Source organism: Lissotriton vulgaris, unplaced genomic scaffold (assembly GCF_964263255.1).
Source record: "Lissotriton vulgaris unplaced genomic scaffold, aLisVul1.2 SCAFFOLD_336, whole genome shotgun sequence".
Lineage (NCBI taxonomy): Eukaryota > Metazoa > Chordata > Amphibia > Caudata > Salamandridae > Lissotriton > Lissotriton vulgaris.
Genome location: NW_028249992.1, coordinates 857,268 through 929,356, shown reverse-complemented (window position 1 = coordinate 929,356; position 72,089 = coordinate 857,268). Strand labels below are relative to the sequence as shown.

The 72,089-nt window shown below is 45.6% G+C and overlaps 1 protein-coding gene across 1 annotated transcript; it reads left to right on the top strand.

Annotated features, from left to right (window-relative positions):
• The first annotated feature begins 14,690 nt into the window (after nt 1–14,690).
• On the top strand, nt 14,691–60,652 carry LOC147663432 (acyl-coenzyme A amino acid N-acyltransferase 2-like). The gene is made up of 4 exons (XM_086950461.1): nt 14,691–14,903; nt 25,059–25,577; nt 50,649–50,851; nt 58,848–60,652. Exons 2-4 carry the CDS (start codon nt 25,115–25,117, stop codon nt 59,442–59,444), a joined length of 1,263 nt encoding a protein of 420 aa, XP_086806587.1. The 5' UTR covers nt 14,691–14,903; nt 25,059–25,114; the 3' UTR covers nt 59,445–60,652.
• The last annotated feature ends 11,437 nt before the right edge of the window (nt 60,653–72,089 follow it).

Genomic DNA, 72,089 nt, shown 5'->3' with positions numbered 1-72,089 from the left:
GACATGGTGACACCACTTGAATATCGAATGATTTGAGTGAAAGTGCGAATGAATGGCCATTATTAAGAGATGACAACTGACTAATTAATAAGGCCCGAATAGGGTTTATAGAATATGAACAATTTTAACCAAACATAATGAGTAGGGAAAATTTGCCAACTACGACGAAACAATACGACTATCATGGGTGAAAGCCGGTAATGAGTGTGTGTCATTTGCCAGATTGGTATGTGCTCTATAAAGTATTGCGATTTTCCAGTTGCGAAATGAAATTTTGTGGTAACTTAAGTGTTATTAATGTCCTATAGCTCACTTTCCCTCCCCCTTGGTTTTCTATACCATTTATTTTAACAGGTACTACGAGACCTGAAGGACTATTACGTCACTTTGCTACACCTTCCATCATAATAAGAAGTTCTTATATATGAGACACCACTACACTTCACATGGTCCTGAAGAAAGCCCACATGACCTGACAAGGCAACCAAGGGCTGAAACATGTCGACCTTTTTATAATCACGAAAATTGAGTGCGTAAGAATCCTAATCATTCCCTATACGCACATCTATACATTTTCTGACAACCAACTCGAATCCAGACTAACAAATAAGAAGTCTGGCTGTCCGAGTATTTTAGATTAATTCACCTATCACTCATCACTGATCACTACTGCTTTTAACCAAGGGTAAATACCTCCGGGTGGAGATTGCATAACAACTAACCCAATGATTATGCAGTCACGTGAATGAACAGCGGAGAACTAAGATATACCGCTAACTGTGGAAAAAGGTAGGGCTAGGACCTTTCTCAAGATTTGCCCGGCGCTAACCGCCCTTGTACCATTCAAGTTTACCAAGCAATGAGGCAGGCGCCGGAGACCAGAAGGCAGGAAACAGAAGTTTATTCCGACGGAGCAGAACACATCAGAACAGACAACAAGGTATCATGTCGAGGTGCTCTAACAGCCACTCGGAGGCCTGGCCTCTTATACACTGGTTTATGGCATGTGACCTTCCTTTAATACAATCACAACTTTGTAGAGCATGGGAAAGACATCCCCGTAATCCTCGTGTTAATCCCACCCCCATATACATTCACAATAGAGGTCCTCAACCTGCTGATAAGAGAGAGAGTCATCTCGCAGCTGAGTGTGTTGTCGAGTCTTAGGATGTGTGCGCCTGATCATGTCACAGGGGGTGGGGAGGCCTGGATCAAATAGAGGGACCTTTGAAGGAGAGCGACCTTATACAATAAAGAGCAGTAAATGATATCTTCCGGCTTAGGCAATGGCCTCGGACCTGTGTGGACAGTCGGACACGGGGTGAGGGGCCATCAATGGAGAGGTATTCATGCTGTGTGGACAATCCAGTGCAGGAGGGAGGTTTAGCAACAGAGGGGCATTCATGGGAGGGGAGGAGGTGCTGGTCAGGCGCTGGCGTGACTCTCAAGGACAGGGTCATGCAGAAGGGTCGTGCTCAGAAGGAGGAGGGAGGGGGAGCCAGGGTGCGCGGAGGATGCTTGCTGGGTCAGAGGGACGTGCTGGCGATCGATCGTGGACAGGGAGACCATGATACCTAAAATGGCTGCCATGCACGTAATACATAGGTGACTTAGAATAGCTGCCGTGCATGTAGTACATAGGTGACAAGCTGGCGCAGATGATGTTTAGATCGCAAGTCAAAATTCCACAGTCCTCCCTTTTAACATATCTCGCCAACTTGTCAGTTTGAATTTATCCCCATAAGGCCACGTATTTCTACTTCATAGAGGGGGCTCATGTGCTCATTTCGGAAGTCCAAAGTCTTTGGGCACATACAGTTAGAAACAAGGCCGCACAAGGGTGGCAGACATTGGATACCTAAACAACACCCACATAAGATCACAACAGGTATCAACACAAAGGAAAACAACCTCCAACCCCAGTTCTTCAAAGTGTCCCAAAACCAGCTCCCAAGCGACCATCCTTCCTGTTCTTGGTGAACCTCCGAGGAAAGTCTGTGGAGGTGTTCAATAGCCTTGTAGACTGAAGGCGAGTTGTCAGGCACGTAGGTGCAGCAGCTGGATCCGATGATGCGGCATGCTCCTCCTCGGTCGGCCAGGACCACGTCTAAGACAAGACGATTTTGGAGGGTCACGAGGCGGACCGCCTGAAGCTCCGCAGTGTTGTTGGCGAGGATACCAGCCGTGATGTTGATCGTTGTTTCTACTGCCTGGGTCAGGTGTCGGATAGCACGGCTGTTTGCCATTGGGCCCCACAGAGGAACAAGTCCCTTTGCTGCATCCAGGAACTGTGCTCCAGTGGAGTCGGCTTGTCCAAGGTCGTCTGCACGTCTCTGCCGGTGATGGTTGGCTGGGGCTACATATGTGGGTGGAAGAACGAAGGCAATGTAACAGATACCCTTCCAACCCTTCGGGAGCCAGGTGTAAGCCTTGGTGCCACACACAAAGTACATGTTCGGAGAAGCAACGAAGGAAGGGGGGTCAGCTGAGTCCAATGTTCTGGTGATTCGGCAGGCGCTGTAACCCACCAGTTGCGTTCCCTGGCCTTCTAGGTACACAAGGCCGGTGATGTTGATAACAGACAGGGCCACAGTCAGAGTGGCGGTAGTTTGTTTTTGCAGATGAGTGAAGGTGGTTCTGGCTGGATTGTGGAGCACCTGTACTTCGACTCGTTCTTTGGCAGGAATGTCTTTGATGAAGGTGGCGCCCGCGAGCGCAGGACACAGGGCAGCTGGGGTCTTTCCTGTTTTGCTCAGCCAGAACCCAGAGTAGAAGTGTGACACTGTCTGGCTGGAGGTGGCGTTGTCCCTGTGGCTCTCTTGCATGAGGATCAACCAGGCGAGGCAAGAGCCGTGAACTGAGAAGGGTGAAGGGATGAAGGGAATGGAGTGTCCAGTGGCATGCGGGAGCAACCCGCAGATCCAACAGTTTGTAGCATTTGCAGCAAGGTTGTGTTGGTGCAACAGTTGCACGAAGGAATTGTTCCAGAATTCCCTGCGCCTTTCTCGGAGCTGAGGCGACAGAGATATTAGGTGATGCTCTTTCAGGGGTGTTGGCTGTGCAGTAGGTAGCAATGTCTCATGAGCCGGTGTGCTTTCCTCCAGAATCCAGAAGGAGGTCATGAGGAGGAGGCAGAAGAGGAAGACAATGAAGAGTGCGATTGTCTTCGATTTGTGCAAGTTGTCAGTCTTTGGATTTCTATACTGGGTATTTCCTGTTGCTTCCATCATCTTCTTATCTGGCGCTTCCATCATCTTCTTATCTGGCGCTTCCATCACCTTCAAGGGAGCTCGGTAGCGGGCAGAACCACAGACTTCGTTTAGCTTCTCTCCCGGCAACCTTTGATTGTGTTTAGGTCACCGTTCTGAGATTTAACTTAGTCCGTGGCCTACTTAGCCGAAACTCCCCCCTTTCGACGCAGGAAATACCCTTCTCTGGACGGCACAGTGGGATCGGAGAATTTTGCAAGTTCGAGTGCCCCAGTATCGGGATAACAGTCCAATATCGGTCGGTCTTTGCTCAGGAGCTCTTCTTGGGTGCTGACGTTTTCTGTCGTGGCCAGGTTTGCAGAGACTTTTCGGCAATGATGCGCGTGCAGCCAGTGCTTCTTCCCCTCCACTCGGAGTGCTGTTCGGGTGGTGATCAGCACTTGCCAGGGGCCCGTCCACCGAGGTTTCAGACTCTTGGTTCGCTGGAAATTTCGTATTAATACGAAATCTCCCGGTTGGATGTCGTGGCCGGGGCCCCTGGAAGCATCGGGGATGGCCTGCTGCACCTGTTGATGAATGACAGACAACGTTTTAGTTAACTTGCACAAATAATCAGATAGTAGGACGTCCGGGACGTCATGAATGGAGGTCGGTTTGGGAGCAGTCCAGAGATTCATCGGACGCCCAAACACGACCTCGTAGGGGGTCAAATGGTGCTTGGTGGGGGTGGAACGCATCGATAACAAGGCCAGTGGGAGGGCATCCGGCCAGTTGAGTCCAGTGGTGGCCACTATTTTTGCCAGTTTCAGCTTCAGCGTGGCATTATGGCGTTCCACTAGACCAGCGGATTGGGGGTGGAAGACCGCATGAAATCGTTGCTTCACCCCTAACCCCTTTAGGATTAATTGGATAACCTCAGCTATGAAGTGGGGGCCATTGTCGCTCCATAAAATTCGACAAAGGCCATAGCGAGGGAAGAATTCCTTCAGTAGTACTTTGGCAGTAGTCATGGCAGTGTTGTCACGGGTTGGATAGGCTTCTACCCATTTGCTGAAGGCACACACGATGACTAGTACGTACTTCAGGCTTTGGCATCTCTCTAATTGGATGTAGTCCATCTGAAGGACCTCAAAGGGATGATTGGGGGTCCCGAACCCACCCCGGGGTACTACAGTTCCTTTCCCGGGGTTGTGTTGCAGACAAATAAGGCACTGCTGAACCAGGCGTCTGGCTGAGTCGGGGATTTTATCGTTATGCCAGACTTTGGAAATGAGTTCGATCATGGGTGCAGATCCTATGTGTGCGGGGGAGTGAGCCATTGTCAGAATGGGAATCAGATATGAGTCGGGCAGCAACCATTTGCTTGCATCCTTCGTTCGCCAACAGCCCTCCTCATCCTTCAAACCCACCCTTGCCCATTTAGTCAATTCGTGAGGGGTGCTGGCCGACTGTATGTCTCTGATCATTTCCCTTGTGTCACTCCATTTTTCTGCTTGTGACCTAGTCACATATATGCGTGTCACTGTCCTATTCTCAGCTGTGGTTCGTGCAGTGATGTCGGCTAATGCATTCCCTTGTCCGACTAAGTCTGTCACTCTTTTGTGTGCCTGACATTTGATCACCGCTAATCGTTTGGGGAGGAGAACTGCCTCAATCAGAGCGGACACTAAATCTCCGTGGAGGATTGGGGTGCCGTGGGACGTCAGGAATCCCCTCTCCCTCCACAGGAGCCCAAAATGGTGGACCACCCCGAAGGCATACTGGCTGTCCGTATATACGTTCGCGGTGGTCCCTGCGGCTATGATGCATGCTCGGGTGAGGGCTATCAGCTCCGCTGCCTGGGCAGATCGTTGTGTGATGCAGGCTGTCTCAACTACTGTTTGGGCTGTCGTCACTGCATAGGCAGCTGAAGTGGTGCCATCTGGGAGTTTGATGCATGAGCCGTCTACCCATAGCTCTCCATCGGGGTCAGGAAAAGCAGTGTCTCGGAGGTCAACCCTACTCCTAGTCTGTTCGTCTGTGAGGGTCACACAGTCGTGTATGGGAGGAACGTCGGGGTCGTTTTCAGGCAGGGGTAACAATGTGGCAGGATTCAAAGTCGTGCATCTCTTAAGTGTGATGTGGGGTGCAAGCAGAGTCAACTCGTACCCTGTCAGTCGTGCGCTAGTCAGGTGTTGGGTCTTTGTCTGGTTCAAAAGGGTGTCAACTGCATGGGGCACTAATACAGTGAGGGAGTTGGAAAGTACGATTCCCTCGCTCTGACGGATGGAGACAGCAGCGGCAGCTACTGCTCGAAGGCAGGCAGGTAAGGCTCTGGCTACAGGATCAAGAGTGGCGGAGAAGTAGGCACAAGGGCGCTGCTTAGGGCCAATCGATTGAGTCAGGACAGACAATGCGCATCCCTCCCTTTCGTGGGTGAAGAGGGAGAAGGGTTTGGAGTAATCCGGCGTTCCGAGGACGGGTGCTGAGCAGAGTGCATCCCGTAATTCCTTAAAGGAGGCTTGACACTCAGCGGTCCAAGGGAACGGGGAGGGGGCATCCTTGGTCAGTAGGGCAAGTAATGGTTTCACAATGAGGCTGTAATTAGGCAACCACTGTCTACAAAAAGAGGTTAGGCCAACCAAAGAGCGGACCTGCTTTTGCGTTTTTGGGATGGGGGTGTCTAGGATAGTTTGGATTCGGTCAGGGGTAAGTTTCCTCCCTTCCTTGGACAGAAGATGGCCTAGGTAAGTTACTTGTGGCTGGCAGAACTGTAGTTTCTTTTTGGAGACTTTATGGCCATTTTCTGCAAGGAAGTGTAGGAGTTGGACGGTGGCTGTCGTTGCCAGCGGGGTGGTGTCGGCCGCCAAAAGGATATCATCGACATATTGGATCAACACCACTCCCTCTGGTAGCTGGAAAGCATCCAGCTGTCTTTTGAGGGCCTGGCTGTAAATGCTGGGACTTTCAGTGTACCCCTGGGGAGCTCTACAGAATCGGTATGAGCGAGATTTTAAAGTGAAGCCGAAAAGATAACGGCTGTCTGGATGGATGGGGATAGAGAAAAATGCGTTTTTAAGGTCGATAACAGAGAAGGTGGTGGCAGTGGACGGGATGAGGGTCAGAATGGTGGTGATATCAGAGACCACAGGATATTGGGGTACAACTACTTTGTTAATCTCTCGTAAGTCGATGATGAAGCGGTACGCTTTCTCATCTCCTTCACCTTGCTTCTTAACAATGGGTAGGATTGGGCTGTTGCAGACGTTGCTAACCACCTCTTCAACCACTCCTGCATCTACCAGAGACTGAATAATCGCTACCAGTGCTTTCTCACCCTCGGGGGATATCCGATACTGTGGAAGCTTCGGGAGTATGGCGTCCTGTCGTACAGTTATGTGAATAGGATCAATCATCATTCGCCCCACATCAGAGTCATTTTTGGCCCACAGGTACGAAGGCAGGGTGTCAAGCAAGGACATGTCAGCGTCAGTTATGCAGCACATGTGTCGTGGGGGACGGGATCTGGGCATGTCTGGGTTGTCGTACAGGATGACTCGTATTCCATCTGGGGAACACCTAATGGTAGCTCGAAAATACCTCAGTAAGTCAATGCCCATAATGGCGTCAGGGGAGTTGGAGGAGAGTAGAAATGTCGCGTCAGCAGTGTTGCTTTCTAGGTCAAAGGTAATAGGTACGGACAGGGGGTTAGTGGAGGGCGTCCCATCGAAACCTATCGACGTTATGTGTGAGCCAGACAAGGGTGCCCTTGGAATCAGTCGTTTTGATAACACACTACGTGTCGCCCCAGTGTCTACCAAGAATGGAGACTCTGTACCCAAGACCTTAGCGGTGACATAAGGACCTTGCTGGTCAACACAGAGCTCGACTGGATCCCTCCCTTGCCCCTGGCAGTCCTATGCAAAATCGGGGGCATTTTCACCTTCGGATAGCTGATATTGATTCTGTCGGGGACGGTCAAATGTATTCAGTCTTCCTGATCTGTCATTGTTAGTGTCGTTGGAGTTCCCTCGGCCCTGTACTCTATTCCTCGGACCACCTGCCACATCCCTGGAATCCCTATTTCTATTCATCTCTAGCAAAACCGGACACTGGAATTTCCAATGGCCGAGCCCTTTGCAGAAAGCGCATTGGTCATTGCTAACGTCTCTCCGTCCAGGGTGAGATGTCGGGGTGTGATCCTTAGGAGGTAGATCTCTGGGGGTGTTTGATTGGTAGTTCCCCCTTTGATGTTCCCGTCCTAGCGCTATACCCTGTATCTGGGCTATCATTACCCTTTCCTTTAAATCTTTCTTCTTTTTCTCGGATGCCCTATCATTCTCATTCTTTTGGTGCTCGTAATACTGAGCCATCTGAAGGATAGCTGCGGGTTTGGAGGCCCCCCAACTACTCTCACTCGTCTGCAGTTTTTGGGAGACCTCTTGTGTTAGACCCTTTACGTAATTTTGTACGAACAGGTGCTGTCCGGTTGCAGTGGTCATGTCCTGGCCACTGTAGTCGGAGAACACTGTCTCGAATCGGGAGAAGTATTCTGACACATCTTCCTGGGGTTTCTGTCGACAGGCCGTGACTATCGACCAGTCTACTTTTCTTTCCGGGACCAGTGTTTTTAATTTCTGGACTATTTTATCTGGGAGTTCCAGTATGTCTTTCACTGGTTTGCTCCCCGGTTCTCGCTGTCTATCTAGTTTACCGAGTTGGTCCCAGGTATGTCCAAACAGATCCGTGTGGTCAGCCTTCCGGATTTGCTTCCACACGTCAGCCGGCAGACATAGCCCAAAGAACAAGTCAATATCTGCTAAGGTCATTATTGTCGAACCCAAGGCTGTGCCTAATTCGGTGTAAAATGCTGTCGGGTTCTTTCTTAAGTCGGGCAGGGTTTGCTTGAAGGTTAGGATATCTTGTCGGTCCCATGGTTGGTAAACCCAATTGTACACAACCCTCCCTTTTGCATTTTCATTATTAATATCATCGCTCGTTCCCTGGCCCCGTGGCGGGATCCAGTAAGGAGCCGCTTCTCTGATAGGCATCATAGTATTGACTACTTCTACTGAGGTCGTTTCAGGGACTGTAACCTTGGTTTCTGGTTTTTGTTCTGTAAGGTGGCGGAAGACCTCGAGCATCTGCATGAAGAGTTCCGTCGCTTCACATTCAGTCCCATCTCCAACGTCAATCTTCCTATACAGCGTTGTCAGCCTGGCGGGACCCTTACTTTGATACCTATCTTCATATGCGTTCAGGGTGTAGTAGCTGAATCGCAAGATGAAATGCCGTCTGTGGCTGTCGGCATGTGAATTATATATGTTCATTGTGTACTCTTCGCTCTCCCTTCGTTCTACCAAGGTCTTTGCTATTTTGTCGATCCCGTCCCGCTCATCTTTGCTTAATCTATTTAATCTGGCCGATGATTGTTTGCTAGACTCGGGGTCGTCTGATGAGGTTGTTAATGTGGCTGGTGCAAAGGCCGTGAGGGCTGGTGCACTAGCGCTGAGATCGCTTTCGCTCACACTCGGAGCGTGGAAGCTTTGTCGGCAGGGGGCATATGGAGGGGGCATGTAGATGGTTGGGGGACCTAGTAGTAGCTCGTCGTTCGCTCGTTGTTTGGAGGGCAATTCAGGGTAGAGCGCAGAGGGGGTCCTAACAGGACATTGGCCTGTCGACCCTGATTCTTGATTTTGCATAGTTTCCTTTCTTTCTTTTATTTCTTCTTCTAGTTGCTTTGCGGCTAGGTGGGCTGCCTTTCGTAATTCTTTCCCTATTTTTGCTTCTTCTCTTTTCTTTCGCTGTTCCGTTTCTTTGCGCCACATGCCGATACTGTCGAGCATAGTGGGCGTGGTCTTATTCTTCTGGAGCGCTATTTCTAATGTTTTTATTTTATTTTCGTCAAAGGAACCTATCAGTGGCCACTGACTTTCAAGGTTCTTTTTCGTATATTTATGCCATAGTTTAGTGTAAGCTATAGCGACTAGTCCATACTTAGTGAACATGTCCTTATTAGGGGTGCCCTCCAGTGGAGCTGGATGGTTCATCTCTAATAAGCGGTCCGGGCTAAACAGGCTACCAACCAGTGGGGAGAAGACAGGCATGACGGATTACAACGGGGACAAAAGTCTGCACTACCTATCTTATCACGGCGGACAAAGACTAGACAGAATATTTCTATTCTACGTTGTTTGGAGGCCGTGAATACCTCAAAAGAACCAATACCGAATAATCGGCCAATCAAACAATCCAGTGGGGAGAATAAGTGGGCACGAAAAATTATCGCTACCCACTCTTTCTCTACCTGCAAAGAGAGGCCTTGTTCTTCCCTGTTTGCAGACAAAGAATCTCCAGACAATAATCCACGAACGATAGTTCGGGAAACAGTGGGGGAGGAAGATAGGTACGACGGATTACAATGGGGACAAAAGTCTGCGTTACCTATCCTTCACTGCTTGCAAAGAGAGAGCCTGTTTGCTTTTCCCCGTTTGCAGACAGTGAATCTCCAGAGGGTTTCAACAAAGCGTAATACTAGTATTATCCAAGAACAATTTCCTCAATTCGTCGTGTTTACACGACCTTACCCGGACCGCATGGACGGTTTCCTGTCCTCTGGATCCAGCGCCCGATCGTCCTCTCTCCTTCGTGTTGTTCGCGGCACTCCTGATGGTTCCCAGTCAGGACCGTAGATCACTCGAGAGAGGTCTGTTCAGAACTAGTGAAGGTCGGATGATCGGCTGTCAGACGAGGGTCTATCGGACATGAGCTCTTCCCGATCGTTGCAGTCGTTCACTCTGTCATCGGGACCTCTCCCACTGGATCCACGTGTCGCTGATGGGCCCCACGCTTTGGGACGCCAATTGTGGAAAAAGGTAGGGCTAGGACCTTTCTCAAGATTTGCCCGGCGCTAACCGCCCTTGTACCATTCAAGTTTACCAAGCAATGAGGCAGGCGCCGGAGACCAGAAGGCAGGAAACAGAAGTTTATTCCGACGGAGCAGAACACATCAGAACAGACAACAAGGTATCATGTCGAGGTGCTCTAACAGCCACTCGGAGGCCTGGCCTCTTATACACTGGTTTATGGCATGTGACCTTCCTTTAATACAATCACAACTTTGTAGAGCATGGGAAAGACATCCCCGTAATCCTCGTGTTAATCCCACCCCCATATACATTCACAATAGAGGTCCTCAACCTGCTGATAAGAGAGAGAGTCATCTCGCAGCTGAGTGTGTTGTCGAGTCTTAGGATGTGTGCGCCTGATCATGTCACAGGGGGTGGGGAGGCCTGGATCAAATAGAGGGACCTTTGAAGGAGAGCGACCTTATACAATAAAGAGCAGTAAATGATATCTTCCGGCTTAGGCAATGGCCTCGGACCTGTGTGGACAGTCGGACACGGGGTGAGGGGCCATCAATGGAGAGGTATTCATGCTGTGTGGACAATCCAGTGCAGGAGGGAGGTTTAGCAACAGAGGGGCATTCATGGGAGGGGAGGAGGTGCTGGTCAGGCGCTGGCGTGACTCTCAAGGACAGGGTCATGCAGAAGGGTCGTGCTCAGAAGGAGGAGGGAGGGGGAGCCAGGGTGCGCGGAGGATGCTTGCTGGGTCAGAGGGACGTGCTGGCGATCGATCGTGGACAGGGAGACCATGATACCTAAAATGGCTGCCATGCACGTAATACATAGGTGACTTAGAATAGCTGCCGTGCATGTAGTACATAGGTGACAAGCTGGCGCAGATGATGTTTAGATCGCAAGTCAAAATTCCACATAACTCGATCTAATTCACACGTGCATGAGGGTTTTTTTTATCTTGGGACTTACACATACATCACCTGTATACCCAGGTTATGCAGGACAAGTGATCCTTCCCTAAGTGATTTATGAGATTAGATATGCAGGAAACTCGACAGATCACAATTTCCTTCTCCCTCCTGATTTGATTTAGTAATCACAACATTAGCCCCTTGTCTCGTCCTGCACCTCTCAACAATTTTCATTGGTGGCAGAGGGGCCAGAGAGTGGACTTGTTTTAGAGCTATGTTTGCATTTTCTTCATGTAGAGGTCTTTATACCCCCTGAAGCCAGAAACAGCAGAGACATTGCCCCGGTTAGTTGCCAGTAACTTTCATTACCCTCAGTCCATCTCTTCCCCATCACAGTCATTACAACCTGAAAGGATGTCGCTTTGCGACAGGAACAAAGAACAGGTGGATCCTTGAATGCTAGCACCACCCACCCAACCCCGGTGCCATAAAATGTCCTGGCACTCCTGGCTTCTTCTGTATATCTCCAATGCCTCATCAAAGGACTGACAGGAGGCAGGATGGGTGGCATCTAATGACTGTGATGAGGTGCAGGATGGACTGAGGGAAACGACGATTACTGGTAAGTAAGCGGGCATTACCCCTAAATCCCTCATCCTTGTCCCATTCATTACAACATGAGGTATACCAAAGCTGAAAGCCCTGTGGCGAACTGAAAAAACATTATTCATGGTACTAATGCAACACCATAGATTTAATAAGAGATAATACCTGAAAACTAACACAAAACAAGAAATAAGTGATTAAAGTGCAGCGTTCAAAACATCTGTACCCAAATTCAAATGCAAGTCAGAAAACATTATTAAGGCGATAATGCTTGACAAAAGTATGCTCTGAGGATCAAGAGGCTGCCCTGCAGATTTCCTGGACCTCTGCCCAGGAGTGGCCATTCCACTCGTGGACCTTCCCTGGCCTGGAATTTATAACGCCATATCCTGCAAGTCTAGCGAGATTGTAGATGTAATCCATCTACTCAGAGTCATAGGGGTCGCCTTCATACCTCTTCCATACTGCCCAAAAGTCACAAACAAGGAATCCGTTTTCATGAACTGCTAAGACCTGGCAACATAAATCAAAAGAGCTCTTTTAAAACTGAGGGGCATATTCTCAAGCCCCCATCACCACCCTAACGTCACATTCAGTGATGTTGTTGTGGCAATAGGGGCTTAGCCCTCGTCACAAAGCAGTGCTAAACCACGTTAAGTGGCTTAACGCGGCTTAATGCTGCCTTGTGTATAGGGCCCCCTTCATGCTGTTTTTAGCATGAAAGGGGCGTGGAGTGGGTGTTGCAGTGGGCGTTCCACTGCAACACCCATTGAGTTTGACGCTACTTCCTATTCACAAGGGTAGCGTAAATAGGAGGTACTTAAAACCATGAAAAATCTGGTTTTAAGATGGTGAAATGTGGAGAAATGCTTTATTTCTCCTCGTTTTTGCTTTTTCCATGTGTGCTGCCTTGTACAGCACACATGGAATAAGCAAAATGCCATGGTTTGTTTATGTACAGGAAGGTGTCCCTTCCTGTACATAAACAAACCTCCCTGCTTGCAGACACCCTGGCCCTCTGGTGCAAGGGTGCCTGAGTTGACACTAAGTTGTGAAACTTAGCGCCATCGCAGGGGGGAACACATGGCTGCACCATGTCCTTGAAAATAGGGTGCAGCCTCGCATTTCTGAAGTGGCGGATGGAGACATTAAACCAAGAAGGCTAACGCCTCTCCCTGCCACTTCCTTGAGAATATGGCCCGAGTGTATTCAACAAATGTTTCTCTGGAGAGGAGGAAGAGGGAAAGAAAGAAGGGAGAATATTCTCCTAAAATCTATTAAAAATAGAGTTAACTTTTGGAAGAGAGGCATGGTCAGGTTTTGAAACAGCACCATAATCCAGAAACTAAATGAACAGAGGGCAGCATTTTAAGGCTCCCAGCTCCACAATTCTCCTAGCCAAAGTTATGGCCACCAGAAAAAAGCACCTTAAACGAAAGAAAGTTTAAGTCTACTGTATCTAGAGGCTCAAATGGATGAGATTGTAAAGCCTGCAAAACAATAGCAAGATGCCAAGCTGAAGAAGGGGGAGTTTTTATTGTCCTCACCACAGAAAAACTGCTGCAAAGTCTAGATACCAGATAGTGTACCACCGCAGAAGCTTCTGAAAAGTCCCTAAAATCCTTTGCCGCGAACCACTGAGCTCTTAAAGTGGAAAGAGACAGAATCAAGTGAAAACAATCCAGAAGAAAGTGTAAAACATCAGACGAACTACAAGAGGGTGCGGAAAACTCTTGAGCAGAACTGGAATCTGCAGAACATAAAAAATGTTTCTAGCTCAAATGGTTCAAAAGTTACTAAAAACGCAGTGGCATGTGTTGGGGCCATTGCAAACGTTGCCTCGTCGCCTTTTTGTAGCTTATTGCCGTGCTTGGGTGTTAAACAAGTTGCATCCAATGCCCAGACAGTCTTAATAAGTTTAAAAAAAAAAAAATAATAAACTACTACTATTCCAACATTTTGCTGCATAATGCCGCATAATTTACCTTTTCTTGCAGTATAAGTTACTCAACCCTGCCGTATAATTTGGCCTTACCCTTCCGCATAATTAGAGTGGGCCTGCTTATGGTCAACAGGTGTAGTTCTACGTTTGCCTGCTGCCTTGCACCAGTGTTTCACGAAGAGTAGAAAAACAATGGCTTTATCTAGCTCATTGGTAGAGCAGTGTAGTGACTGGGGATTTTGTTGGACAAGTCTAGCCTCGTCCTTGGCTGCGGTTTCCATTAAGTACACACAGGGCTGATACCGTGTGGGTAATCAGATACTGTGACCTTGATAACAGGGCCGATTATAAGCATTGTGTGTAAACAATATTGTGACCAGCTCTCATGGGGCGACCTTCAGGCCACGGTGAAGGCCGCGCACTGTGCGTAAAGAGACGGCACCGTGACCAGCTCTGATAGGGGGACCTTGAGGCCACGGTGAAGGCCGCGCACTGTGCGTAAAGAGACGCCATGACCTGTTCTGATAGGGGGACCTTGAGGCCATGGAGAAGGCCACGCACTCTTCGTAAAGAGACGCCATGACCAGCAGTGATGGGGGCCTTGAGGCCAGGGTGAAGGCCGCGCACTGTGCGTAAAGAGACGCCATGACCAGCAATGATGGGGGGCTTGAGGCCAGGGTGAAGGCCGCGCACTGTGCGTAAAGAGACGCCATGACCAGCTACAATGGGGGGGCCTTGAAGCCAGGATGAAGGCCACGCACTGTGCGTATAGAGACGCCGCCGTGACCAGCTCTGAAAGGGGGACCTTGGGGTCACGGCGAAGTCCGCGCACTGTGCGCAAATAGACGCCATGACCAGGTATGATGGGGTGGGGGGCTTGAGGCGAGGATGAAGGCGGCGCACACTGCTTAAAGAGACGCCCTGACCTGCTCTGGTAGGAGGACCTTGAGGCGAGGGTGAAGGCTGAAAACCTGCATGTAAAGAGATGCTCCGATAAGGTGCCCTTGATGATAGGGCAGAGAGCAGTCAGTGTGTGTAAAAAGTGGCGTGATCAGCTATAACAGGGAGACAGACCTTGAGCACAGGGCGAAGGGCGCGCGCTGTGCGTAAAGAGACGCCCCGACCTGCTCCGAAGGGGACGTTTGGAGAACAGGTGTGCTGCCTGCTGCACTGACAGGGAGCTATTGTGTGAGTGAACGACGGACCTTGTCTGATACCTTGAAAGTGTTGGCATGTGGAGGATAGACCTTTATAGAGGCCTCCGGTAACTTATTGACAGGGCCTGGCCAAAGGCCGACATGCTCAGCATAGAAAGCAGAACTCACCTCGGATAAGAGAGAGGGAGTTGTGAAGAGCGCACAGACTTTCCAAGGCCATCTGGAACAGAGGGAAAAAGGTAAAATGATTTTGGACAGGGTGGAGGGCGGTTACAGATGTGAAAACTATGGTGTTGTACCATACTGAAGAAAGACCCCTTACCCGGTTATAGAATCTCAACTCGGTGTCACTTGTGTTTAAGTGATGTAGGAGGTTTTAAGTTTATTGTGTGATTTCTTGTAGCATTTACTACAAATATTGCCTAAAAACTCTCCAGCCAAACTCAAGTGCAGGCGACTTACATATTACTTCTTCAGAACTTTGAAATAACAACTCGGTAAATCTGTGTTTCAAAGTTCGGATGAACACATAGTGAGCATGCTCTAAAGATACTGGGTGATGGGGAATATCTGAGGAGGCATTGAGGGTTCATAAATGGTGGTGATAATCTGAAGACACATTAAGCTTTACCGAGCTAGGCGGGGTACTGAGGTTACAGGGTGGAGAGACAAAGCGGGACATGCGTTGGGTGTTGATGAGTGATGCTGACATATGAGCAGGCAGGAAGTATTACTGGGTGACGTGGCAAATCTGAGCACGCACGAGGGATTACTGAGTGATGGTGCAAATATGTATATGCACTGAAGAGCACTGGTTAAATGTGCAAAACCGAACATTCTTTTAGGATCAATCAATCAGAATTCTTTATTTAGCTCTAAAGAGCATTAAAAGTCACATCATAAAATACACGGTGCAAAGGGGTTCATAAATGATTATAAGTGAGGGAGCAGACTATAATGAAAATACACCATAAAAACTTCAGCAAGGTCCATTAAATAGTGTAATGGCAGCAAAATACCAAACAATTTCAATATGTAGATCGCAGCCTCAGGGAACTTAGGATGTAATTTAAAACAGAAATAATAACAGTTTCATTTCCCAGGCACTGTAAGAAAAGGCTGCTATCTGGGATCTAAAATCCAATGCATGCAATATGTGGAGCAGGAACTGCCTTTGTTGATGGAGGTACAATGTGCAAAATAAAGCAAAGTGCAAATTGCTTTGTTCTGCTGGGATCTCACAGTGACAAGGGTGATGATGGGATGGGCCACCAAAAAGTGTGTGGTTTGTAGTCAAAACCTTGTAAGTAAGAACTTCTATCTTTCATCTACAATAAACTGTAAATACAGTGCTGGGCATAGCAGTAGAGCCCAAAAGTTTACTCCGCACTCTTCCCAGCTATCGCCCTGTCGTGACTTTTGTGCATGTTGATAAAAGAGATTTGTTAGGTGTGCTGTGGCGATGTTAGAAAAGTTGGGATGCCCTGACTTTCACAGCCGTTTTTGACAGATTTGCGGAATGCATGAGGGTGCAAATATATACATGCACTGAGGATCACTGGAGGAAAGTGAAAACCTGAACATCCATGTTGGATTATTGAGTGATGGTGCAAATATATACATGCACTGAGGAAGTGTGACTAAAGGTGCAACCTGAACATTCATTTATGATTAATGAGTGTTGGTGCATATCTGGGCAGTCACTAATGATTAGTGAATGCTGGTGCAAATCTGAACATGCACCAGGGCTTATTGAGTGATGGTGCAAATATATACATGCACTGAGGAAGTGTGACTAAAGGTGCAAACTGAACATTATTATTATTATTATGTTTCTTATATAGCGCCTGAATCGACCCCCGAAGGGGTATCTCCGCGCTTGCCTTGGGAACCCGTCCTGGCTTTTCTCTGTGAGATAGCCCCTACAGGGCATCCCCAAGGTGAATGCCAGGCATCCCGCCGCGGGGGGGCCGTTGTGGAGATTAAGCAAGCTTTTTTTTTTATTTTTTTTTTATTTTTTTATTATACCATTGCACAATTCACACAATTCATTATATATTGTACAATCATACATTGTATTCATTTATCATATTACATCATACAAAAAAAGGAAAACAATTAGAAATTCATTAAAACACCATATCAGCATCTACACTGTTATTTCGATTGCCATTACTTGCCCTGGTCCAATCTCACAAATCCAGACCTTCTTTCCATCTTATAATAGGGTCCCATATCCTTAATCCCAGTCTCCTCCCTTTCTTACCTTTCCGGGCATATATATTTTTTTCCAAATTATAGGTTGATAAAAGGTTAGATAGCCAGACTTGCATTCCAGGGGGATTTTTATCTAACCAAGCCCTGGCTATGCAGAGCCTAAAGACTGCCATTGCGACAAAGATGAACTCCCTCTGTATAACACTAGTGTCTGTGACTATCCCAAGCAGTATTTCTGGGGGTTTTAAAGTAATCTGAATATTTAGAGTACCATCCAGAAACTTCTCTATATCCTTTATCGTTGTCTGTATTTGTGGGCATACAGCAAATAAATGTATTAAGTCTGCGTCAAGGGAGCTACATCTTGGGCATGTGATACCTGAGGTACCTCCCCATTTTGCTATTTTTGCAGGGGTAAAGTAAAGCGAATAAAGAGTTTTATACTGCTGTGATTGAAGCGGTGCTGAACACAGGAGAGTTCGCCCTAAGTCTAGTGACTCCTTAAACCAACAGAGCTCCCCTTCCAGCTTGTCTGCCCACTTTTTACTATACTTATCCATATCATCTGGTTTCCCTGCTAACAAATTTGCATAAAAGCACCGTATTGAGCAATCCCCCCCCAGTCTTATTTTCTGGAGAATTTCTATTTTAGCAAAACCTATACTTCCACCCCGCTTATTCCCCAGAAAACTTCTTAGCTGAAAAAATTTGAAAAGGTCCCTTCTGTCTAACCCAAATTTTGTCATTAACTCTGTAAATTGAAACATCCCCTCCATATTCCTCACATCCCCAAGCTGTACTATCCCCTTCTCCACCCAGCCCGCCATTATACTGTCGCCAAAAATCTGCACTGCAAGGGAGACATTTTTATACAACCTCGTGTACCAGTTGTATCGACCCAGACCCATTTTTTTCATCACTGCATTCCAAATCTTAATAGCAGCTTGGACCGTCTTAAACCTCGTTCTTTTGAAGTAAGCAAAATCAATACATTTGAGGAAAGAGTTCTCTACCTCCGGTCCCAACACAATGGAGTATATCCTAGATGAATCATTCGTTGTTCTATCATCTATAGCCCCTCCTCCTAACAGTCCCCGCATATACGAGATTAAGCAAGCTTAATGCCCAGAGTTGCAGAGTGTGAACCCATGATTAGGTCAGGAACCGAAGCGAGAATTGTCGAGTCCATGGACATTTGAGCTCAAGACCCTGCCGCGTCGGGAATTGAACCCTGGTCCCGGGTCTGACCTCTGCTTCAGGGTCTGCCTGCTCTAACCAGTGAGCCACACTTCTCCACATTAATTTATGATTAATGAGTGTTGGTGCATATCTGGGCAGTCACTAATGATTAGTGAATGATGGTGCAAATCTGAACATGCATCAGGGCTTATTGAGTGATAGTGCAACTATATACATGCACTGAGGAAGTGTGACTAAAGGTGCAAACTGAACATTAATTTATGATTAATGAGTGTTTGTGCATATCTGGGCAGTCACTAATGATTAGTGAATGATGGTGCAAATCTGAACATGCACCAGGGCTTATTGATTGATGGTGCAAATATATACATGCACTGAGGAAATGTGACTAAAGGTGCAAACTGAACATTAATTTATGATTAATCAGTGTTGGTGCATATCTGGGCGGTCACTAATGATTAGTGAATGATGGTGCAAATCTGAACATGCACCAGGGCTTATTGAGTGATGGTGCAAATATATACATGCACTGAGGAAGTGTGACTAAAGGTACAAACTGGACATTAATTTAGGATTAATGAGTGATGGTGCATATCTGGGCAGTCACTAATGATTACTGGGAAAATCTGAACAGTTACGAAGGACTCTTGATTGATGCTGCAAATCTGAACATGCATTAAGTGTTATTAAGTGACGGTGCACATCACATTATGGGCTGTGGCAGCACACAAGAACACTAGCTGTCACGCATTTACTTATTAGTTAATCCACGAACTCATCCATTCACTGGGCTGCTCACTGTTTCATCCATTTATGTGCTCCCTAATTCATCCAACAATAAACTCGCTCAACCATTCATCCATCCACTCATCCATGCAGTTACTCACTCATCCATTCTTCATCCTTGCATTTAGCCACTCACCCCATGCTCATCCATGCACTCACTCATGCAGACATGTACCCACCCATTCTTCTTCACCCACTCACCCATCCACACCTGACCAGTGAAGGACAATTCGTTAAAGACAGGCCTGCTATCTTTGTCCGTGTCTGTTTAAACTCCAGTTAGCAATCTAGCACCCTTGTGAGGGAAGGCTTCCCTTTTGGGATGAAGGCTGAAAGTCAGTGTGGGAGATGTCTCTTAAGCAGGCCACTGGAATTTGCGATTTTGTGGCCGCAGCGATTTTCGCATGGTTATAGAATTGCTGCATTTGACTTATAATCCATACTCTGCTGCATAATGTGCATTTTTTAACAAAAAAAATGTTTTGTTTCTAGCTCAAACGGTTCACGAGTTACTTAAAATGCGATGACACGTGTTGGCCCTCAGTGCACGGCTCTTTGCAAAGCTGGACTGCACACCTTTCTGTTGCTTATTGCTTTATTTGGATGTTAAACTGGTACTAATGAGGTGCAGCCAATGCCCAGAGAGAGTTACCATGTTGAAAAATGATCAAATAAAGAAGTAATACTATTACAAAATGTGGCTCATTGTGCCGCATAATTTGCCCTTTCCTGCTGCATAATTTACTGAACCCTGCTGCATAATTTGGCCCTCCCCTGCTGCATAATTTGGCCCTCCCCTGCTGCATAATTCCAGTGGCCCTGATTTTAAGGTATGATCTGTGGGATGGTTTGAGAATTTTATGGGTGAGCCTACAGCGGTGTTTCCAATTCTGGTGTTTGTAAAATGTTGTTTATTATCTGCTCCTTTAATGGGATGTGATGTTTGTGCAGCTAACAGTAGGTTTGTTGAAGTTTGTAAAGAAAATATACAGCACCACAGAAAAGAACACAATTATAACAAAATAACGCAACACAATAAGACAACCCTACAACAGAAACATAAAATACAACAGCAAAACAACAGTCCAACCAAAGTGCAACATAACAATCAACAGATCTCAACAGTAGCACAAAGACAACACAAAAACAGCTCATTAGGTGACCCTATAAGAACAAGGGGAGAAAATATAGAAGAGGTGGAAGACTGTAAATCATCCAGGACTGGGACACTTGCCATTCTCTGATGTCCCAAGCACAATCCTCCTTTAAATAATGTCCCAGTGTGTCTGCAGCGCCCCCTTCCTGTTGTGCCATCCTAAGCATCTAGGTGTGCGCAGCAGGGCGGCTTTATGCCGCATGCATCTGGGTGAGTTGCAGGTGCAAGAGCCTCACGGTTTGCCAATCTGGAGTCTGTGCTTCTGCCCAGAGCCATTGCTGTGTTTAGAACCACAAACTCAGACCCACAGGGTCAGATGATGAAAGGCGGAGTCATGCTTCGAGATAGCACTACCTGGGAGCTCTTGGCTAAAAGGGCACCATCCATTTGAGGGCCAGGCTGCAGCTCGGAGGGTTAACTCCTTGTTAGAGATCCACCGGCGAAGAGTGAAAGCAGATGTGAAGCAGATGTTATTGCAGTGATGAGGAGGACTCGGTACTACTGCTAATCTCAAATGCCATTCTTGACCAAACTGTGTGATCCTGGGCAAATCACTATGCTCATTAGTGCCTTTTCTGGTTCCTAAGTTTGTCCATTGAGACGTTCCAGACAATGAGGTGGTTCTTTGTGTTAGAGGAGGGAGCCTCCACACTGGCACATCAACAACTTCACCGTTAGGCCTCAGCCGTAAATGGGCTGGGAGCAAACAAGCTGATTAGACGACTCTGCACAAATACCCCCTCACATAGCTGTCCATAAGCTAAATACACTATGACAGATTTACAATCTCGTTGCACCACTTTTGCGTCACTTTTCCCATGTTAAAAACGATGCCAAAGTGGCTCAAGGGACTTGTAAATAAGCCCCACTGTAACCCATTTCTACCCCACCACATCTCTCCTCTTACCTCATTTACTTATCAGTAGTGCTCCGTACATCTAGCCCCACATCAACAGCGGTCCACCTCCCTCATACCACGGCTCCCACCCCAGTGTTTATCCCTCACCCACACCTCTCTTCCCTGCGGCCTTTTACGCACCACCACATCTCTCCTTTCCTCACCTCATCAATATCCACTGGGCCCCACACACACCTCTGTCCCAACCATCATTGCCTGTCAGATTGCTCCGGCCCTGCCCACCCCACAGTCTTTATCCACCTACCCACCCCACAAAATGTATTTTGTAATAAATAGTTGAGTACGAGTGTTTTCAGTCGGGTGTGGCGAGGTGAGGCATGTGTTGGATTTCACCTGGAATTTTCACATACACACAGGCAAACTTTTACACACACACTCACTCTCGCCCCTTTGTTTTAAAGATCTTTAAAATGTTGCTTGGTTTGAAACATATTGGGGCACATGCATAAAAGGAAATTGCATTCGCAAATGGTGCGAATCGCAAAATTCGGCCGTTTGCGAATGCAATTCCCATTTTTGGGATGCCTTAACATTTTTGTAATTTTCGCAATTTAAGAAATCGCAAAATTGCGATTTCTTAAATTGTAAATGCATTTAAGGAATTTCACGTTGAGATTCCTTAAATGCAATGCATCAAACTCTAAAAATGTGCGAATTCGCAAATAAGGGGAGCAAATTACCATGAAGTTGACCTTCATGGTAATTTGCGAAAACTTTGAAAAATGCACTAAAGTGCATTATTCAAAGTTCAGTTTTACACACACACATGCCCTTGGGGCATGTGAGTGTGCAAAATGTACTTCTAAGCAGATTTCAGGGGTGCAACAGGGTGTCCTTTGGACACCCCTGCACCCTTGAAATTGCATTCTTAATTTGCGAATTTCTAATGCTGAATTGCAAATTAAGAATGTCTTTCCATTCATTCCTATGGGCCCCTAGGCCCATAGGAATGGATGGGGAGGTATTCCTTAATTGCGATTCTCAATTAGAGAATCGCAATTAAGGAATTTTAAGAAATCGCTATTTTTATAGCGATTTCTTGATGCATTGCAGTTTGCAATTCCTTAATTGCGATTCCTTATTTTTCGCAATTAAGGAATCGCAAAATGCAATATTGATGCATGTACCAGATTGTGTTTTAAGTGCTCCTAGCAATACGCACTGTCCCTTAAACACACACCCCCCATGTCCTGCTCCTCATATAATGTATTTTTTACAAAATATGACAACCTTACTGACCAAGCTACATCCCTGTATACCCTACAGGTGCCAAGTGACTGCCCGAGATGTCACCTGTACAGTGTGTCTCCCTGTCAGTAAGAAACCGTAAACACAATTAAAATCCCACCCTAAAAGCACACGAGAAGACAAACAAGCATTTGCAATGCAATAGGTCTCGCATTTGCGAGAGTTTAAGCTATTGGCATTGTAAATGACACTACCTTTTATTTATGTGGTTTTATTTATGTTTCGAAAACCAACACGCAAATAAAAGGCATTGCCATTTACAATGTCAATAGCTCAGACTCTTACAACTGCAAGACCTATTGCATTTTCAATGCTTGTTTCTGAAAGTGGCTTGCTGCTTTTCAGTTAAAAAGGTTGTGATTGTGGTTCCTTCGTACCAGATGGCACTGACTCCTATAGCTGTTATTCCATGACATATCAGAAGGCTCCTCTATATTGCTAAACTTTCAATGCTATTATTGTTACTATCATTACATCTGAGGCTTGAGCATGTAAGATTGCTGTAAGGAGTCTGCTGCCTGATCCTGTGAGCTCTAAATAATTTGCAAGTAACGTTACTGTAAAAACCTGAAGGTCATGTCGTCTGCTTTTTACCACCTGTGATTGTGGGATTTGAAAACTGTTTCATTTATCCACTCTACCTCTCCCAAGTAGAAATCAAGTGATACCATATGGCTGAGAATATGCTTGAAAGGGACAGAAAGGAAAAATGACTTGAAAAAGATGGCATGTGGCAGTGCATAATCAGATTTCTTTCGAACAGTTTGTAATGCATTTAGCTCTTTAGCCAATAATTGGGGAAATTATGCTAAACATCCCCTGTTTTGCAATATTTTTAATGAAAGTTTTCTGGGGCACTTGGGGGGGGGGGGGGTCGAATGAGCCCAACATACAGCAGGAGAGTGAGACTTGTCTGCCATATATGACACACATAATAAGAATATTTCATCAGTGCTCATTCAGACCTTCTGTATTTGTAGGTAATGTATGTGAAAATTGTGCGGCAAAAAGCTGCATTTGTGCATGATTTGTTCAAAATGTTTGCGAGAGGAATAAACCCCCATGAACCCATATTTAAAGTCAGATTTGTCTGCTTCAGCCACTTCCTTATGGAAATTCAGCTCACAAGCCTCCCCAGGGTAAAACTCATCAATTAGTACTGCTGCCCTAGAGACTCCAAATTGAAGATGCAACACAATCCTAGATCCCTTCTAAAGCATGTCCTTGGTTAGTAGAGCCAAAACCACACACAAACACAAGCGCACACGCGCACGACACACACGCATGCACGACACACACACCCGTGCGCGACACACACAAACGCGCGCGCAACACACACACATGCATGCACCTTTCTCTCTGTACTAAAGCTCCTGCTCTCTCTATACTAGGAGCTATGTGTGTTTGCAACAACACGGGTGGGCGCATCAGGCCTGTGTTACTTGTGTTTCTCACCACTTGATCTGGCGGAGCATTGGAACAAGCTGTGAGACTATCAGTCAAACCACTCCCATACCAACCTTGGGATGAGGGTCACATGCTTCTAGCCCCTTGGTGGCATCCCTCTTAAGCCTAACTTAGATAGTTACCCCTAAATTCTTCAGAATACGGGTAGGAGGCACATTGTGGAGAACTCTTCATCACTGGAACAAATCAGATGTATCCCTGCACACAAACCTGTTAGAAATTAAGGAAATCTGGATGTTGAGGGCTTTCCTATCAGTGCTGAGATCCAAGGTCGTGACAGTCAACACACTCACAACAACACCATTTTCTACACCTGGACACTTGGGAATTCAGGCATGCCACTTGACATGGCCTCTATGGTGAATTTACACTCATTGTGAGGCTGGAGAACAGCCAGGACTTAGCACTAGGATAAAGTTATCTTCCTGGTAACTTGGGTACTCTCTTAGACTCTGATAAGGAGTGTTAAAAAAAATTCCACTGCAAGTGCAAACTCCTGTTTACACAAGGATTGCACTTATATCTATAGTTGTAATTACCGAAAGGTCCTTATTTTTTCCAGGTAAATTCAACTGATCCTATCTGAAATTTAACAGAGCAAAAATGCTTCGTCTACATTGGCATATTTGACTTTTGGTATGGAAAGTACCAAAATCCATGTTATTTACGATTTTACACGGGTAAACTTGTAAAAGATTCCTTTTGGCGCACACTGTAAATTCTAAACCCCAGAGTTTTAGATTTTATTAAAAGCTAATATATCCAATCTGGGATACTCTTAATATTAGTTTTCAACACCCTCACACCATTATCAACACCCTAACACAATTACCAAAAACCCTCACACCAAGACATCAGCCACTGTTTGCCTCCTTAATTACTTCCAGGTAATTCCAGATGTGCTGGTTTGGGGGTGTATACCTGCCTATGTGACACTGTCATGCAGACCTCTGCATCATAATAGCCATCCAAGCAGTTTTTGATCCTGCTACTAATAAGATAATAAGAAAACAGCCTACACAATCAGGATCTCATTAAGACACAATATGGTTTGATTTACAGCTCCTCTGCTTCCTCATGCCACCACGTTAGTAACACTGGAGGCATAGTTACTGGATGTTACATATACTTTCTGTAAATGGAGCTCCTAAGTGAAGGACACCTGAGCCACACATCTACCATGGATTTCTAATTCTGATGGGGTTCATGACTCCTGTTACTGCCTCCATTGGAATTAGAGAGCAGTTTGTAATTAAGCCCTGTGCATAACAGCATCACCATAAAGGTAGCCTTATACTTCTTGACTTCGCATTCTTTACACCATTCTCAACACTCCTCATATTCTGATTGTGCCCCGTCACTCCTGTTCAATCTTCATCAGACTTCTTTTAACCTCTGCAGATTCCACCTTTGAAGATCCTGCCATTGAGAGATTGACAGAGAACTGATCGTTGGCCATGTCGCGTCTCATTGTGACACCAGAGGTCTCCCTAGCTGATGAGCATCTCCGAATCCGTGTTTCCGGCCTCTCGTCCCGCCAGCTAGTGACCCTCCAGGCATCGCTGACTGATGAGAAGGGAGTCTCGTTCCGCTCCAAGGCATTCTACAGGGCGGATGAGGATGGGGAGCTGGATCTGGAGCAAGCCAGTGCCACAGGAGGGTATTACAGAGGAGTGGTGCCCATGGGTCTCATTTGGTTCCTCAAACCAGAGAAGCCTTACCGTCAGCTTGTGAAGCGAGACGTCATGGGCAGTCCTTTCCGTATCACACTGGATCTTTACGACTCCTTCCAAACACTGCCGAGTCATGAAGTTCAGCCCATGGCCAGCCAGACAGTAGAGAGGTGGTATGCTACTCCAGGGGTGCAGAGAATACCTATCAAGGACGGCAGAGTCCGTGGCGCCCTTTTCCTTCCACCAGGTGAACACAAATTGTTATAATATATGTATTCCTATTTTTAGGTACGAGTACTTGTGTCGCCCACTGTTGGCGAAAACATTGGAAACAGTGATATGAGTACATATGATGTATAAGTGCACATACATGTGGAATTCTTTGGTCTAAACCTAGGGCATCTCCTTTTGACTGCTGTTTCACAGGATTGGAATTTTTTTGCATAGAAAAGAGAAGTGTAATAGAAGTTAATTGTTACAGAGCCCCATCTCATCCTCTGTGCCTGTATAGACATGCCTTACTGATCTCAACAACCTCTTACATTCAATAGTTTTCGCACATAGCTCTATCTCACACTCTGTACTTGTATGGCATGTCGAAATGAGCTCAACGTCTTCTTTACACTCATTAGTTGTCCCACAGAGCTCTACCTCACACTCTGTACCTACATGACATGCTTTACTGAGCTTCCCATCCTCTGTACATGCATTAGATGTTCTCAATGTTTTAACTAAATGGTTCAATAGGTTGAGTCACAGGATTGAGGCCTTGTGAGTCCCACAGGACAGTGGGCCTTTGCCATTAAAGAAAACTTACACAGGGCAAAATCCAAAGACAAAATTATCAAGGTTTATTAATAATTAACTGGTTCGATGCTGATGACGGAGCCGCTCCGTCATCAGCTGCGGGTGCGCTGTGCTGATGACGGAGCTGTTCCATCATGGCCCGGCCGCCGCGCCTGCGCGGCGATGATTTCGCGCCTGCGCGGCACGTTCTATTAGGCGGGCGGGGCCATGACGGAACCGCTCCGTCACGAGCACAACAAGAGGAGGATGCCAGTGCTGATAATAATAACTTAGAACTATAATGAATCCTCCATAAACTGAAAATCAAATTCAGAGAAGGGAATGCTTCTTAGTTGCAATTTTATTGTATATTCAATGATGTTTTTTAAAAACCATTTTTACATTTGAAAAAGAGACATTGAAGGAAACACAAAAATGCAAAACGGACACAAGAAGATGCAATTAATGAGGAATGAACCACCATTCGATACTACAGTCATATCACTTTCACCAGACATTCAAAGCATACAACCTACTCTCACACATACCATATGTACATTATCTACAATAGGAAAACATAAAACTGGTACTGCCTTTGTATGAACCAAATATTTGTAACTTGTACTGAAAGAATAGAAAACCATCAAGAGTTTTTTCAATTTCAAGCAATCTTGGTGAATTAAATGCAAATAGATAATATGCAACAAATGGCGAAAGATCTGTGCAGAGAAGTACTCTTAGATCAATTGGCAGACCAGTAAGGGGATGGGCCTACGCGTTTCGAATCTCTTTTAGTTCTTTGGAGATTCTCATCAGGGCCTCGGGTAGCTGAGCAAAGGAAAAGAAAGAAAACAGAAAAATTTCTTTTAGGCAAAGGAGATTCTAAAGGTAACAATTGCATATCAGGTAGACACATTAGTTAATATCTTTAAGCTAATAGCACATTCCGAATCTCTAAAACTCAGTGGGAACCCAGGGTTTTTGGAGGGAACAGGATCGATGTAAAATATGGATTAAGGGTACTCCAGGCGGGGCTCAGTAATGCTAAAGTAGCGGGGGGTTGTCAGTACTCAGAGGTTTACACTCAACAGTTAACAGTGCAGCCATACTATAATAGGCTGCTAGGGGAGGAAGTTAGTGGTGGAAGGGAACTTACCACCTAAGTTGCTGGCGGTGGTCCAGTGCAGAGGAATGTTAGGGGCGGAGACCAGTCAATCTGTGGATATATAGGTCGTAATTAATCTCAGTCGGAGAATAGATATGGAGGCCTAGAATTACAGGGGGAAGGCCTGGTCTGAGTCTCTTACCGCTCTCGGGAGAGTGAAGTGTCCTTGCGCTGAGGAAACCAACGAAGGGTAATGGAGGGGTGAAAGGTGCCTGGTTGACAGAAGCCGAGGAAGTTGGGCGTAGTGTCTTTCTGGTAAGGAAGGCACAAAATCCTGTGTGATCAAAAAAGGGGGCAGAACTTAATTAAAAAGCCACAAAAGCAAAACAGTCGCTTTGCAACAATGGTACAGACGGGGTGTAAAAGTTCACCTTCGGGGTCACGGAGGTGAAAAACCGTGTTTTAATCAGGCTGACTCGGCAGTGGTGGCAGCGTTAGCACAAGCAGGCAGAAGTCGAGTGTGCTGTGCCTTTATACTGGAAGGATTTGCGAACTCCTGCGTGGGCAAAGAGCACGAATCAGTTAAGGAAGCCCCATATCAGGGATTAACATAGTCACAATGGTAAGGGCATAATGTAACACCTCACCTTCACGAGACACAGGTGAAAAGTTAGTCTTAAATCAATCAGACTCGGCACCGGTGGCAGCGTCAGCACAAGAGGGCAGAAGTCCGGTGTGCTGTGTGAAAATAAAGAACAAGGCGGCCGTAGTTAGAGAAGTTGTGCCACGGGCCAACAGTTCCACACAACTCAAGCCCTTGACTCCACATAACTAGACTCACGGACTGCATGGCACAAGCTCTTACCGGGTTACGGAGACGGAGCCATCGGGTTGCTGCAGCCGGTCGGCGTCGCGAAGAGCACTAATTACTCGCGCATGCGCGTTACCCTGATGCGAGTGGCTGGCAGATTTATAGTGGGTCTCGCCTTAGTCCGCAGTGGGCTGGGGGGCGGTCCTAGGTAGGCCAAATGCTTCCCACTAGTGTAGAGTCGGCGAAGTGAAGCTTAAAGGTTTGGGAGGGGAAAATAAATAACCATGCAGTAAACTTAAGTGGTACTCACATAAACCACCGGAGATCATAATTTAAAGATTTCTGACAGCTCATTTAAACCTGACACGGCCGTGTCAAATTTTACAATTAGCATCGCTTCCCTTCTGGATAGAAGGAGGCTCATGTCGCCTCCTCGGGGGTTCTTTTCTATCCTGGATATTACTGTCCACTTGAGGTCATTGAGTCCATGTTGCCTCCTGTTCCAATGATTCACTAGGGGGGCATTTTCAACATTTCTCTTCAGCCTCGATTTGTGTTGAGTTATGCGTTGTCGCACTTCTTGTTCTGTCTTACCAATATACAGACGGTCGCATGGGCATATAACTCCATATATTACAAATTTCGATTTGCAATTGCTAAAAACCTCATGCTTCCATGATATGCCTCTATGTTGGAAAACGGTGCCTTGTATGGTGGTTTCACAACAAAGGCAGGTGCCACATTTATGATGACCTAGTATAGGTGCCAGACCCATCATTTGGCGAAGGGATGGTTGGCTCTGGGTATGAATTGCGGCTCTTACCACATGGTTCGCCACACTATTTTCTCGTTTGAAAGCGAACAATGGGGGTTCTTTTAGGCTCTCATCAAGGTTACGCACCAGATGCCAATTTTGCCCAATAATGCGTTTGAGCTGGTTCGCATTCGGGCAGAAGGTTGTCACACAGACCTGTCGTTTCTGTTCAGGTTTCTTTTTGCGTTCCAACAGAGTTTCACGGGGGGTCCACCTTGCTCGTTTCATGCAGTCTCTCACCAATCTTTTGGGGTACCCCCTATCACATAGTTTGGACACCAGTCTCTCTGCATGGTGTGAGAAATCCTTATCATAAGTACAGTTTCTGCGGACGCGCAGAAATTGCCCATACGGCAAGTTTTCCCTTAAACTTCTCGGATGGTTACTCTGGAATAGTAACGCTTTATTGCGGTCTGTGGGCTTAGTAAATAAAGTAGTTGCCAACCTCCCTGCTCTTGGGAATACCTCCACATCTAGGAAGGCGATTTTAGCTTCCGAATGGGAGAGGCTGAATTGAATATCTGGTGTCCTGTTATTGAGCCATTGGTGGAATTGGATCAGATTGTCGATTCCTCCTGTCCATATCATGAAGACATCGTCTATAAAACAATACCATTTATGGATGTATGGTCCATACGGATTGTTGTTGTGTATGTGGGTGTCCTCATACATTGACATAAACAAAACCGCTAACTCCGGGGCAAAAGGGCACCCCATTGCCACCCCCTTTATTTGATAAAAAAACTCTTTGTTAAAACAAAAGTAGTTCTTTTTCAGGGCAAATGAGGCCAAGTCTACCAAAAATTTCGTAGGGACTTGCATAGGTCTGGGGCGTGAGTCTAAAAGAAAGACAGAACTGCCAATGCCTCATCTTGAGGAATTTGTGTATATAATGATGTCACATCAAGGGTGACAAGAAGATCCCTGCCTTCATTGAAAGTGGCAGTTTCCACCTTATTTATGAAGTCCGTTGTGTCTTGTAAATATGACACAACTTGTGTCATAAATTGTTTGAGGAAACAGTCCACGTACTTAGCAATGGGTTCGAGGAGGGAACCACATCCTGCCACGATGGGTCTCCCTGGGGGTTTATTCTGATTCTTATGTACTTTTGGTAGTACATAAAAGACTGGTACCTTAGGGTGTTTTATTTGTAGGTACTCACATTCCTTTTTACCCACGAAACCTTCATCAAAGCCTTCTTGGATGATATTAAAGAGTTGGTTTTGCAATTCTGCAGTGGGATCTTTTTCGATTTTGCGGTAGCAGGTTGGATCGTCAAGTTGCCTTTTGATCTCATTGGTGTATTCTACAGTATCCCATACTACTATAGAGCCACCTTTATCGGCTTGCTTTATAACGATTGTTGGATCATTTTTTAAGGCTGTGAGTGCTGACATTTCTTCCCTTGTGGTGTTATGTTTGACAAACTTCTTTTCTTTCTCCATATTAGAGATGGCAGAAAGTACACTCTTTTCGAAGATTATGAGTTCTTTAGGAACTGTATTGCCAGTGGGACAGAAAGTGGATTTATTGCGTAGGCCAGTGACCTCCCTAGTTTGTGGAACTGGGTTTTCTAGAAAAAACATAGCAAGTCTAAGTTTTCTGCAGAATTCAATAAATTCTGTTTTCATACGCACAAAATCTGTTCTTTTGGATGGGACAAAAGATAGTCCTTTAGACAGGATTCCCTCTTCAGCTTTAGATAAAGGTCTTTGCGAAAGATTGAAAATGGGGGATACTCTCAGTTCTTTTAGTGCTGTCTGCGGGTCTTCATTTCCCATGGTGTTGTGTATCTGACTCGAGCTCTGGGTCTCGTTTGGCCTCTGCCTAAAAAAGAGTTCTGGCCCTGATTTCGGTTTTGTTGGTTGGGGTTCCAGTTTCTATTTCTGTTTGGTTGATTAGAATTACCACTGGTTTCACTATCGTTATCTGAAGACGAGGAAGTCTCACCAAAAGAGATAAATTGTTTCCTAGACCTACCCTGATTGTCTGATAGGTATCTTCTAGATTCTTGTTTGGTGTAAAAGTCAGGCTGTAGGTAGGGATATATATTTTCCAAGGAAAAATGTTTCTTGTCCTTCTCGAATTGATTGTTTTTTTGCATGACCGTGTAGTCCTTGAACTCTTGGACTTCCTTTTCTACCTTCTCCAAGAGTGATTTGGCGTCCGCTATTGTGGGGTTGGAACTAATTTCAGCCTCTAGTTTTGCTATCTCTTCCAATTCGATTTTAGAGAGTCTAACAGCTGTTTCAATCGTGAGGACCATCAGGTCCCTACTACATTTTGTTTAAATGAAGGAAAAGCCTTTTTTGAAAATCGGATCTTCTGTGAATATTACAGGGATGTTTTTTATTTGAAGGCCACCTGGGATGGTCCCTTCCCTCAGATGTTGTAAGAGGAAGTGACCGTGCAAATCAGTCCTGATCTGCTTTTTTTTGAGGCGTAAAAGTCTTTCAGATTCGTTCTGCGAAGTAGCAGACACACTTAGGGAGACTGAAGAGAAAACTGGGGGGTCACTGAGGAGATTCTTAATGTGATCTTCGCTATAAGCAAAAGTGCCCTTCTCTGCCATTCCCTAACAAGTAATGCAAAACAAGAAACTGAATCAACAGACAGAGAAAAATAGGAAAAATAAAAGGGAAGGAATTAAGTCTTGAGAGTAAGACAAAGGGGGACTCACAGAGGATCAAAGGGAGGTCTAGAAGGCCGTCTCGTGGATCAGTCCTAGACCTATGGTAAGGGGCGTGGAGATCAATCCGTCGCGATGTCCAAATTAATGGGATCACAAAAAATACCTCGCGGACATTCGTCCGCTAGTAGAACGTGAAAACAGAAGGGGGCTGGCTCTAATCAGCAAGGCCGAGCCTATAACGTAAACAACAAGAGGAGGATGCCAGTGCTGATAATAATAACTTAGAACTATAATGAATCCTCCATAAACTGAAAATCAAATTCAGAGAAGGGAATGCTTCTTAGTTGCAATTTTATTGTATATTCAATGATGTTTTTTAAAAACCATTTTTACATTTGAAAAAGAGACATTGAAGGAAACACAAAAATGCAAAACGGACACAAGAAGATGCAATTAATGAGGAATGAACCACCATTCGATACTACAGTCATATCACTTTCACCAGACATTCAAAGCATACAACCTACTCTCACACATACCATATGTACATTATCTACAATAGGAAAACATAAAACTGGTACTGCCTTTGTATGAACCAAATATTTGTAACTTGTACTGAAAGAATAGAAAACCATCAAGAGTTTTTTCAATTTCAAGCAATCTTGGTGAATTAAATGCAAATAGATAATATGCAACAAATGGCGAAAGATCTGTGCAGAGAAGTACTCTTAGATCAATTGGCAGACCAGTAAGGGGATGGGCCTACGCGTTTCGAATCTCTTTTAGTTCTTTGGAGATTCTCATCAGGGCCTCGGGTAGCTGAGCAAAGGAAAAGAAAGAAAACAGAAAAATTTCTTTTAGGCAAAGGAGATTCTAAAGGTAACAATTGCATATCAGGTAGACACATTAGTTAATATCTTTAAGCTAATAGCACATTCCGAATCTCTAAAACTCAGTGGGAACCCAGGGTTTTTGGAGGGAACAGGATCGATGTAAAATATGGATTAAGGGTACTCCAGGCGGGGCTCAGTAATGCTAAAGTAGCGGGGGGTTGTCAGTACTCAGAGGTTTACACTCAACAGTTAACAGTGCAGCCATACTATAATAGGCTGCTAAGGGAGGAAGTTAGTGGTGGAAGGGAACTTACCACCTAAGTTGCTGGCGGTGGTCCAGTGCAGAGGAATGTTAGGGGCGGAGACCAGTCAATCTGTGGATATATAGGTCGTAATTAATCTCAGTCGGAGAATAGATATGGAGGCCTAGAATTACAGGGGGAAGGCCTGGTCTGAGTCTCTTACCGCTCTCGGGAGAGTGAAGTGTCCTTGCGCTGAGGAAACCAACGAAGGGTAATGGAGGGGTGAAAGGTGCCTGGTTGACAGAAGCCGAGGAAGTTGGGTGTAGTGTCTTTCTGGTAAGGAAGGCACAAAATCCTGTGTGATCAAAAAAGGGGGCAGAACTTAATTAAAAAGCCACAAAAGCAAAACAGTCGCTTTGCAACAATGGTACAGACGGGGTGTAAAAGTTCACCTTCGGGGTCACGGAGGTGAAAAACCGTGTTTTAATCAGGCTGACTCGGCAGTGGTGGCAGCGTTAGCACAAGCAGGCAGAAGTCGAGTGTGCTGTGCCTTTATACTGGAAGGATTTGCGAACTCCTGCGTGGGCAAAGAGCACGAATCAGTTAAGGAAGCCCCATATCAGGGATTAACATAGTCACAATGGTAAGGGCATAACGTAACACCTCACCTTCACGAGACACAGGTGAAAAGTTAGTCTTAAATCAATCAGACTCGGCACCGGTGGCAGCGTCAGCACAAGAGGGCAGAAGTCCGGTGTGCTGTGTGAAAATAAAGAACAAGGCGGCCGTAGTTAGAGAAGTTGTGCCACGGGCCAACAGTTCCACACAACTCAAGCCCTTGACTCCACATAACTAGACTCACGGACTGCATGGCACAAGCTCTTACCGGGTTACGGAGACGGAGCCATCGGGTTGCTGCAGCCGGTCGGCGTCGCGAAGAGCACTAATTACTCGCGCATGCGCGTTACCCTGATGCGAGTGGCTGGCAGATTTATAGTGGGTCTCGCCTTAGTCAGCAGTGGGCTGGGGGGCGGTCCTAGGTAGGCCAAATGCTTCCCACTAGTGTAGAGTCGTCACGAGCACAGCGCAACCGCGGCTGGTGACGGAGCGGTTCTGTCACCAGCATGCGGCTGCCGTGCGCCCGCCCCGCCCGTTTAGCGCTGCGGCGGAATAGCCGCCGCAGCGATGTGGTTAAGAGTCGTTAAAGAAGGCAAAAATAGTTTGGTACATTTATTATCAATAATCAATCAAAAATACAAATGCGAAAGCATCAACATAAGGTTTACTGCCAATCACATAAATAGGCAATTCAATTCTAAGGTAAAGAAAAAGTCGAAGTATGGAGTCAATAAACAGTCTGACACAGAGATTGCTCAATCTGAAAGTCAAGAAAAGTCTGGCATACATCCCAGAAAGGGCATATTTTATAGGTTTTCCGACCGTGAAAATCACACTCTAGACATTGTGTGAAATGAGATCATAGAACTAACAACAAATCATCATTAGTAAAGATATGACACATAAAATAAGAAACATTTAGGAATACCTGCTTTGTGTGCATAATTAATCATTAGATCATAAGACAATAACTTTGCAACACCAAACAATAAGAGACTCATGATATAAACAGGCCACTAAACACGCCCGAACAAAAGACTTTGAGTTGTAACTGTACTAGTACATCCTGGTATGGTTTCCTTCTACGGTGTAATACATTTTATACAATACTAGAAAAACGTCACCAAGAAAATTAACTCTATTTCTCTCATTTTCTGAAATGGAAGATTACAGGAGAGAAAATATGCATGAAGGAAAGCTTCTCACATTTTACAATGATATGTGCATGTCAGTGCGAGAAAGCGGAGGCACAGCAGATGCTAACGTGAGGCCTAGTAATTTAAATTACAGCATACTTGTGTTAACTTTAAAACACATCAAAATAAACATTATTTTCTAACTATCAAAAGTGCTCTTACAATGTGCTACTGAGCTCTACGTCACTCTCTGTACCTGTACGACATACTGAGCTCCAACTCCTCTGTACATGCATTAGGTGTGTCACTGAGCTCTACTTCGTCCTCTGTACCTGTATAACATGCCTTGTTGAGCTCCTTATCTTCTGAACTGTGTATGTGTATAATATGCTTTACGGAGCTCCCAATCCTTTGTACACACATTTAATAAGCCACTGAGCTCTACGTGACCCTCTGTACCTGTATACCATGTTTTCTTAGCTCCCCCTACTCTGTACATGCAATAGATGTGCCACTGAGCTCTTTTTCACCCTCTGTACCTGTGTGAGATTCCATTATGAGCTCCCCATACCATTACATGGATAAAATATAGGAAGCTTTATCCCATCCGCTGCACCTTTAGAAATATTACTAAGTTCACTTATTTTCGAATCCCTGTATGAAATGCTACCTTGCTTCTCTGTATGAAGTGTTCTGAGCTCTTACCTTTTACCTGTACCTGTCTGAAAAGGACGAGATTTGCTTATCCTCATTTAATAAAACGTTATCTGTTTCCCGCTTTTCTAATGCCCATGTATGGAATGTCACTGAGTCCCTTTTCATCTTCTTTACTTCTCTGAGATGCTACTGAGCTCTAGCCATCTCATCCACTATAACTGTATGAGCTCCCTCTGCCCGCACACTCAGGATGCACCCTGCTTACCTGGTGGTAAGGTTTCTCACTGTCAGACACCAGCCCAATGATTGATGGCAGGACACTCTTGAGTGAAACTCATACAAGAACAGATGATGAACAGGGAAACACATAACAAGTGTTGCCCCTCTTCGTGCAATGAGGGGAGAAAGTGAAATACACCTCAGTAGCATATTTTGTATTTCTTCAAAGTGAGCGAGTCAGAAGGGCCTGTATGGTAAATCCAAGGGCTATAAAAACTGCAGCATTATGAGTTGGACCCTGAGATTGCACTTATAAAAGGGGAGTACCTTGCATATGAATTTACCACATGTTATGGTTTGTTAGGTGTATCTATAACGCGCACTTTCTCCTACAAAGTTATCCTGATGCCGAGCAGGTGTGTGTGCTTAGCCCAACCTCCGGTAGGTTGGTTAATTAAAAAGCCAGGTCTTCAGCTTTATTCGAAATTCAAGAAGAGAGGAGGAGGCTCTGATGTGGAGTGGGAGGTCATTCCACTCTCAAGGAGTGATGTAAGAGAAAGCCCAACCTGATCTGGTTCTGGGTATGCATGGGGTCTATGCGAGTCAGAGTCCCGTGGAGTGGAGGTGTTTGGGTGGCTGATGGAAGGAGATGCCACTGTTCAGGTAGGTGTGTCCTAAGTTCTGTAGTGCCTTGAATTTCTGTGTGAAGATTTTGAATTGAGCGTGTTTGTTGTCTGGAGCCATTGTAGCTGCCTAAGGTGTGGTGTGATATGACTTCTGGCTGTCGAGTACATGATGGTTTGTAGTCTTCTACTGAATTGCTTGGTGATCTCAGCGTATAGGGTGTTCCCATAGTCCAATTTGCTGTTGACTGCAGTATGAGTAAGTTTTTCTAGTGTTGCTTATGAGCCCTTCTTCAGCATCTTGAGGGTGTAGAAGCAGTATGCAGTGATGGTGTTCACTTGTGCGTTCATATCCAGTTTGCTGTTGATGATTATTTCAAGGTTCCTGGCATGGGCTCTGGGTGTGGGTATGTGTTTCAGCTTGACGACCCACACCAACACCATTTGGAGTCCTATGTTGGGGTGTTCTTCAGAAGATTACCACTTTTGTCTTGTCTGAGTTGAGCTTGAGAAAGTTGACTTTCATCCAGTTAGCAACTTTGGTCATGCAGATGGTGAACTTGTCTCTTGAGTTGGGGGTCTTGTCCAAGAGGGAGAGTATGAGTTTTGTATCATATGTGAAGGAGAGGATGTTGATGTTTTTGCAGATGGTGTTGGACAGAGAGATCATGTATGCTTTGAAGAGGGTGGATCTGAGCTATGAATGTTGAAGCACTATGCAAATGAGTTTGTGGGGTTCCGAGGAGTCCTCATTTATGGTTTTATTTTCACCAGGAGATTTCAACTGCTTTGAATAGCCAGAGTCCTCAGGGGGAGAGTACACTCCCATGAGGTCTTTCCACATTTCGCATAATCCCTAGTTACCTGGCAACTTCAGCTACAGGGCCCATCTGAGATTATGAGAAACTCTCAAAGATAGCCTAGGTGTTCATGATACCCTACATTTGTGCGATTGTTTGGCAGACAACTGTTAACTCTAGATTAACAAAATATGTTTTATAGCTGTGTGTGGCATTGCTATCCCAAATTCCCAATATCATCCTCCTACCGGACACCCAGTGTTCAATGATGATTATCACATGAGAACAGTGACATGATGTTTACACGAGTACATGCACTTCTACAGCAGTGTACTTGACCATAACATTTATATACACACTTTTAAACTGCTGCCCTACAGCAAAAGGGAAGGGCAAGAATGCTCTGTATCTATTAGATATGGTGCATTCCTGTTTTTTCCCCTGCGCCTGCACAAAAAGAATCATAAGAGGCGTTTTCTCTTTCTATGTGGGCTGCAGAATGCAGCCCACATAGAAAGTAGAAAGACGAGGAGAAATAAAGATATTTCTCCTTGTTGGGCCTCTCTTACGCCTCCCCTGGGTAAGCGTACGTTTTTGAAGCTTCCTCAGACTTCTGGGGCAGTGTCAAAAAGCCATGGACGCCCCCAGCAACAGCCATGTAACGTCCCTTTTACACAAGTTGTTGCATGAAAGAGGTACATTTTTACATCGCCATGAAAATTCACGTAACATGGCTTTACGTGGCCTCATAAATATGCCAGTGGCACATTGCGCCACCAGAATGTAAAACAAGTGACGTTCTGGCGATGCAAAAGTGCCGCTAGGGCCTCATATATGAGGCCCCCAGTACTTACTGTTTAAAAGTTCATGGCAGAGGCGGGGCCTTCTGCGTTACCTCCAGCTTCCTATACCATTTAAATAAATCTTCTGTGGTGCCAGTGTCTCTCCTTGGAGCACCACAACAAAGAATAAATGGAAAAACCCTTGCAGGTAATTATGGGGTGCAGCTATCGAGAGCAGTGAATATTTTATGAACGGCTACCCCGGGAACCTACACCTCATCATAATGGGATGACTGAGGGGGGAGACCCAAGGCCCGTGGTCTGCGGATCCCCAGACAGCTCCCAGGATGGGTGCTAGTGGAAGCTGGATAAGCATTTTTTGGGTGAGTGCCCCAGTCCCACCCAGAGCACCTAAAACGTTTGTATCCTTTGAGGGCTGCAGGTGGTGGCTCAATGTCCTCATGGCCCTGCGGACTTCCCAGCCGACACTCATCCTGGGTGCCAGTTCCAGCCAGCAATAGTGAATGTTCTCCTGCCCTACAGGAGCAGCCTGCATTTCTGCTCATGCACCAAGAGCAATGCAATGTTTCCTGCCCATGCTTTTGTGGGTAAGGGGTACATTTCTGTATCGCACAGCAGAAGTCTTATCATGCTTGTCGGCTTCAAGGGATGAGGTTCCTGTAGCCAATACCTGGCAAAAGTTGCGGGGAGGCACACACAGTCCCCCCCAATCCATAATGATATACTTTTAAAAAAAAACACAAATTGCACAGGCCAGAGGTAAGGTGGGGTCCCCAGAGATTATACTTGGCTCCTCCTCCCCATATTTTAAGTATAAATGAATGCACTGGCCCACTGGCACTGACCATGGCCCTCTCCAGGGGGATTATAATAGAAATGGGCGGTACTACATTTTTGTTTCTAATTTTGACCTCTCGGTATCCCTACCCTGGCCCCTATATGGTATTTACTCTTTTTTCCAGGACACGGGTATTGAGCCCCCAAGTCCTAACATGGCTGCTCAACTACTTTGCTGATGTTGCAGGCAGCCAACCAAATCCTATCTTTTGATTTTCAGGCCCTACAAGAGTCCCACACTGCTAGATATCTATACATTTCGAACCTTACTTTCTCAAAAACTACTTACCAGATTGAAACCAAATCCTAAAAAGCACAACTTATGGTAAAGATCTGGGGATTTACCGATTTTTAATTACCGAATTTTACTGATTCAGTAATTAAAAATCGGTAAATCTATGGGGTAGGTATTCCAATCAATCAATCAATCAATGACATTTATAGAGCGCGCTACATACCCGTAGGGTCTCAAGGCGCTGGGGGAGGGGGGGTGCCGCTACTGCTCGAACAGCCAGGTCTTCAGCTTCTTCCTGAAGGAGAGGTGGTCTTGGGTCAGGCGCAGGTCGGTCGGGAGGGAGTTCCAGGTCTTGGCGGCCAGGTAGGAGAAGGACCTTCCTCCTGTAGTCGCTCTTCGGATGCGGGGGACGGCGGCGAGGGCGTGGTTGGCTGATCGGAGGTGGCGTTTGGGAGCGTAGAACTTGACTCGGCTGTTGAGGTAGCTCGGGCCTTGGTCGTGTAGGGCTTTGTGTGCGTGGGTGAGGAGGCGGAAGGTGATTCTTTTGTTGACGGGGAGCCAGTGAAGGTCTCTCAGATGTCCGGAGATGTGGCTGGTTCGTGGGATGTCGAGGATGAGTCTGGCTGAGGCGTTCTGGATCCGCTGGAGTCTCTTCTGGAGCTTGGCGGTGGTACCGGCGTAGAGGGCGTTGCCGTAGTCCAGTCGGCTGGTGACGAGGGCCTGGGTGACGGTCTTCCTGGTCTCGGTGGGGATCCACCAGAAGATCTTCCGTAGCATGCGTAGGATGTTGAAGCACGCCGAGGAGACGTTGTTGACTTGCCTGGTCATGGAGAGGGAGGAGTCCAGGATGAAGCCCAGGTTGCGTGCATGGTCTGTCGGTTTGGGTGCGGTGCCCAGGGCGGGAGGCCACCAGGAGTCGTCCCAGGCGGAGGGTGAGGAGCCCAGGATGAGGACCTCCGTCTTGTCCGAGTTCAGTTTCAGGCGGCTGGTCGTCATCCACTCGGCTACCTCTTTCATCCCTACGTGCAGGTTGGCTCTGGCGGCGGCGGGGTCGTTAGTCAGGGAGAGGATCAGCTGGGTGTCGTCGGCGTAGGAGATTATGTTGAGGTTGTGCTGGCGTGCGATGGCCGCGAGGGGGCTCATGTAGACGTTGAAGAGGGTGGGGCTCAGGGATGATCCTTGAGGGACGCCGCAGATGACTTCGGAGGCCTCTGACTTGTACGGTGGTAGGCGGACTCTCTGTGTTCTTCCGTCGAGGAAGGAGATGATCCATTCCAGCGCCTTGTCCTGGATTCCGATGTTGCTGAGGCGCTGTACTAGGGTGCTGTGGCAGACAGTGTCGAATGCCGCGGAGAGGTCTAGGAGGATGAGGGCCGCTGTTTCTCCGTTGTCCATGAGGGCTCGGATGTCATCGGTGGCGGCGATGAGGGCGGTCTTCCAGATGTGCTAGAATACCGAATCGGATGATTTCGGTATTTACCGATTCGGTAAATACCGAATCGGTAATGCCCATTCATTCCTATGGGCTTTGAAGCCCATAGGAATGAATGGGCATTACCGATTCGGTATTTACCGAATCGGTAAATAACGATTTTTACAAGGGTGCAGGGGGTGTCACTTTGACACCCTCTGGCACCCCCAAAACAGGCTTGGGTGCCATGTGGCAGGCATACATGCCCTAAGGGCAGGCCTGCCTGTCACATGGCATAGGTGTGCATGCACACATGTGCATGCACACCGGAATCGGTATTTTACCATCAAATTGGATTTGATGGTAGAATACCGGTTCTGTAAGGCCTCTGTGACTCAGAAGAGTCCCACCTACATCTGGGAGCCTCAGATTCGGTAAATTTACCGAAATTTTATTTTACCGATTCAGTAAAATTACCGAATCTGTAAAAAAATGCCCCCTACATACCTGTCACCCATTAACCGATCGGTAATGGCCAAAATCGGCCGTTACCGATCGGTAAATGGCCTGAAACGGCCACCTACATCTAGCCCCTAGTTTGCTGGTAAATTTGGTATTATTCTGTTCAGCTATTATTTCTGTATCATTGTCTAATTTCCCTAAGGAAAGAGCATGAGGAAAGCACCACGTTTTCTGGACTCCACTTCATGGATCGGCCTGAAACTTTCCACAAAGGAGCTGAGGTGGACGATATTTTTTGGGGAACGTTTTGTGAATATTCTACAAATGGCACCAAAGTTATAAGCAAAACAAAAAACGACACGAGAGATAGAGAAAGAGACTATATATATATATATATACTACTACTTACTGGGGAAAACAACTGGCTTCAAGCTACAAACTATTCTCCTGGGACCCGAAGCCGAAGGTGAAAGGAGCTGTGATAATGCCACTGGGTGTTTGGTAATACCCTTCACAGTATGGGTTACCAGATTGCACTACATTCACCAGAATGCAACGGGACCCAGGCCAGCGCGAGAACCCGCAGCGCACCTGATAACAATCTCGCCATGGGAGTGGCTAAGGAACCATTCTGTTAAGATGCAAAGCCCGTGGTGTGAGATCTGCAAAAGAAACGAGGCACTGAAGAAAGCCAATGCTGAAACGCGTCTGCCACAGCGTTTCTAATTACCTGCAACCACGCGCTGCTGAGACTCTCTGAAATAAATCCAGTTTTGAATTTTCCTGGTGTGTCGGGCTCATTTTGATGCAAGTGAGCGTTTGGTGTTCATATATATATATATATATATATATATATATATATATATATATATATATATATATATATATATATATATATATATATATATATATATATATATATATATATATATATATATATATATATATATATATATATATATATATATATATATATATATATATATATATATATAAAATTCACTGACAAAACATAAGGTTAAAGGGATGTAAAAGGGTAGCTAGACAACCAGTGACCAAAGACCCTTTTGCGTTGCCCGGCGGTGTCGCCTCTATTACCCACAAAATATTAATTAATGAAGAAGCAGGCGCTGGAGACTGAAAGGCAGGAAACGAGGGTTTATTCTCTCTGGAGGAGAACACATCAATTCGGACAGCAAGTATCGTCACGAGGTGCTCTAACCGCATCTCTGAGGCCTGGCCTCTTATACACAGGTTTATTGCTTTATTACATGAAACACATATTTGTCAATACTTTGATGTTCGGAAAGGCATCCTAGGAATCCCAGCTTCAAGCCCGTTCCCACACGTTTACAGTTGAAATCCCCACCCCGGTCACAACAGGTGATGATTATCGCGCAGCTGGACATTCCGCCGATTCACGGAATGTGTGGAGTTGATCGGATCTCATGGGGTGAAGGGTGTTCGATCGACTCGAGGGTCCTTTGATAGGGGGAAGCTTCCTACTGTACGGGGGTGTGATAAACAGTATCCGCAGGGCCAGGTGGCGGCCTGGGAACAAGGGAGACAAACGGGCACACAAGAAAAGGGGGTTTGTATCAAAGGACTTGGGACCATGAAAGGGATGAAGGGAGGTGTCGCGCTGGGAGCGGGATGGGATTCCGAGGTAGAGCTGCGCTGAAGGGGGGTTTATGACCTGAGGCATATGGGAGCGGGAGGGGGTTGTCAGCGTGCGAGGGGTGCCTGCGAGGTTAGGAGAGAGAGAGAGACGCGCTGGCTATCAGCGAGGGCAGGGAGGCCATGGTGCTTAAAATGGCTGCCGCTTACGCGCACGAATGGGCTCGAAAAAGAGCAAGATGGCGCCGATAATGTTGACGTTTGCAGCCTAACTTTTAACAGGGATGTTATACTTAGGTTAAAATATCAGTTAAAAAATACCATTTTAAACCACTGAAATGTATCAGTTATAGTTATCTCAAGTAACTATAAGTTATGCCCTAAGGTAACTATAATGTGCACCCTCGCAAGGAGGAAGCAGCTGTTTTTGCTTGCTGTCTTTTGGGGGGAAGCAGTGTGTGTTTTCATGCCTGCATTTTCATAGCTCCCGCCAGGTGGGTTGATATATAAAACAAGTGTTCTGTTGGGGAATACCAATTACTTTGTTCTTTGTATATAGTGCACCTTGAACTCTCAAATTCCAAAGCCATTAATTACAATTACAATTTAAACGCTGGTTCAACAACAATTTTCAAGAACGAAGGGGGATAGAAGGGAACACACCACAGAAGCAAGGCAATTTAGGCCAAAGTAAAATGATTCACTAGAATATTATATACAACAGACAATGAGTATGGCTGTCAGTGAAACATTACATAGACCACGATGTAAAGGTGATTAAAGTGCAGAATAAGTGACTTATGGTGATATGTGAAGTCAAAAGTGCTATGCATATATTATCAACATGGGTGACAAATAAAACAACGAAAACAATTTTATTCTTCTCTGTAAATTCCTTAATGTAATGTTTCACTGACAGCCATATTCATTGTCTGTTGTATATAATATTCTAGTAAATAATGTCCCTTTTGCCTAAATTGCCTTGCTTCTGTGGTGTGTGCCCTTCTATCCCCCTTGGTTCTTGAAAATTGTTGTTGAACCAACGTTCAAATTGTAATTGTAATTTATGTCTTTGGAATTTAAGAGTTCGACATGTATTATATACTTTGAACAAAGTAATTGTTATTCCCCGACAGAACCACTTTCCCGCCAGGTGGGTGCAGACTTCTGTTTCCTTGTCAGTGCTCTTGCGGACTGAGAAGCCACCGTGCCCTGGGGGTGGGCACCCTGGGATACAGTATGTGAGCCGACCCTGGGGCATGAGGTCCCGGGAGACCTAAGAGGCTAATGGAAGTGGGGCCATGTGGCCCCCCTCCCCTTTTATGAAACCCTTGGGCCTGGAGGATGAGGTCCCCGGGCCCCATTATGGCTCGAGGGGGGGGGGAGGGGGGGTCAAGTGCCACCTACGCCAAAAAGAAAATTTTGTGCTGCCCCTGTGGGGCACGCTCCAGAGGTCTGTTTTCTTTTTTTTTGCAGCTGAAAACTTTTCTGGCCCCAGGCAGGGACCCTCCAGGAAACCACCACCGGTCACAAGGGTCTCGTGGGTCAGGGTACCCTAGCATGCCCTCTTATGGTTTTTTTGTTGTTGTTGTTTCTTTCTAAGACTCAGGACTAAGTCCAGAGTCCTAAGATGGCTGCTACCACAGCCATGATGATGTTGTGACAGTCAATCAGATCTCACTATGATCCTCCATGTCGTGATACATACCGTTTCTGAGAATTAATTGCTCAAAAAGTACTGAACAGATTTACACCAAATCACAAAAAGCACTCTTCGTGGACCAAGAGCTGGCTTTCTGCCAAATTTGTTGGTAATCATTTCAGCACTTTGGGCTGTAGCTGTGCCTAAAGTTCCAAATCAATAGGGAAAATGTGTTTTGTGACATCCCCCATCCTTTTTTTCAGCCCTGCTTGATGGATCATTCCAAAACTTCCCATGTACTTTGGATTGGTAACATACCATCATAGCCAACCTGGAATAGATAAAAGCAGCTCCTGACATGTGTTTCTTCAACCTTTTGCTGCATCAGCACACCTAGCTTTGGGGCATATTAGCAAGTTCCTGCGATAATTATCGCTCAGCGCTTTTAGCGCGAGGATAATTATCGCAGGCTAACGCTCGATTCTATAGTGGAGATAGTGTACTATCAGCAACGCTTATCTCCCAAGCGATAGGAATCCATGCATTAGCTGGAAAACAGTGTGATTATCGCTGGAAATCCATGGCTAAGTCAGGTCACAAGCAGGCGTTAGAAAAGTAGCGTTAACTGTGGTTAGGGCTACTTTTCCTAACGCTCTGCTTGTTAGCGTGCAGAATGATAATTAGAGAAAGTTTGTTTAGAAAAAATTTCTCCAGTTTTTCTGGCACGGAATGCCCACTTTGCATCTCATTAGAGATGCAAAGCTGGGCGTTGTTGAAATGGGCGCTAAATCAGCAAAACACGTGATAGCATGCCTTTGCTGATAATGCGATGAAATTATAGCTGCTTTTCGGCCGAAAACGGTAATATGCCCCCTTGGGTCCTCAGAACACACAAATGGGCCAACATGGGTTCTGAAGCTGGCCATGGGTTTGCAGTCACCTGCTTATGAAGCTTGCACACGGATTGCATCCCCTGGCCAGGGCTCACACATCTTGAGTGGCTGTGATGGAGGCTGCCAAACCAGGCCCAGGATCCGCAAACACCACTGCAAAATCAACATTAAATAAAAATCCCTTCCTGCCCAAGAACAATCCTGCTTGGAATGGAGGCACCCTTGCAACAAGGCTGATGGGTGCATGCATTGGCGGCAGGCAGCACACATTGCGCCAACACTAGGAGGCAACAGAAATATGCCATACATTAGCTGATATTGCACATTTCTGCTATCTCCCTTTCAGGCAATGTTGCGCAGCAATTTTTCTTGCTGCCCTGTGTGAAAAATGTGTAAATCTGCCTCTAAGTGCCCAAACAAATGGAACCTCTTCATGCACAGATCAGAACACCTTTTAGGATAAGACCTAGAGTCTCTCCAGATTTATGTTTTATGACAATGCCATCTCCTCCAGTAAACATCTGGGCTGTGGAGTCCCTCAAGGTTCTTTGTTGAGCCCGACGTTATTTAACGTCTATATGAGACCGCTGGCTGAGATCGTCCGCCCATATGGGATTAAGATCATTACCTATGCGGATGATACTCAGCTGGTGGTCTCTCTGGCTCAAGAGTGTGGCTCCTCAGCCGGGGTTGATCTGGCAGGCTGTCTGGAGAGGGTCAAAAGCTGGATGACCAAGTCTTGTCTCAAACTCAATGGAGACAAGAAGGAGCTCATGTTACTGGGTCGGCTTGCTCCTGCTTCCATCGACTCGATTTGGCCACCCTGTCTATTGGCCCACCACCGGCACCAAAGGACACCATTAAGAGCCTTGGTATCTGGTTAGATAGGTCTTTGTCATTTGACTATCAGGCAACCAGATTATCTGCCACCTGCTTTGGCCTCCTCAGAATCATTAGAAAGATCCTTCCTCTGCTACCCTTTCAAGCAAAACAGACCGTGATACAGGGCCTGATCCAATCCCGTTTGGACTTCGGGAACGACCTGTATTTGGGAGCACCTGATTTCACCCTGCGGAAACTACAAACAATCCAAAACTGTGCTGCCCGGACACTATTGCAAATCCCCCGCAGGACATCTGTTAAGTCTGGGCTAAAAAGCCTACAATGGCTCCCCGTTAGGGAGAGAATCAGTTTCAAGTCCCTTTGCCTCGCTCATCAGGCATTCTGGGCTACTGGTCCAGCAATCAATCTATCCCTCGTCACCCCGTACCACCCTGTCAGACAGTTGCGCTCAACCTATGCCACCCTGGCCACGGTACCCAAAATAAAGAGAATTAGAACGGGAGGCCGCTCTTTCTCCTATAACGTGGCCAAGATGTGGAATACTCTCCAATCCAGAACTCGCCTCTTTTCGCAAGCAATTAAAAACGTTTTTGTTCAATAAGTAGAACATTCACTGGTACATCACTCTCATCTAACTGCACCTCTGTTTTAGTCTCAGCGCTTGGACACCTCAGGGCAGCTACGTGCGCTTTACAAAATTCATTTTCATTTCATTTCATTTTCATTTCATTTCATGTTTTCAGAACTATTCCTCATTGAAAAACACGTACATCTAAGGATACAAAGAAGGGCTTTCAGTCAGACGTCTTGCCCATTGGTGTGTTAGGCAGTCATTCACATTTTAATTCCGTCCACTGCAGCATAAAGGATGGGGAAGTTGGTCAGTCCGCATTATTCACTGGCTTTTCTCACTGTGAGAGACATCATTTTGACTCTGAACATGTGCATATTCCAATATGACAGCCTGTGCATCTGCACACATTTGGTCGCATATGTATGCCATGGCAGCCATCCTGGAACGCCCTCTGTATGTTTACTATACCATGATGGCAGACATGGGGCTTTCTTGGAATACTGTACTAACAATAAACCATAGCAAAGGAAACACGTATGGGTACAGTCAAAAGCTCTGTTGCATGAATCATTATAGGTCTTAATGAAGGACACTGGAAAGCTTTACAATCACAAAGGCAACAGTAAATCAATACAAATTCTGAAAATAATCACTGCCTTTTATTTGATTGCAATCAGTGCGCATTGTTAGCACTGCCTTGTAAGCAGAACTTTAACTTCTATTGCAAAAATTTATTTTCTATAGAAAAACAATTTTTACCTGAAGTCCTTTATTCTTAACTACATAATTAAATATGTGTCTCTATGGACAGTCATCCAGCAGTCTAGTTTAGTACTTTACAAACAATTTTCAATAAATCTTCAGTGTTTGTAAAACAAGATTGTTGACATGCTAATTGCTCCGAAAGAAACCTGTAACATAAAGATATATAGCAGATAATTGTAATATGTTCCTTTATTGCCATCTTAGAATTTGGTTGATATTTACAAACCACTCAGCCTTTCAACAATCAATCAATCAGTCAATCAGGTGTTTTTATAGCATGGCTTTACCTGAGAGATTATACATGCGCTGTGCTGCGCGTCTTAGTCGAAGAGTCGGGTCTTGAGCCCCTTCTTGAAATGGGTCAGTGAGGGTAAAGTGCGGAGGTGGAGGGAGATCCAGGATTTGGCGGCGAGATGGGAGAAAGAATATCCTCCGGAGCGGCAGCAGCGGATGTGTGGTGTCTGTGCGAGGGCAAGATGAGCAGAGCTGAGGTTTCTGATGATTGGTGGAAATTCAGGAAATGGTTCGTGTAAGCGGGCCCTTGGTCGTGGAGGGCTTTGTAAGCGTGGGTCAGAAGCTTTTGTTTTTGTTTATGAGTTTTATATAGCACAAACTAGACCCAATACATCGGGTATCAGAGCGCCTCAGATGAGCACCAGTTTCATTACAGAAGGACACATTCATTTTGTTAGGCACAGGGAGATTAAGTGATTTGCCCAGAATCACAGGATGTTTAGCATCGTTGCAGAGACTCAAATCCGGTTCCCCAGATTCGAGGTCGACTGCTCTAGCCATAGGGCTACATCCTCTCCCCGAAAGCTTGAATTGGCATCTCTTCTGGACGGGGAGCCAGTGGATGTCCTTCAGGATCTGGGTGATGTGGTTCCTCTTGGGTCGGTTGGGGATCAGTCCTGCTGCTGTGTTTTGGATAGTCTGGAGTCTTTTCATGAGTTCGGTGGTGGTGCCTGCATAGAATGTGTTGCCGTTGTCCAGCTGGCTGGTGAATAGGGCACGCGTTACCGTTTTCCTGGTGCTGAAGGGGAGCCACTTGAAGACTTTGCTGGTGTGCGGAGAGTGTGGAAACAGTCTGAGAAGACAGCATTGACCTGACGTTTCATGGAGAGTTTGCTGTCCAGGATAATGTCAAGGTTGTGGGCATGATCTTTTGGCGCAGGGGCTGGTCTGAGTTCTGATTGTCACCAGGAGTCGTTTCAGAATGCGGTTTGCCTGCTGAAGAGCAGGAGTTCGGTTTTGTCCGTGTTGAGCTTCAGGCAATTGTTCTTCATCCAGGCTGCAGGGTTCTAAATACAGTTGTGGAAGTTGGACTTCATCGAGGTGGGGTCCACTGAGAGCAAGAGGACGGGTTGTGCGACATCGGCGTAGGAGATGATGTTGATGCCATGGGATCTGACGATGTCGGCGAGTGGTGTCATGTAGATGTTGAAGAGGGTTGGGCTGAGTGATTAGCCTTGATGGATGCCGCAGATGGTGTGCTTGGGTTGGGAGGTGAAGGAGGTGGAAACGGGATCTCTGGGTGCAACTTGTGAGAAAGGATGCCATCCATCTCAGCACGTTGTCTGGGATTCCGATCTGGAGCAGTCAACCGAGTGTGTGGTGGGAGACAGTGTTAAAGGCTGCTGAGAGGTCTTGCAGGATCAGGGTGGCTGCTTCTCCTCTATCGAGCAAGATGTTGTCTGTTGTGGTGATGAGGGTTGTCTCAGTGCCGTGATTGACTCTGAAACCTGATTGCCAGAGATCCAGCAGGTAGTTTCTTTCCAGGTGTTCAGTGAGTAGGATGTTGATGGCCTTCTCCTGGACTTTGATGGTGAATGGGAACAGTGAGATGGGCAAGTAGTTCTGGAACTTTCTGGGGTCTGCAGAGGGTTTCTTGAGGAGGGGTCTAAGCTCTGGATGTTTCCAGGCACTGGGAAACGTGGCTGTGGTGATTGAGATGTTGAAGATAGTGGTGAGCTGGTGGCTGATTGCGTCTCTTCTAAGGTTAAAATGTCAGTGGGGTCATGGTTTGGTGGCTGCTCCAGAGTGGATGGAGTCCATTCGCATAGTTGTGTTAGGTGTGCTGAGTTGTTCCCATGTGATAAGCAGGTGGTCGGAGGTTGAGGTCTTTGGCATGTTGAGGATGCCGGTAGGTTGGGGATTGAAGTTTGTGTATATGGTTGCTATCTTGTTGAGGAAGTAGTTGGCGAAAGTGTAGCAAAGTTGTTTTTGGTGGCTGACAGGCAGGTGAACTCTCCAACTATGGTGAAGAGTTCCTTGGTTTGGGTGGTGCTGGTCTCTATTCGGCAGCTACGGGCCTCTTTTTTTGTGGCTTTGAGCTGGTGGTGGTAGTTGATGAGGGCGAACTTGAAGGTGGCTTGGTCAGTGTGGTTCTTGCTGGTGCGCCGTTTTCTCACCAGTTAATTGCATCTGTGTTTCGATGTGCTGAGCTTCGGAAGGTGCCAATTGGTACATTAGGTTGATCTGTGCATTTAGCTGTTCTAGTAGGAGCTACTCGGTCGGCTTTTTGGGTGATCCAGGCGTTTTCTACTGCTTGGTTCAAGTTGTTGGTGGTGCTGGGCTGTGTGATGCTGTGGGCTGCAAATCAATGGTGCTCAGTGACCTTGGCCCAGCTGTGGAGCGGGACAGTGTGGCAGTTGAGGGTGGTCCAGCGAGGGTGAAGTGTACGATGGAGTGGTCCAACTAGGTGAGTTTTGTGGAATGGCTGTATCTGATTCTATTGCTGGACGTGAATTTGGGGTTCAGTATGTGCCCTGCTATGTGCATAGGGTCTGTGACCAGTTGCTTGAGGCCAATGTTGTCCAATCATACCAGTGGGTCAGTGGAGTTGGTGTCGGTGGGGTCTTTTAGGTGGAAGTTGAGGTTCCCAGGAAGACATATTGTACAGATTCTATGGCAAGCTGGGTGATGAATTTGGCGATGGCGTCGCTGAGGCCGGTTTGTGGACCTGGTGGTTTGTAAGCGAGGGTACCTTTGATGGTGGTTTTGTTGTTGGTGCGGAGCTTGAAGTTCATGTGTTTCATGATTGGGATGGTCTCGTCACAGGATTGTGCAGGTGATCAATTTCTTGTGTACAATGGCAATGCCACCTGAGTTTCATCTTGTAGCCAATCAATGTTGCGATGGCTATGTCAGGGGCCAATGCAGGGGTGACCCAGGTCTCTCTAATGAAGGTTACATTGTGGATGAGGGAGGAGATAGTGTCCTAGACTTCGGTGGCGTGTATGCAGAGCGATCTGGCTTCGATCAGGATTCAGCTAAGTTGTTCCGGGTAGGTCTCGGCAGACAAGCTGGCGTGACTGTGGTTGCCACGGTGGTGGACAGTGCTGGGGTGGAGGTGAACCAGAAGTGGGTGCAGGTGAAAGGTCCCTTTGGGGTACGAGTCGATGCCAGGCAGCAGTTGTTGAGTCCAGGGTTCAGGGCACAGAGATATGCGGTGGAATATCTGTGGGAATGCAGGGGGCCAGGGTTCCTGGTGCTTGGCGCGGTCCACGTGGACAGGCTCAAACGGGCTTGCCTTTGGCCTCATGGTTCATGATGTCGCCAGAATTGTTGAGGGCAATTCAGGATCACATGATGCATTTACAGTTTTTCATTAGTTAATGTCCTATTGTTGTCCAGTTTTTGCATATTGTACTTCTAGTATATTGCATGATAAAATCTCATGGTGCAGAACAGTTGGTATTGGGTTACACCAGGGTGTGGCACCAAATTTAGCATCTGTCACAATGGAAGAGAAAGAACAAGTCACTGTGTTATTGTGCTTAATCTACTCTTGTATTCACCACACGTTTGTAGATGGTAAAAACTTAAACTCACACTTTGTGCACAATCTGGACTTGGTCAATATGAGGTCTATAGAGAGCAGGGGATCTTCCTAGACTGCAAAGATATATAATGAGAGATATCACGTTTCATTCTTACACTTGTTCTTGTTTTCAGGGAACCACAAGTTTCCAGGAGTGATCGATATGTCCGGTGGCACTGGTGGTCTGGTTGAGTACCGAGCGAGTCTTCTGGCTAGCCGTGGCTACGCCACTCTAGCGCTGGCATACTTCGGCTATGAGGACCTGCCCAAATCAGCAAAGGAGCTGGACCTGGAGTACTTTGAAGAAGCGGCAAATCTCCTGCTGGCCCACCCCAAGGTCTGGGCAACAGGGCCATTGATTGTATTTACCCAACACTAACACTGTGAGGGAAGGAGAAGCACAGGCTTGTGGCGAAAGATTAGATAGAGACAGAAGGCATGTAGAAGAATAGCAGAGAAAAGTGAAAACAATGTGAGACAAGAGCGGGAGAGAAAATATACAAACAGGTGGGAAAGATAAGACAGACATGGAGGGGAGGATCAGAGAAAACAGAAAGGCGGTAAAAACAGAGCGAAGAAGGACAGAGAGAAGAAGAAATTAGATTGACCAAGAAAGCTAATTAAAGAAAAGATTAACAAAGACGGTATGGGAAAGTTGAGAGATAACATAGAAGTAAAAACAGAAATAAAACAGGAGGGAAATTATTAAAAGTAGAGGATAAGTTGAAACACAGAAGGGATAAATGCACCATGCAAATAATAAGGAGGGCGTACTAACGAATAAAGAGAGTAAAGGACAAGAAGAATAACAAAACAAAGAGAATGGAATGGATTATTATACAGGTATAAAAAGGATACATTGAAAGGATAACGAATAAAGAAAAGGCAATAATTGTATCAGATTTCAAAATCAGAGAAAGGCTATATGAGTGAGACAAGACAGTACACAAGAAAAGTACAAAGACAGTAGTGAAAAGGCCTCTGTAGCTGGTTTATCTCAATAAAAGGGGTAATTCAGGCTGCTTACTTATGCAGAAGAGAGGAACAAGGGAAATAAAGTGATAGTAGAGAAAGTAAATGGAGAAAAACATATCAAAATTTCAAGGATAGAAATGGCAGAGTAAAATACTGAGAAGAAGGGAAATTCCACAGAGAGGACTGATACTAAACTGAAAGAATGATAGAAAACAATATAAGAAAAAAAATGAAGATAATAGTAAAATAGGTGATTAGCGATAAACAGCAAATAAACAGAAGACTGATAGAGGAACGAGAAACAGAAGGGAAATAGAGATGGAGGGATAAATAGAACAGTACATAATAGAAGAACAAAATTGGAAAGACAATAAAAAAAGTAGCACAAAAACAGCATAGAGAACAAGAAGACAGATAGCTCAATGAAGGGGAAGAGGAGCAGAAACAGTTGGGGAGCCGAATGGAAAACAGAAAAAAACATTCGCAGGTGAAGAAGAAATAAGGAGAACAAGGAAAGAAATGAAAGATGGAGAGGAAAGTAAGCAAGACGAATGTTTGATTAAAGATAGCATAAGAGACAGATTGCAGAGAAAGAAAAAGAGGAACAAAAAAGAAAAATGGCAACCCACAGGCAAAAACAGGAGAGAAGAACAGATAAAGACAAATGGGAGCAGGAGGAACAAGAGTGAGCAAGTGAGAAAAATAGTGGGAAATCAAGGATAGAGAAGAGATAAGAGAGTGCCAGTAAGGAAAGGTGAATTAAAAACAACAGAGATACTACAAAAAAATAGAGGAGAGAAAACAACTGGTAATGCTAGGTAGTAAAAGACAGAGTAGAGAGAGAACAAAAGTGTAAGAGAGAGAACGAGAGAAAGTTAGAGACTTAATGAAACAGAATAAAACAGGAGAGAATAAAGGAAAACAGGAAAGATAATTAAAGATTCAAAGGTGAGAACACAGAACATGAGAGCATGTGTGACACAAAGTGAGAGTCCGAGAAGTAGTAATAAAAGAGCATTAAACAAAGTGTGAGCGAGACGTGACAAGGGACAAGAAAAAGCTAGGAAAGAAAAGAGAATTGAAAAATAAAACTAATACTGAATAGAAAGAATGACAATGGCAGAGGAAAACAACAGATGCATCTAGGTAGGGAAATACAGGCGGGTGCTGAGGGAGGAAGAGAGAGTAAGAGAGAGGAATGATAGGCTGCAAATAAAAGACAATCAAGAAATGGAGAGTGCAAGAAAAGGAAAGGAAAGAAAGAAATAACGGAGGTACTACAATGAAAGATAGAAGAGAATTTAACAAGGAAACTAGCAAAAAAACAGCAGAAAACAATAGTATGAAGAAAGAATCAGAGAGAGTGAAAAGACAACATAGACTGGTAAACAAAACACAGTTAGGAATGAGATACTGACTCAGTTACTTACAGGTAATCTTTATCACTCTGAATCATGGTTGTCGTCACCACAGTTCTTACTAGTTGAGCTATTCCATAGCTCGTGCACAGTGTCTCACCCATACCACAAAATAATGTTAGTCCAGCTCTCAATGTCTACAAAAAGTTGGCTACCGCACACCCATATAGTTGGGGCTTTCTTTATAAATAGATAAATAAATACCCTTAACACTTCCTGTAATTGACAAGCAAACCCTAAGAAAAAGAAACAAAAATTTCCGCTCACCTATCATAGAAGGGGCTAAGTAGGGAGGGAATGCAGGACTGGGGCAAGGAAGACTATTACTCAGAGTAATGAAGATTACCGGTAAGTACCCGAGTCAATATCTACCTTGTCCATCTTACTTGACACAGTCTTTAGCAGTTCAGTGTTTTCAAAGCTAAAAGAACAGAAAGAAATTGATGACCTGAGCCAATAGTTCATGACACCAAGTGATTATTGAAAACTGAAATCAGAACATTATGTGTGCACATATTATTCTACTGCAGAAAAGCCCATTCTCCCTCCCTGGAAGATATATCGCTCTCAGAGACACCAAGTTCAGTGTCTTCTGCCAGAGAGGCCAGCTAAGGAGATCTGGTGCCTCCCAGATGGTTCACAGAGGCCAGTGCCACCTGTTCATCTGCTCTGGTTTGCAATGGACAGTCCTGGATCAGAGGGGAGAAGAACAGGTGTGCTCAGTAAATCACCAACACCTTCCTCTAATTGGATGATTGACTGACTTCTGGTGTGGTCCACAGGCCTTGGGCTGAAGAGTTCCCAAAGTTTCTCCCCATCGGAGAATGCTAGACTTTGTACTCATTTGAGAAACTTCTGGAGAGACTGGGACTAGCAGGGTTCTCCAAAGTCGGTCATGGAGGGCCATATTTTTAATTTACCTACATGGGGATATGCTAAAAATCTGGCATGGACCTGACCCTCCAGGACTGACTTTGGTGAACCCTGGACTAGAGTGTCGTAACCTGTGAACTGGGATACCACAGAGAATGAAGATGAGACACTAGGTGATAAAAGTGGAGGTGAGCGCATGGGAAAAAAAACAGGGAGGCTATCAATCTTATCGCCCTGAACCCACAGCCACTCTTTTGTTGGAGCTTTCTGAAGGGACATGAGGTGTGAAGGCTGGGATATCACTTTCTGTTGACGGGCCTTCCGGGAGGAAAACCCTCCATGCTTTGTATTGAACAGGCGTTTTAGCGGCAGAAAACTGCCGCTAAAACTGCGATAATGGGCTTGGTAATATGCATTATAGAACTCCAATAGAAGCCCAGGTTAGATGGGGAGGACATCTAACATATTGTCTCTTGGTGCCCCCACTTTTATGGATTCTGGGTCATATGTACAAAGAAGTGGCGGAGCATGCCGTTAGCCTCCTTGGCTTAACAACACGCTCTGCCATTTCTGAAACGCATGGCTGCACCATATTTACAAGAATTTGGTGCAGCACTGCGTTTCCCCCTGCGCTGGTGCTAAGCCTAGCGCCAAAGCAGGCACCCTTGCACATTAGTGAAAGGGTGTCTGCATTCAGGGGAAGATTGTTTATTTACAGGAAGGTCCACCTTCCTGCACATAAACAATCTTGAAATGCCGTTTTGTAACTACTATATGTGCTGCTTAATGGTGAAGTTGCAAAACAGCATTTTCTAAAAATGATTGTTTAAGTCAGAGGTCTTTAAACTGGGGGACGGGCCCCCCTAGGGGGGCTTCAAGTGATCCCAAGGGGGGCGCCATACTCTGGCCAGAAGAAACATTATGCTTTGTTTTCAGCCTAAAAAATTGAGCAGCAGTAAGCACGTCTGTAATTGGGCATCATTAACATCCTTTGTCATTTAAATCCAGGCTTAGAGAAGGTGTCAAAAGGAAAGGGACTTAAAATTTTCTCCAAGACCCTCACTACCATTTCGAATAACCACACTGTGGATACTTTCACACATTAGTAAGGCCTGCCTCACCGGAATAGGATGTTTGGAAATCATGTATTTGTTTGCATTTCTAAAACAGAACTTAGCTGCAATGTTTAAATAAGTCTAGACATATTTAAACATTGCTAGTTAAAATTGAGAAAAATGTTGAGGGGGGGCGGAAAATTGTTTTTCTACACTGGGGGGGGCGCGGACTTTGAAGACCACTGATTTAAGTGCAGGAAGGGGGACCTTCCGGTACATTAACAATCATTGGCCTTTTGCTGATTCCTAATACAGCAAAAACGAGGAGAAATGTAACTTTTCTCCTTGTTGCGCCAGGGTAAGATGAGGTTTCCCCTGATCTTAATTCGGGTGCTGCCTGCTGCGTCAGAATCAATGGGTGTTGCGGAGGAATGTCAACAGCAACACCCATTGCCCTCCCCTTTCACGCTAAGCAAAGGGTGAAAGGAGGCCTTCATTACAAGGCAGCATCAAGCCACGTTAAGTGGCTTAACGTTGCCTTGCAAATAGGCAAAGCTCCTATCACCACGGGAACGTCACTAAAAGTGACGTTCCCGTGGCGATAGGGGCTTGTACATTTACCCCACTGTTTCTGAGTGCAGCCGACCTCATTCCACTATACATTCCTGTTAACTGCAGGTGCCCTACCCTGCTCTTCCGCGCAGGTTTATGCCCTTCAGTGCCAGCTGCCCGGGATGCCTAGCATAAAATTAAGCATTTTGATTCGGGCTCTGCCTACAGTTAGGACCTCTGTCCCTTCATGATGGCTGGTCTGACTACCACTACAGTCAAGGTCCCAACTCCTTATGGTTATGAAATCAGCCCTTTATCCCAGGTGGCCTGGCTCCCGCTCTGTTTAGGGTATGCGGCCTTAATACAGACAGGTCTGCTTAACCGTATGGTCAGAGGTCTTCCAATGTCTTTTGCTCGCCTGGTTCCTACCTTTACCATCATGAGTATATGCTATACTATAAACAATACATTAAATGCTCAATAATTTTTAACTTAGAATATTCTACTCACAGATTTTTTCTATGTAACATACAGTAAAACTCCTAGTTGAATGGTGCTGGAGAAAAAATACAAATAAATATTTAAATTAGTTTACTTGGGAACTCTACACTTTAGGACATGCGCCTTGTCCACTTGTAGTCATGGCATATGCCTTCAGTTCAGACAATCTGGCATTTCTGGAGTTAGGGCTTCTATCCCTTAGAGCAGCTGCTTGTCTCCCTCCTAGCTTAAGATATTTACCTCTTCACATTCACTATGTGTCCCTCTTTTTTTTGGGGGCTGATTGCCCTCCATACATGAAAGTGCATTTAATTGTGGCACATAATTTACAACTGTACAGGTTGTTATAAAAATGCATATATAGCTTTTTACTTTTAATTTGTCAGCAACTTGCTTTAATCTTTGAGTGCAGAGAATGCAACAACACTTAGAACATTAGTTTAGGTTAGACAATTTTTTTTGGCTGGTTATTCTAATTAGTCCCTACCTTATCATACAAATATGTATATATGGGATTTGGCTAGAGATTCCAGTCCTACCTTCCTGTCCTTCTTCAGAACAATACACTTGCAGGGATTCAAATATTACAGTAACATAAAATCAAAACCAGGAGCCATTTTATACATTGTGCCCTTGGGTGCAACGTGCATGTACACTTGCTTTGTGTTCCCCTGGGGCACAATGGTATTACACAGAAGGGGCCTTCAAACACTAGTACGACCCCTTCTGTAATACTGATCCTGTTGGCACCTATTTAGCATCATCGCTAATAATGACAGCGTGATCTCTCATTTATTTAGGGGTATGGCCCCATGAAAATAAGGAAATCTCTTTGCCTCTGTGTCAGCATCATATTATAGACGTGGATGCAGATGACAACCAGGTCCTTGGGAGGTGCATTCACAGTAGGCCACAAAAAGGTGGTTTGCACCTGGAACATCTACTTCTATGTTCCCCCATGGCGCAAACATTAAAAGTGCTTCCAATACATAATATGGCCTCAGAGGCCATTTCTTGAAGTGAACCTCTGTGTACACAAGTCTTTTTATAGAAAAGCGTGCCATCATAAAGTTTGGTCATGTGCTCCTAAGTAAGGGCTTTCCCCCTCTCTTAGTTGGTACCTCTGACACCAGGGTCTCCCCATTATTGCTGGCAGACTTCCACAATATCTAGGGGAGCACTTGTTTACTGAACGCTGTTTCATTTTTAGGCATGATCATCATCCCTTTATAACAGAAAATATGTCCTATAGTTCAACAAAAACATATGAAGTGCATCGCCCAGTTAGTGTCCACAAAGTAGATCCGATCAGTTTTCTTGTAGCTTCCAAGATATACTGTATATATCTTGACACATAAAACAGAGCAGCCAACACGTTTCGTTCACTACATGTGAACTTCATCAGGGCTGTAAAACATACAAATACATACGATATAAAATCACAGTTTATAACAGACAATATGTCCTATAGTGGAGTTTGTCACACCCTTACCTTTGGTCTTTGTCTCCTCATCCTAGGCTGTCATAACCAGAGATTAAGGCTTGTGTCTTTTAGTTCTGGCTTTTACATTCCTAGGCTAGGGCCTGAGTGCCTTCGGTGTAGACTGCTTTGTACTGTAGTTAAAGTGTACTCAAATGTATTACATCAGTATCCACTTAAATAAAAGTAATTCCATTGACCCATGCAGTACAATAGAATATCATTGTCGGCTTGGCATTTACATTGCCAAAATTACAGTCATCCCAATAGAGTTAAGATTTGGTTTTAAGGTAAGTACTAGGTGTAGGGTGTAGGTAAATAGGGGTGTAGTAAAGAGCAGATTGTGGGGAAGTATGTGGTACAGGGTTACAGTGAGGATCAATGCAAGTGTTAGGCTTATAATAAGAGATAAGGTAAAGATGAGGGCAACGTGTAGTATCAGGGTTGGGTGTAGAAGCTCTGCAGATGTGGCGCTGTTAGTATTGTGGTAAATTACATTATATACACATGGGGCACCTGTAGACTTAGCCTTATGTATGACACCAGTCATTAGTCTCATACTGCCAAAGTCCAGACTCTTACATCCGTAAATAGTACACTCTGACTATTGGTGCCAACTTACAAACATTTGTTTAGGGGCTCCATGACTTAGTGCAGACTGTTTTCTACCATAGTTATGACCTTTGTCCCTTAGTAAAGGCTGCGCCTCCTACCTAGAGCCTATATTCCACAGTCCAGGCTGTAGTGCGTTTACATAATGGGCTATGTACCAGTTCCAGTCTCTGACCCTTTGCAAACTGTCTCCATCTATGGAGAGGATCTATTTCTCTCAGTTCAGAATGTCTTCCAACATAGGAGCTATGTCTCCCTCTATAGCTAGTAAATATGCATCTTCGTGCAGACTGCCTCTCTCAATAGCTAGTGCATATGGCACTTGGTGCAGACTACCTCCCTCTATACTTATGACCTGTGGCTCTTGGTGGAGACTACCTCTACAGGTAGTACATACACCTCTTGAAGAAGACTGCTTCCCTCTGTACATATGGTGCCTGGGGCATGCTGCCTCTCTCTACAGTCATGACCTATGCTTCCCTGTGCAGACTGACTCCATTTATAGTAATATATATGCCTCATAGTGCAGATTGCCTCTCTCAATGGTTAGTATATACGCCTCTTGATGCAGAGTACCCCGGTCTGTAGCTTGTAAATATGTCCTTTGGTGCAGACTGTCTCTGTGTGAATGAGGCCCTCCATGTTGTTGCCTGATTCTCTTCCTAAATCCTTTTGGGACTCCTTAGGTCCAGCCTTGTCTGGGAGATCTGAATGACCCGGTAGGAACTTGGGAACGGCATGCACAAGACACAAGGCAGAAGGCTTGTACTCCATTGGACTGCGGTAGTCCGGCTAAGCTAACGACAGACTAGTATCCAGACTATCTCTGTAGCCTTCTAAATACAAGGTGTCTTTTTGTAATTTCAGGTCAAGGGACCTGGAATTGGAGTCGTCGGCAGCTCCAAGGGGGCGGAGCTTGGACTGGCAATGGCAGCCTTTCTCAACCAAGTGTCAGCGACTGTGTCCATCAACGGCATTCCCGCTCTCTATGGAACCGTGCTGCGTTATCGGGGGCGCCGCATGCAGGGTGCCCCTTACTACGTCGAGCGCACTCTTTTCAGCGACAGAGGGTCTCTGGACTCCACCGGCTTGTATGGAGCACACCGCGAAGAGGCACATGCCGGGGCAGTAATCCCTGTGGAGAAGGCCCGGGGTGGTATCCTCTTCGTGGCGGGAGAGGAGGACAAGAGTGCCAACAGTGCAGAGTTTGCGCTTGAGGCAATAGAAAGGATGAGGAAATTTGGAAGAGAAGAAGCGAAACTGCTGTCCTACCCAGGAGCTGGGCACCTCTTTGAGCCCCCAGGATTGCCCTTGTGCAGGGAGACCCTCATGGGCCGCAGCCCCTTTCCCTTACTCTGGGGAGGAGAGGAGCTGTCCCATGCCAGGGCGCAGGAGCATGCTTGGCAAGAGATTCAAAACTTCCTCCACAGCCACCTTGGACAGTCAGCGGGCAGCAAGCTTTGATCGCCCAGACCCCCAGCGCTGATGCTTTGCAATAGGTGAATCCCCAGACTCCTCCCATCCTATTTACATTCTTCTGATATCATTAACCCAAGCCTAGTCCTGCCTGTCCGACTGTGGTGTAAAGCCCCACAAGGGTCTGCCCTCTATCTATACTCTTCAGCAACTACCTCATCCACCCCTGAAGAACACCGGTGCCCTTGACCCCCCAGCCCTCCTGTGCTAATGACATACAGATGTACCTTTACCTCAGCAATCAGCAAAACCAACGATGGGCCCAAGAAAGTGCAGATTATTGAAAAATGTATAGACAGATGTTTCTCAAAATCTACTTCTCGTGTTTTTGCTGCTACGTTCCAGAGCAAGATCTGAAAACTTATTCAGTCATTAGTGCTATCAAGAGTCGACTACTGTAACTCTCTCTTGACTGGTCACCCACAGACCTCCTCAATCACTCCTCTACAATCCGCAGCACATTTCATCTATGGGGCCAAAAAGAATGAACACGTCACCAATGATGCCTACTCTTCGTTGGCTGCCCATTGAAACCAGGTTCATCTACAAGTCGCCTTGCATCAGTCACGAGGCCCTACACACATCCACCCCAGGTTACCTGGCAGCCAATCTTAAGCTATGGGCGGCGGGGCTATAGACCATCATGAAATGTTGAAGTCATACTGCTAGAACCCAAGACCATTAGAAAGGAACGACTCACAATGCGAACCTTCTCAGGAAGTTTGACCAGAATATGGAACCTGTGTACTTCACAACTTCGAAGGTTATCTTTAAATCAAACCTTAAAGCCCTTCTACTTAAAGACATTTTAGATAAGCCCTCCTCCTCACTTCTAACCTCCATGGTGAAATCTAAACAATGATAACAACCCTGGGATCTAATGTGCTACTTCCCCATCCTGAGCATGGCATCAATAGACAACCTATTACTCAACTGTTATCACTGCTGGAATGTATAGTATATTCCAATGTTAATGGCCTTGTTAATGCACAAAAGTCTTCAGATTACGTTATTCTATGCAGTGATCTGCTGTCATTCTCCAATGTATCAATATCTTCGCATTCTATCATTTTATACTTTATGAAACAAGCCTTGTATATAGTTAAGTGCTCTATCCCCTTTGGGTACTGTCTGTGCAATATAAAATGTATAAATAAATAAAAAACATTAAATAAATGAACTTCCAATCTCCGAAACAATGAATCTCAACAACACACTCCAGTTCAGCCTGTGACCTCCAACTGAAGAAAGAGCCGCAGACGAACTAGCCCTCTGCTCTCAGTCTTAGCCATCGTGTATCTTTGTAAAACAGAACAAGCAGCTTCCTGTAAGAAGAAGGGCTGATGAAGCCCAGCATGGCCGTAAATAGAGTCCATCCCCAATGTGCATTTTGCCCTTCAGATGAATTTGCCATTTAAAATAAAATAATAAAGTAGAAAAATGCCTCACTGCAATAAGTTTAGCTTTGTTGTCAGCCTGCAATCTGTGTGCATGCTGCAAACCCTATCTGTGGCCTTAGGATGCCTTGTTTATTTATTGCACTGCTTTTATTGAGGTGTGGACCTCCTTCTGAGATAGTTGTGTGCCATCGCAGTGACACAACATGTACACTGATCCGCTTATTTATGAGAGGCATTCGCTGCCGGAGCCGTCTGTTTTTACCCTCCTGCAGCTGAAGGCTCTCAATCGTATCTATGAGGCCACGCAAAGCCACTTTGCGTGGCTTTACATGGCCTCATTGTTACGGAGTAATATAAAGCAGCGCTCGTTGCTGTGTTGCCTTACTCTGCACCAGGGAGGTGTTCCATTGGCGTGGATTTTGACGCTGCCCCAGATTTACTTAATTACGTAAACCTGGAGCAGCACTATAGAAGCTGAAAATAAAAATAATAAGGAAAAATACAAATAACACAAGCCTCTGTCAGCACATAAGATAGCAAGGTTTATTGGAGACCACCCACAAACAGCAAATTAACATGCTGCACGGAGACATCAGCAAAGCCACTGAATGTCCAAAGATGTGACATTGATGACAACTTTTATAGGTCAAAACCACAAAGGATGTAGCATCATAACATACGTAGCACAAATTAAGCATAGTTCATTTGACCCATTAACAAGAGTTTGAGTAGCCGTATACCATGTAAGGTCCGAACTATACTGTTGCTAACCATGTGGCCCAAGTGGGCAGCTTCTGGGACTTCCCACTGAAATGTAAGATATAAGTTTGGTTCTTTTCCAGTTAATAATTGCAACATAATAGTAATGCCCAGAAGCATATTGTGAAATGGGATATGCTGAAATGTACGTGTACGTGCCTAAGCAAGCATCTTCCCTTGTGCCTCGTATCTTGTCTTCTAGCAAGCCTTGCGTTACTGAAGCTGTTTCTCTGAAGCTAGAAAAGGTGCAGGCATCCTATGTCAACTTAACAGGGCCTAGAAGCTTTACTGCATTTGGTATCATAAAACAAATGGCTTCTTCAGCACCAAAACCGTACACCTCCCCAGAGCAAGTGTAATGAGGAGAAATATTTTTATTTCTCCTCGTCTTTTCCTCTTTCCAGCGTGCTGCATTCTGCAGCACACTAGAAATAGGAAAAGGCCTCTCAAGATTGTTTTTTGTTCAAGAAGGTGTCCCTTCCTGCACCCAAACAATCCTGCATGCAATGCAGGCACCCTTGGACCATGGTGCAAGAGTGCCTGGGTTGGCGCTGGGCAGCAAATTGTGTGCCGGGAAAGGAGAGTAATGTACTATAGTTCATAAATACGGTGCATTTCTGCCCTTTCACATTGGTGTAGGGAAGCGTAGCAAGAAGCCGTGTGGCGCTGCCCTACACAAATTCCCCGTAAATGAGGGCCTGAGTGCTCTTAATCCTTACATCGAACTTTATGCTATGGAGAGCAGCTCAGATGCATGTATTAATCAATATAGTTTGGAAGAGGGCTTTATGCTATCATTTGTGGTGGAATCACAGCTTGTTTACTCAAGAATAATGTTTCTATTTAGTGTGTTGTAGATTTATAATGTGATTTTTATTTACTGCCCGCCACTTTTATTGAAAGTAAAACCCCCTGAAACACTTCTTCTGTATTAAGACAAACTGGCTATTTCTGTGCAAACAATGTAACTGCAGTTCATTTTCTTTAAATGCAAAATATGGTGACAATGTCATGAAAATCAGCCCAAATGTAGCTTTATACAGAAGACTGTATTTGTGTATAGGTTGTAAGAAAGTATTATTGCTCCATATATATAGGGGGCGGAGCTTGCCAAGCCTGAGGATGGCTGCTCCTTGAGCGAGCTCCTTCAGCTGCAAATATAATCCTACAATATCCTGTGTCAGAATGACACCGAAGTAACACCACCAAGTAGCCTCCGCCCATCTGGGGATCGTGCATCTGAGGGCGCCTTATAAGCACATCGGAAAACAACGGGAGATGACCACAGCCGCCTGCGAGTCTACTGGCTGTGGGAGGCCCAGTGAGGAAACACGGAAAGAGTGACCCCCTTCACGCACAATCGACAGCCCCCAGGCCGTGGTGCAGAGCACACACCATCGAGCAACAGACCGACGATACACCCAAGGTGAGTGCATTGTGGCCTCGATGGGACTACAGAGACGAGAGGGTGAACCCGGCATGCAGACTGGAGCATGGGGAATCAGAGGGATCTCTGCGCTTATGGCGTGATAAGCCGCATTGGGAGATATGAGACAGCGACAGGGAGAATGCGGCAAGAGCCTGCTGTACAAGCACTGAAATTGCCACCAACTGAGGAAGAAACAGAAGGGGAGGCCTGAATGAGCAGGAGCTGCGCTGGCCTTGCCTGACCCTGCCTGACCGTGCTAGTTGAAGCGGAAGCCAGGGACATCACCGCCAAGCGTAAGTCATCAAAGCACTAGACAGCAACGAGGACACAAAGCGAGGTGCTGCCGAGGCGTGGAGTGACCTAAGCATATAATCCTGAGGCACGCCAGAGGACACTCCGGTCTTCCACTAGTGTAGGGCGGAATTAATTATCTGCTCCTGCACAGAAATACCACACGGAGCACATGCTGAGACCAGGCCCACATACCACAGGGAATATTGGGAAGCACAGGGCCTACACATGAGGGCCACAGGTGAGGTGCAGAGACCATTCAATATCAAAGTATTTTAACCCGGCTAAATACCATGTTTACACCGAGGCCCCAGTGGTGCAACATCATTTAACACCCCCACCATCAAACAGAGTAGCAGACTCATGCATGATTAAAGAGCACTGAGTGGCACAACTCACACACAAGCTCCCAGTCCCCTTGAAGGGGGCAAACAGCCACTGCCACAACGAAACTAGTTAACAGAACTATACATGCTGCCAGACACCTCTGAAGTGATACACCATCAAACCAGTATCTTCGTCACAAGTTGCTGACAGAACAGCGGACCTGTTCTTAACCTGACAGACATGAAGAAGACTGACAAATTGTAAACAAAGCTACAATTTGACCAACGCAAAACAACAGGGTCACGCAGGGAAGTGCAGGAGGCCTCGAATATAACCCTCCCTTTCGCCCCAGGGAAATGGAGATAAGGGGAGACCTAAGCCAAATCTTCACTGATATGCCAACCATCTAACTACCATTGATGACAAGCTTGACTCTTTAACATGCTGAGTGGACCGACCGAATGTTGGAGAGACTGGACAAGCATGCAGAATGCATAGATATCGTAGAACGTAGGGCATCAGAAACCGAGGACGCTCAACGCACAGCCGGAGAAAGTCAGAGAAAGATGGGATAAAACTGGCCCTTCTCCAGGCCAAGGCAGAAGACCTAGAAGCACGCTCCAGATGAAACAACCTTAAAATAACGGGGATTGTGAAATTGACAAACACTGGAAACATAGACAAGTACTTGGAAAAACTCCTTACTCATCTACTAGGAAGAGAAGCCTTTTCGGAAATGTTTATAGTTGAACAGGCACACAGATCATTGGCGCCACCTCCAGGTGCCAGACCACGGCCCATCATAGCAAGACTACTCAATTATAGAGATCGGGATGCTGCACTACTCCGCTCATGGGAACTACATGCTCTCAGGCACAAAGGCGCAGAGATCTCCATATACCCAGATTTCAAGGCCCAGATCCACGAAGCACGAAAGAAATGTATAAAGGCGAAAAGGATACTCCTAGATCTGAACATACCATATGCAATGCTATACTCAGCCCGCCTCAAAATTATTGTTGATGGCAAGTCCAAAATTTAAGGAGACCCCAAAGCTCTGCAGCAATAACTACAGCAGCGAGATAAAGCAAACACCCAAAGAAAATAACCCAGAGGGGAAGCAGATGAACAGGAACAAGCCCGGATGGTCCCGAATTATAACACAGCTCGAGAACCCTCCTACACACTGAACTGTGACTGTATTAGATAAGTGGGCAACCAGACACTAAATACTTGATCTTACAGCAGATTGAGCATGTGAACATTACTGCTAAGTCATGATCCCCAAACCAGATATCTTGATGGGTTCAGATGAGACCTACAACTGCTACAGCTTAGATAGGGTTAGATGACAAATTATTGCTACGCTGACACATATGTATATTAGAAAAAACGGCCACCCCATGAACTCCACCACGGAAGATCCCGGCGGTACGCTCCTCCTCACGTGTGCACCACACCACGTTAATACAGTTACTGGGGAAGCGTTTCAGGATGGAGGGGGAGGGGGAAGTTGGGATTTGGGAATGTTTCCAATACAATTGGGGTACCGGAGTGGGTGGGGGCGGTTGTGCGGAAGGGGTTGAAAATATTGGCACAGACACAAGCAATACGACTGTCACACTACTTAGGTCAGCATGGTTGACGAAAGTGCATACTCTGAACAAAGCTACTAGACTACAACATGGCACATACCTTTAGATCACTAACACTGCCCACATGGAATATTAGAGGATTAAATAACCCACAGAAGACTTGCTGGTACTAGCCTACCTTGATTGCAAAGGAGTCGAGGTGGCTTGCCTTCAGGGAACACACCTCACCAACTCCTCAGAGTTATAAATAGGTCCCCGCTGGGCATCCACTTGGGTAGCATCCTCCTACTCAAGGTATGACCGTCCGGTACTAATATTAGTCAAGTGTGGCACCCCATTCACACTTTTACACACATTCAAGGACACCCAAGGCTGCTACATTATAGTCCAGGGAAACTAAGGCGGCGCAATGCTAACGCTAGTAAACACATACAGACCAAATACAGATGACCCGGCTTTTTTTTCACAAATATGGGCATGATTACAGGAACTAGGGCCAGCAGAAATAGTTTGGGGAGGAGACCTCAATACATGTTTAGACACATCAATGGATAGATCAACAAGCAACGACAAATATAGTAAACAAGCAGCTAAAGTGCTTAGGGATGGAATGCAGGAGTGGGGAATGATTGATCTATGGAGACTGAAATCCGGGGCAACGGGAGGGCACCTGCACCTCCAAAGCACACAACACATGGTCAAGAATAGTCTAATGGATAGCAACGCGGGGAGTTAGCTCATGGACAAACTCAATAGACCATACACCCAAGACACTATCTGGTCATGCACCCGTACAACTGGTATTAGCACTCCCTATGCATACTCCCAGACCGTTTACGTGGTGTTTCCCTACAACTGCAATTCTAGATCAAGTATTTAACCCCTTCGGTGCTCATGATGGAACAATTCCATCATGAGCGTCGGTTGGCCTGTGCTCATGACGGAACCGTTCCGTCATGAGTCCGTTGGCTCAATAGAAGCTTCAGCACAGCGCAAGAATTCGCGCCGCGCTGAAGGGGTTAAAACAGATTTAAGACAAGCTGTAATAGACTATTTCATTCACAACACGGAGTCATTCTCTAGCGCCCAAACACTCTGGGAAGGCTATAAAGTAACAATTCGGGGACATTGCATTGGCAAACACATTGGTATACTAAGGGATATATATGGCAGCAGCTGCAAAAGGTAGAAAAGGAAATTCAGACACTAGAAAAGGAGTACACATGATCACTAGACATTACACTATTTGTGAATATCAGAAACAACATGACTATATATCTGGAATTTGCAGAGAGTGAGGTAAAATATCTATTGCGAAGACACGCGGCGCAGAACTACGGGGAAGGTGGCCACCCGGTCTGCACACTTGCAGATAGACTACAAACCTCACGCGCCCCGTCACAAATTGTGCAGATTATAGACACACCATGGAAAACACACTATGACACACCATCCATAATAGAAAGATTCTCCAAATATTACGCACTATTATACTCCACGCAGTTAACCACTTCAGATGAAGGCACTATTGAATCCCTTGATGACATAGCCCTAGCCTGGTTCTCAGATGCACACAGAGAATACATTATGCACCAAATAGCCGAAGATGAGGTAAAAGAGGCAATTAGAACACTTCCAAACAATAAGGCCCACGGAACGGACGGCCTCCTTAGTGAATTTTATAAAGAATTGAGGGGCGTATTAGCAAAAACCTCGTTAAAAGTATCGCCATTTTAGCAGCAGAAAACTGCTGCTAAAACGGTGATAATGGGCTTGCTAATATGCGTTATAGAATTCCAATAGAAGCCCAGGTTAGTTGTCCTGCACATCTAACCTGGGCTTCTATTGGAATTCTATAACGCATATTAGCAAGACCATTATCGCCGTTTTAGCTGCAGTTTCCTGCCGCTAAAACGGCGATCATTTTAACGAAGTTCTTGCTAATATGCCCCTGAGTGACCTGTTGAACCCCCATCTATTTACTTTTTACTAGGAGGCATACGAAAATGGGATTCTCCTCCCTTCCCTATGACAAGCATTATTAATCACGTTACTCAAACCAGAAAAATACCCGGCTCACTGTGACTCCCACTGGCCTCTGTCCCTTATAAATTCAGACGCCAAAATTCTAGCCAAAAAAATAGCCCTGAGACTACAACCCCTAATGCAGCATTTAATTCTGCCAGACCAATCTGGATTATTTCCAACATGATCGATGCACACAACCTGCGCACTATATTTGTACTGTTCCACCAATTGCAACCGGAAATGCCCGCTGCGGCCGCCCTACTAGACGCAGGCAAAGCATTTGACTCGGTGGAGTGGACGTTCATGTTCACAGTCCTCCAAAAAAATGGGATTCCCACTACCATTCCTACACTGGATGAAACTGTTATACACAGAATCCTATGCCAGGCTCCGGATTAAAGGCAACACTGCCACTATCCTGCTAATCCATAGAGCAACACGACAAGGGTGCCCATTATCACCAGTACTGTTCACCCTAGCACTTGAACCACTGGCATGTAAAATCAGACAAAAACATACAAATTAAGCACTACGTTTCCGGTTACGACCCATCAGCATATCATTATATGTGGATGACATGGTTCTATATTACCGATACCCAGAAGACAATTTAAACCCACTAGTATGAGAATACATGCACTTTAAGTCTACTCCGGACTGAGTGTAAATTGGTCCAAATCAATGGTAATCCCACTGACACCTGATACAAAACAATTCCCATTAGATTTCCCCCTACAATGGCAAACAGAAACGGTCAAATATCTAAGCATTTGGATACACCGCGACCCCGAACTGGTGTTCTGGGAAAACTACAGTATGACCCTTACGAAACTGGAAAGCCAGGTGGCCAGATGGAGCAAGCTGCCACTATCACTAGCCTACAGAATCGCAATTCGAAAAATGGTAGTTCTACCGTGCTTTCTCTACCTATTTGTGAACATACCCATCACACACTGACAGCAGTTTTACACGTAATTGCGCTACTGTATGAACACACTTACATGGGCGGGTAGACAACGCTGCGTTGGGTGGAGAGAGCTTACACATCCTTATACACAAGGTGGGTGTGGGGCCCCAGATCTGCAGCTATATTACCTTTGTGCCGAGGCACAAAATGCACATTACTGGATACACCCACACAATTATCTTCCACATGTAGCCGTGGAGGCAGACAATGCCCATCCAACTCCATTAGTTGCCCTTGTATCACAATCGAAACAGGGCACTCCACACTCAGAGATAAACCATGTGCACAGCACCATAGCGGCATGGCACAAAAAGGCACGATGGGCCAATAAGCTCCCATTATATGCTCCTGCTATGTCACTATAGCACCACCTGCAGATAACAGTGACAGAAGAACAAAAAACATAAAAACTACTGGGCGAAATGGGACTACATGCAATGAAAGACGTTTTCCAAAATGGCCAATTCATAACCACATCAGACATATTGCCAGACGCTAACCACACACCGCTAATGCTTTTTGCATATCTTATACAACGAGCTGCGATAAAACACATATATCCCACATTCCCCCAAGAACAACCTACACATACCACGCTACAATTACTGCTCACAGCACCCACACGCCAATGTGTCATAACCAAGCTCTACAACACACCCCAACGAGAGCAGGACAGTCAAAACGAACGAGCACTAGCAAAATGGAACAGCATGTTAGACACTCCACTATCCAAACAGCAGTGGGAATATTGCTGCGCACTCATGCAAGCAGTCACACCAAACTGCAACCTTTGATCATCCATTTTAAATTATTGCAACAAACATATCACACACCAGCACTACTACACTACACAGATATGGCTTCCGAGAAGACGATAGATGCCTGCGCTGCAATGCCATACAAGCAGACTTCATGCATGCAGCCTAGGCATGCCCCCCAATGGGAAAATACTTTCTGGAGAAGTGTGGCTCAATGGTTAGAGCTGCAGACCCTGATGCAGAGGTCTAGCCTGATACCAGGGTTCAATTCCCTGCCTGAGTGGGTCTTGGGCTCAAAATTCCACGGACCAGATAATTCTCGCCTCTCGCCTCTGTGCCTATTCCAATCATGGAGTCTCACTCTGCAACTCTGGGCAATAGCTTGCTTAATCTCCACAACGGCCCCCACAATGCTAAGGATGCCTGGCCTCCACCTTGGGGGTGCCCAGGAGTGGACGCCTCACAGGGAAAGCCAGGATGGGTTCCACAGTGGTATTCGTACAAGCGCCTTGAGACCCTTGCGGGTGAGTAGTGCGCTATACAAGTATCAATTTACATTTACATTTTACATTTACTGGGAGGAGGTGACAAACGCCTTGGGAACAATACTTGCAAAGCCAATCCCCAACTCCCCACAGGTCTGCCTTCTAGGCCTACATAAAATAAAACAGCCACCCAGACGCAAACTACTTGCCAGATTTTTATTACTGGCCAAACGATGCGTTGCTATGAAATGGAGTAGCAAACACACGCAACATATAAACCAATGACTAGCGGACATGACGTATTGTAAGGATCAGCTCGAAATCTACGCAGAGGAACTACCAAAGTCCTCTCGCCCAACGGAGTTCTGGAATCCATTTGTACAATATTTACAGTCTGAACATGTGGTATAGCAAGAATGTTATACCAGACAAAAACAAATGTAAGATCAAATTCGCTAAGCATCATGATCGAGATAACTGTGATACTCTATCAAATACTGATAAGTTCCAATGAACATTGTACTAATTATCTAACCTTTGATGTGCGCTTGTAGGATTGTGTTACTTTGTCAAAAACTGATAAATCACAATGGACCATCTATTTAAACTGAGATTTAAATTTGTAAAACTATGTTATGGGCCTGACCACCAAAAAACCCGATACAATAAGATATATATATATATATAAATATATATATATATTTATATATATATATGTATATGTATATATATCGCTCCATATGAAATGGTACTACTATCCATTTTTTTAGATGGGAACACCACAGTTTGTCTTGTCTAATGAACAGCAAAATATTCAAAGTTTTCTTTTTCCAGTTTTAAACTATATAGAATTTGCAAGGGCCATAATTATGGCCAAGTCATGCAGCACAGCAAGTCACCTTGCTTCGCTGCGTGACAGGGAGAGGACAGGAATGCGCTGTATTTAGAATGCAACGCACATAGAAAGAGGAAAAAACAAGGAGAAATAAATGAGATGTAGGTTTTTGGTGCATGGCCTTCCTCTTCTGGTACATCTGGGAATGCATCAAAATCCATGGATGGTGCATGAGAACACCCATGCAACGTCCATGGAAACGCAACCGTGGTGCACTGTAATGCAACGCAACAATTTGTGCTGCTTTGCATTACTCAAGATTTATGAATCCACTAAAGTCCACGCCGTGTGGTGCAAGAGCGACGCAAAGGGGCTTTTGTTAATATGAACCCAAGTTTTAATAAACGTCACTTCCTGGAGTGATCAAGGGGATGATTCACAGAACTAACTTAAGACAAAATCCTAAACTTACTACTTTTGGTATTCACAGAAGTTAGGATTTTGTCTTAAGACAGACTTAAGACAGACTTAAGACAGAATCCTAACTTAAGTCTGTCTTAAGTCTGTTTTAAGAAAAAATCCTAACTTCTGTGAATACCAAAAGTAGTAAGTTTAGGATTTTGTCTTAAGTTAGTTCTGTGAATCAGGCCCACTATTTGAACTGCTTTTTCTTAGTAACTAGTCTTGTTTGTTTTTCAGATGTTTATGTTGGATGACATGAGAGGTTTTTCAAAAGTTCGTTGAGTGCCTTGGCTATTAGAGCCCAGCAAAGTCCCTGACTCGGCTTTGCTGTTGCTTGCTCAACTCAGCTTTCAGTCACACAGGGGCAGATTTACAAGCCCCTTGCGCCACCGCTGTGTCACTTTTGTGACGTAGCGGCGGCGCAAAAGATGCGCCATGGTGCGGGCTATTTACAACATGACGCATCTGGGAGATGCGTCACGTTGTGGAGGCGTTCTGGTGCAGGGGGGGGGGGGGGGGCGTTCCGGCGCAGGAACGCCTCCTAAAAGTGGCCAATGCTACGTCAAAACCCTGCGCCTGCTTGAAGCAGGCGTAAGGCTAGACGCAGCATTAGTAGAATGGGCCCCCCAGAGCATTGATGGAGCTGCGTCACGCATGCGACGCAACTCCAGCAATGCGATACCTTTACGGCACAGATGCGTGGCGCATCTGTGCCGTTTTTGCCCCATGGTGCGCCGCATTGTAAATGCGGCTCTTCATGGGTGGCAGAGGCATGGCGCACAATTACAGGCGCATCCCTGCTCATTTGCAGGGATGCGCCAGTAATTGTAAATATGCCCCTCAGTGCTTAAAGTACTAAGGAAGGTTAACTGCACATAATTTGACGATGGTGTTTGAGGAAAGATTAATGCTAATAATCACACGGAAAAATGAGGGATTCATATTAACTATCGGCAGAAATTAGGCCGTGGTAGAAAATAGAAAGGAAACAGGTAGGATGACAGAACACAAACACGCAATTGTTGTGCCCCATGTTAGCCACGTGGGGGCAGCAGCATAATGGAGATGTTTTTCATCAAGCCGCATATTGATAAAACCACTCAAAATGAAGATGCATACTTTGACTCTTGAGGAAAAAATCTTCCTTGAAAGAGAACTATTAGCAGAAAACTCAGTAATGGTCACAGCGTCACCTGAACCCCGTGGGATCATACAGCTTTGATTCAACACGTGCATGCTGCTTTCTGACTCTTCCGGTGCTCCGTAGGTTCAAGAAACCTGACCTTCCACCCCAAAT

What these genes read in the sequence shown, in the direction of transcription:
- LOC147663432 (XM_086950461.1), top strand. Translation starts at nt 25,115, where the DNA reads ATGTCGCGTCTCATTGTGACACCAGAGGTCTCCCTAGCTGATGAGCAT. An exon ending in CGCCCTTTTCCTTCCACCAG is followed by an intron (nt 25,578 to 50,648) that starts GTGAACACAAAT and finishes TCTTGTTTTCAG; the next exon opens with GGAACCACAAGTTTCCAGGA. An exon ending in TCCTGCTGGCCCACCCCAAG is followed by an intron (nt 50,852 to 58,847) that starts GTCTGGGCAACA and finishes TTGTAATTTCAG; the next exon opens with GTCAAGGGACCTGGAATTGG.